Consider the following 72,089-nt stretch of genomic DNA (forward strand, 5'->3'; position numbering starts at 1 on the left):
AAATATGGTCATAGAAATGCATTTATAAGAATGAAAATAATTGCTCATTTTTCAAGACATTTAATTACCTGCAATAAGGTACTAAGTATTGCTTACAATTTCTGTAACTGTAGTATAAGTAGGATAATTATATCCAATACATTGTTTCAGATGTAGGTTTTGTTAATGTAAAAAAAATTATAGAACACTTGTAAAACCTTTGGCATTGCTTTATGGAAATAAATGCAGTGGAAACCTAAAAAAAAAAAAAAAAAAAAAAAAAAGAAAGTGTTTTAAGAAAGCTCTATGAGAGATGTCTCACTCAAGATTATCTGTTTCCTGAAAGAGGTCAGAGCCAATCATGCAGTCTTCACAACTTTCCCTGAAGAAAAAGTGCTGAAATGCACTCGTCATGTCAGGGAATACAAAGGACAGAATGCTCCCGAATGTCAGAGCTGGAAGGGACCCGAAGGGCATCTGATCCACTCCCCTTGTGGGCAGTCTCAGTCAAGTGACAGAGGGAGGGTGGCTGAGGGGGCTTCACTCTTCAGGGTTGCAGATTTGAATGACAGCACACGCTCCTTCCGTATCTGTTGCACTTGTCAACATCAACCATTGTGTGGATAAAATAGATCCGGCAAAGGGCAGGACACCCAGATGCTCATTCTCCTGCAGAGAGATTATCTCGGCCCCACACTTTCCTCATGGCATTCTTCGTGTCTGCGTTTCTCAGGGTGGAGATGAGAGGGTTGAACATGGGGGCAATCATGGTGTAAAACAGGGCAAAGGCCTTGTCGTTCCTGACAGAATCAGCCGTGGGGACATAGGTGAAGATGAGGGTTAGACCACAGTGATGTGTGAACCACAGGTGGGGAGGGCTTTGTGGGGCCTCGGATGAGCCAGTCCTCAGGGTGGCCAGGATGATGATGTAAGAAATCACCAAGGCAACAAAGGTCAAAACGGACAACCCCCTGTGATGGTAATGATTGGAGGCACCCGCAGTCTAGTGTCCGTGCAGGCCAACTTCAGCAAAGGGATGCATCTCAGAAATAGTGGTCTATTTGATTGGGGCCACAGGAAGGAAGTCCAATGATAATACTTGCATGAGAATGGCTAAAGGCTCCCACAGCAGAAGCCATCACAAGAACAGAGCACACCTGTCGGTTCATGATGACCATGCAGTGAAGAGGTCTGCAGATGGAAGCATAGCGGTCATAGGCCATGGCCACCAAGATGAAGAGCTCAGCGGCTCCAAAGAAGTGGGCACAGAACATCTGGGCCATGCAGCTGGTGTAGGGGATGGCCTTCTGCTGGGCCAGCAAGTCATGATCAATTTGGGTGCCACCGTGGACAAATAGATGAGAAAAAGTATATGGGCTGTTCACTGAGGCGCCTGCCCCTGATGGTGAGAAAAAGGAGCAGATTCCCTGCGAGGATCGCAATACAGCAAAGTAAAAACAGCACGAAGCCGGCAACTTCGGCATTCTCATCAGTAAAAAGTCACAGGAGGATAAATTCTGTGACATCTTCACGTCCCGTTGCTTCTGTAGGTTCGATCGTTTAGAGGGGCAAGTTAGTATACCTGAAACATGCAACTTTTCCAAGTTATTTATGTATTTCTAGAGTCATTCATCTAGTCAATAAATATATATTGATGTTTCCAAATCAAACAAACATTATACCTGCTGCTAAGGGTACCGCAGTATACAGAATACACACATCTCACCCGCACATAAAGTTTATTAGAGAAGACATACAGTGATAACAATAGCAAAAGGTAATCGACTTATTGAGGTGGAGCCAAGGAGAATGCAGAGTCTGCATCTCCCCACCATAGGGAACCTAGATAACAGTGGTGGGGATGTTGACATCCAAGCAGATGGGCGGAACCTCTGAGTGACTGGAGAATATTAACTCGAGTGAGGTCTCCTGGAGGTCCACATTTCAACACCAAGACCTGGCTCTACTCAACTCTCGGCAAACCCCAGTGCTGGAAACCTTGGGCCAAATAATCAGTAAGACAGGAACACAGTCCCATTCAAAAAAAGGAAAGAAAAAAAGAGGCAAGAAAAAAATATATTACAGACAAAGAAGCAAGGTAAAAACCTAGAAAACCAAATATATGAAGAGAAAATATATTCTTATATTTTTTAAACTACATGAGAAAAAAAATTAGAGTAATGACAGTAAAGATGGTCCAATATTATAAAGAAAAACAAAACAGAGTGCAAACAAAGATTGAGAAAATACAAGAAATGTTCAAAAAAAACATAGAAGGACTAAGGAAAACATGTGGAGATGAATGGCACAATAACTGAGATGAAAAGTACAATAGCAGAGTAACTGAGGCTTAAAAAAGGAATAATTGAGCTGGAAGATAGAATGGTGGAAATGACTACTGAGGAGCAGAATAAACACAAAATGAAAAAAAAAAATTGAAGTCAATCTCAGAGAACTCTGAGAAAACAGTAAACACACTAACATTCAAATTTTAGGGGTCCCAGGAAGAAGAAGGAAAAAAGAAAGAGCCTGGAAGATATTTGAAAAGATGATACTTGAAAACTTCTTTAATGTGGGAAAGGAAATGGCCACTCAAGTCTAGGAAGCTCTGATAGTTCCTCCCAGACAGGATAGACTATAGGAGAAACACACCAAAACAATACTAGTCAAAGTAATAAAAAGCAAATGCAAAGCAAAAATATTAAAACTGAAAGGGAAAAGCAAAAAAAACCAGTGTACAAGAAACCCCCCATAAGGCTATCAGCTGATTTTCCAGCAGAAACTCTGCAGGCCAGAAGGGAGTGATAGGATCTATTTAAAGTGATGAAAGAGAAAATTCTACAAACAACATTACTTTGCCCAGCAAGGATCTTAGATTTGACAGAGAAATTAAAAGCTTTACTGACAAGCAAAAGCTAAGAGAATTCTGCAACACCAAACTAGCTAGCATCTGTATCATAGCACAGATGACTTATTTACTGTAGCAGATGTGATTAATAAAAACTGAAGGATTAGCCTTGAAATTCTCAGAATCTAAAAAAAAAAAAAAAAGATATGTATAGAAAGGGCCTAGAGTTCATTGCAGAATTCACAAGTTTCCATTTCCAAACTGATATTTTTCTCAAGATAGAGAATATAAACTTCTGGGTACGATGAAAGTAAAACAAATTTTGTGCTCATAATAAAATTATTAACTTGTAAATAGAAATAGAAGCTCCAAATAAACAAAAATACTCGCATTGAATTTTCTGTATGGATGAAAATGCAAATAAGAAATCAGACAAATTATAAAATTTCTTAATGACCATGTAATTAGAGACTTCAGTGATAATGAATGGTGAAAGATGATATCCATCTCCACTGGATACATTTAATTTTCATCCAAATAGCTTAGGCTTTCTTAAATCACTCTACTTCCTATATTGTTAAAAACTCACTTAAACAATTCATATATGTGGTATAACTATGTTTCAAAGCCTAAATACCCACCCCTGGGTAAGAATGCTCTTTATTCAATTAACTCTTATTTATAAATTCCCTACCATTGACTACATGTACACATTTCTCTTTTTTTCCATTTATTTTTATTAGTTGGGGGCTAATTACTTTACAATATTGTAGTGGTTTTTGCCATACATTGACATGAATCAGTCATGGATTCACATGTGTTCCCCATCCTGAACCCCCTCCCACCTCCCTCCCCATCCCATCCCTCTGGGTCTTCCCAGTGCACCAGATTTCACATATACATCTTCCTTAATTTGCAGCTTCTATGCTATAATCATAATAAACTAATATTTTAAACATACTATTATAATTGGTATGATTCAAGGGAAAACTTAATAGATCCCTCAAAATAGAAGGAATCATTTTAATAGCAAAAAGGTTTTATTGTTGTTGTTGTTTTTACAGAAAGAATGTTAATATGAGGAACCCCAACAGTCAGAACCTCCCTTAGTAAAAAATACTACAAAAGGGTGAATTTTCTCATAATGTTCTGTCACTTTTCTAGAACAATTAGGCAAATATACAAAAAAAAAATTTTTAACTGTAACCCAAGAAAAAGAAGAGAGGTTTCCTAGCTTAAATATTTTGTCTTTAAAAAAAATATTTCTCTTTATAATATGTATGTACTATTATTATTTGAACCTGGTGATTTTTGCTGAGTTAGTAAGAACAACCAAGCTTGAAAGTCCATGATCAGACATTTGATCACAGTATCTAAGAAATAAACTCTTTGTGAAAAAAAATATGTCAGGCTGTAGATAAAAGCATAGAGTGTAATGTTAAACAGAGGAATCTGGAAGTCAACACAAGGGAGGAAAACAGTAGATCAAAACCACAGTGATATTAGACAGACAAGAGAGGCAGAGACAGCAGTGAATAGCTAAGACCATGATCTTACATGACTGTGTGTACCTGATGCTGTCGCTTTTACAAATATTTGACTCAATGCTAACTAGCATGTGTGGGCACAATGCCTACTTTATTAAAGGAAGTAATCTTCACGCTCTGAGTTAGAGTTATATTAACTCCACAATAAGAGGATATTATTGTCTATGGGCTTCTTTAAGATCAATCCAAACTCTGAAGAAAACTTTGAAACTTCCATTCATCTTTTGTCATCTGAGACCACCTTCTTGCTCCATAATTTTCACATGGGATTTTTCACTTCTGCATTCCTCAGGGTATAAATCAGAGGGTTGATCAAAGGTGTTGCAAGTGTATAAAACACAGCTATCATCTTATCCATGGAGAAGGTGGTTGCAGGGCGAGTGCATATAAATATGCAAGGACCAAAGAACAAGATGACCACGATGATGTGGGAGATGCAGGTGGAGAGGGCTTTTTTCCTCCCTTCAGCGCTGTGTTTTCTCAGAGACTGCAAGATGACGGCATAGGATAACACCAGCATGACAAAACTCACTGTGCAGATGGCCCCGCTGTTGGACACCAAGAGGAAGTTGGTCACATAGGTGTCTGCACAGGCAAGTTTCAACAAAGGCTGCAAGTCACAGAAGTAGTGATCAATTACATTGGGACCACAGAAAGGCAGACCCAAGACTAGAAAAATCTGAGCTGATGAATGCACGCAGGACCCCAACCAGGCCAGGGACATTAGCACACCACAGACTCGATGACTCATGATGGTCGTGTAGTGTAGAGGCTTACAGATGGCCACATAATGGTCAACAGCCATGAGGACGAGGATGAAGATCTCCAGGCAGACAAAGAAATGGGATGTAAAGAATTGGATCATGCACTCACTGAAAGAGATAGTGGCATTCTTCAGAAGGGCATCAGCAATCATCCTAGGGGTTATGCATGTAGAGAAGCAGGCATCAGATAAGGATAAATGGAAAAGGAAGAAATACATTGGACTCCCAAGTGCCCTGCTGGTCTTGACGGTAACAATAATCAGAAAGTTCCCCAACAAGGTCCCCAAATAGAACATCAAGAAAGTGGCAAACACTATTTTCTTCCTAACAGGATCTTGTGTCAACCCAAGCAGAATAAACTCAGTCACATTATTATTCAGTTGCATGATTTCATCAGTGAGGGGAAGGTGTGAGTGTTAAATGCTTAATCTGCAAAAAATAGAAAAGAAATAATTTGTGATGTGATGTGTGATTTTTAGGAATATTTTAAGTGAGATAAATATTCTTCATCATGGACAGTTTAGTTGTGGTTTCTTAACAAGTCACCTCAACACTTGATTTGTAATGACAAATTCATGGGGTCATTATGAGTCCCACATAAGATTGTGAAAAGTAGACTTTTCTGTAGCACTCTTCAAATGCAACTGTTTGTTAATTTTACATGATTCTCATTAGTTTTGCTCAATGAATATTAAGTTAAGAAGTACAGCTCCATTTTATTAACTTAATTACTTTCCATGTTGATTTAATCGGGGTGGGGGGAGGAAGCATGTTTGGAGAGTGTATCAGTTGGAAATTTGGATATATTTTACTGCTTATGGAAGTTCATAATATAAATGTAAAAATTACAGCCCAGTCCCATCCCTTAAATATGTCTCCATATTTCAATGGTATATATATATACATGTATATATATATAAAATGCTTGTTATACTTACTTATAGAAATGTTTATTTTTATTAGTCTATAATATGATCCACTTCACTGTGCATTCCCTTCCACATGTGGCAGCTTGAAAAGAGGAATATAAAGCACTTTCAATTATAACGTCCTTATTTTGAAACAACTTTATGATATTCACTACTTGACATACACTAATGGAGAGAAGTGAATGTTCTTCAATGGTTGATAATATCACAAATATTTCCAATCCCAGTTTCTTTTTTCTCATTTCTGGAAACACCCTTCAAAACATGCGAAGTTCCAGAATTTACTAGTAAATTACAAGGGGTGTTCACTCAATAGTTTATATGTTTAAACTTTAAGAGCTTTGCTTAAGCATTTTAGAACTGAGGTCCTTTGAAGAGACGTCAGCAGATAGTTCTTTTCGGGTCTAATCATGGTTGTAATCCCCAGTATAGTTTGTTTTATCTGGGTACCCGGAATCTCCACATTATTGTAACAGAACAAATATTCAGAAGAGAGAGAGGAACATATAATTTTAGTCAAGAGGAACAGCAGATAGTCAGTAACTGCCTATATTAAAATTGCTTTCTGTCTTTGCAAAATCAATGATTATTCAACTTTGAAACGTCATTTCCTTCAATGAAAAGTTAGTATTTTTTCATGTGTGGAAAGGAATATTATCACTGACTTCACTTCATAGAACAGAATCTTTCCTCTAGGTTTTTATTGTTAATATGATGCTGAAAAGAACACCATTTGCAGGTAAATATATAAACTGAGTGTGACAGATTTAAATATAATTTGGAAAATGTCCCCCACTGCATCCTTCCTCAGCCCCACCCGTATCTTCAGTGCATCATCGTGAAAGCTGTGAGCCAGCAAAACACAAACTGATGAACCAAACAGACAATGATCCCTGTTTATTGCTTTTCTCCCCCTCAAAAGATTTTCTTCTCTTCAAAGTAGTTGAATCACATATTATCTTCCTGCAAATAAAAACCCCTGCTGTAAAATGTCGAAGTTATTTAATATTTCTGATACTTAAGAAACTAGTCTCTTTAGACCGTGCAATCTTTGGCAAAGATCTTAAATGGTCAAGGAACTGTGTCTTGGGATTTCGGTCAGTGCAATAAACTCATCCTTTCCTTATGCATTTGGATGAGTGATCCATCATGAAGTATTTGTACTTGAAAATATGGCCTGTGATTATGGCCACTCTTTTGAGTATACAGCTTTTATTTTGTATGTTATCAATCTCTTTAAATTGTCTATTTCTAGAACAATTTTATTTATACATTAGGACATACACTTGTAAGATAAATTAAGAATCATAAATACATGTGTGTGTGTGTTAGTCACTCAGTCATGGCTGACTCTTTGCAAGTCCATGGACTGGCGCCTCTGTCCATGGAATTTTCCAGTCAAGAATACTGCAGTGGGTTGTCATACCCTTCTCTGGAGGACCTTCCCAACCTAATGATCAAACCCGGGTCTCCTGCCTTGCAGGCAGATTCTTTACCATCTGAGCCACCAGGGAAGCCCATAAATACACATGATTAATCATTAACTTGCAAATAATTGTGAGTTTTTATCAAATATTCACTCAATAGAGTATTCAGTAGTCTCCTTCCTTCCTTAATTGTAATTTTATTTCTAGTTATGCTGTCTTGAAATTCAGGACCCAACTGCCAAGAGCACCTATGGCTGATTCATGTTGAGGTTTGACAGAAAACAACACAATTTTGTAAAGCAATTGTCCTTCAATTAAAAAAACTAAACTAATTAAAAAAAGAAAAATAATCTCTTCTGAAAGCCATCAGCAATCGCTTTGAGATGAAGGAAATTCTCCAGTTCTCTAAGAGTTTCTTTTACAGCTTATCTTATACTATCACATATTATACTTAAAATCAAAATTGTCTGAGCTTCCTTTAGGTTCTTTCATAGATGTAGAGTTTTTGAAGCCTTCAGGATTTTGCTGTCCCCAGATCCAAACCTGATGCGTTGCACAATGTACATGATTAATAAGTAATTTTTTTTTTATTTTTTGTCATTTATTTTTATTAGTTGGAGGCTAATTACTTTACAATAATGTAGTGGGTTTTGTCATACATTGACATGAATCAGCCATGAATTTACATGTATTCCCCATCCCGATCCCCCCTCCCACTTCCCTCTCTACCCTCTGAGTCTTCCCAGTGCACCAGGCCCGAGCACTTGTCTCATGCATCCAACCTGGGCTGGTGATCTGTTTCACTATAGATAATATACATGTTTCGATGCTACTGTACATGCTTAATAAGTGTTTTTAAGCTGAACCTTCTTAGTTACATCTTGTAATAATCATCTGATTGTTTTAGTACTATTCTGATTAAAAACACATTCACATTATTAATTTGCTGTGGCCATCTGTATCGTATGTATGGTACAGTAAACAGATAAATGTGCCCCCAACTTAAATATTTGAAAAAACAAAATTGCATAAATTTTAAATAATTTAATCAGCTCCACAACCCGGAGTAAAACATATTGTACTCAGAACAGCACCACTTGGCCATGTAAGATTTTAGGACTTTGACATGCCTAAGATGATCATTGTGAGTTTTCTACACTTTTTACATGAATCCTTGGCCCTTCAAGAATGCAAGGACAGCCTTGATATTCTTCCTATCCTTCTAGCATCAACGGGTATTTTTCTATACTTTTCTCCGTATGACCATATGTCGACTTTTCCCAGAAGTGTTGACATCTTAAATCAGATCCTCAAAGGTATCTGACACAAAAATGAATTGTAATAATCGAGAGACAAAACTGCACTGATAAAACAGCATTATCTTCTACTAACTACTGTACTTTAACTCTTCAAACAAGTTTGGCCAATTTTAGAACAGCTAAATTTCTCAAAACAGTAATAAAGGGATATTATGTTGAGTTGGGAGCTAAAAGAGATGAGCTGAAAGAAAAATCACACAGAAAAGGTGATGAACAAAAGAGAGTGAAGCATGAGGTGTCATGTTGATCCTTCTACCTGACAGGGTTGTGTGTGCTTAATACTTTAGTCATGTCCAACTCTTTGCAACCCCGTGGACTGCAGCCCGCCAGCCTCCTCTGTCCACGGGATTCTCCAGACAAGAAATTGGAGTAAGTTGCCATGCCCTCCTCCAAGGGATCTTCCCAAACCAGGAATCGAACCTCCGTCTCCCACATTGCAGGCAGATTCTTTACTGTCTGAGCCCCCAGAGAAGCCCTTCTACCTGACAAATCTGTTTTATTGCAGAAACCACAGTGAAAACTTTGGTTTCCTTAGGACTCTCTAAAACTATACCACCCTCTCTGATTTTTTTCTCTTTCACTTCTATCTTTAGGAAAATCTCTATATTCATTTAATTTCTATGAAAAATGTACCTTTCTCTGTGGGAAGGTGAACAGATCTACCCAAGGTTCTTTATCCCTCAAAAGCCTAAATTAGAGAAAGATGGAAATTTCCCCCCACATATATGGCACATTACCCTTCACCTTCATTATGCAATTATTAACTTTCACTTTGTTATGTTTCCTCTGAATCTTCCATCAGGTGTAATTATTCGTTGTTTCAAAATAAATCCGGATGCATATCAACTACAAGTTACATTCTTAAAATATCATTTTAGAAACATGCAAAGAGTAATACTTTTAATCTGTGATATACAGCATTCTATTTAAAGCTGTCTCTTGGATGCGGAGTGGCTGGCATTCTCCAAGAAGCTTATGTCACAGTCATTATCTGTATTAGTTTCTATTTCCTTCTTCAAGGGAAAAAGTCATATGGAAATATATTTTTTAAATTTGTTAAATTATTCTGCATGATGCCTTTTTCAGTGCAATCATGTAAGTAATCTCTCACTTACCTGTTAGAACCCTCTAAATTAGTGTCAAATCTTTCCATTCTTTTTCAAAACAGCCTTCTCATGGAATGCTGAGAAAAAATAAACCTTTATGCATTCTAAAGGGAATATTTTAAGACAGAATGACGTTAGGTATTAGCATTTAGTAGTATTCCCTAAAGTTTCCCTTCCTTTCTCATGACTAACATCCCCAATGTTGTAATAGGTTTAGCTTTTGGTTTGTACACTTAGCCAATAGAAAAATAAATTACCCTTCCTTATACTCAGGAACCAAGTATGGAAAAGGGTTTGAAGGCATTAGGTGCCTTGGGCTGACCAAAGTTACCAGAGAAAAAGAGGAAAATTCAAATGGATGGCAGGAAGAGTGACAGAGGAGAGGAAGAAAACAAGATAGACTTTAGTTAAAAAAAAAAAAAAAAAAAAAAAACCAACCAGTGGATCACAAAAAAGCTACTCTGCTCCACCCAGTGCTCTAGGGTGCTCCTTTGTTCTTTCTTTCTTTCTTTTTTTTTTTTTTTTTTTACTACAACCAAAGAGATTCAACATTTATTTTTTCATAAAAGTCCAGCAAATAAAACTATATACAAGATCCATGCAAGGAATCCAGTTACACACAAGACACATTTAAAACCTGGTTAAGACACAATCACCACAACAGCAGGGAATAAAACCGGTGAGACCAAGTATCCTTAGTGAGAAACATAACCGTGTTTATATTTTGGATGCTGCTTGAATCCAATTCTCTGCCCAACAATGAGGCACTGGGTCACCCACTCCTGTGCCACCACAGGCAGCTGCAATGCGTCAGCACACTTCCGCACCGAGGCTGGGCATGAGGGGACCGTCACCACCACGGCAAACACCCCTAAAGCAATGTCTTTGTCATGGGCACTTGCATGGTGCTGCTTCACAGAGGCTGCCCGCCCCCAGTCATGAGGATCTCGGACCAGAGCTCCAGGAAATTCTGCTGTTGGTCTGATACCAAGGGCACCTTCAGATTCTGGAAAGGGTTTTCACGGGGGTGCCAATCCAGACTCCTTTGCCCCTCAAGGCTGCACCCAGCTGGCAGCAGGTAACTGCGGTAATTCTGGAGCTGGCTGGCATGGCAGCTGTCATGGATGCAGACAGGAGCCAGGAAGGAATCCCAGGGGCACAGGAAGTACTTTCGGTTCGACAGCGCTGACGCGCAGTTAGGGGACACTGGTGGGCGGTGTTACTGGGCTTCACTGACCTCCTCAAGAGTGTGGCCAGCTCCTGCTCGAAGCTGGCATTCTGCTTACTGCTTGTTGAAAGGAGGAGCTTCTACATCCTCCTCTCCTCGCTGCTTCCTGTAGGACCATCTGGCAATTTGGAGCGGCTAGCCAGCTTGTCGCTTGTTGAGGCCTGGTGAGGAGAAAGGAGCAGCCAGAAACAAGGTCTTGGTGAGGGGCAGAGGCCCTCTCTGCTCTTCCAGGGCAGAGCGCACCCGGGTTGTCGCCACTCTCAGGGGCTCACAAACTCTCCTGCCCCCGCCGCACCAGGCTTCTCAGCGGCAGATTTCCGGCCTCGCTTGGCAGGGGCCGCTCCTCTTCAGGGGTGACGAGCTTCCTTTGGCCCGAGGGGCCCCCGCGGAGGCACGAGGGCTCTCCGGGACCTTTGGGGTAGGGGCGGTACTGCTGCTGCTGGACGTGGTGCGGTGGCTGGGGAGTTGACATTACCTCGCCGTCTCCGTTTCCCGTCCACCACACTGTCCAAGCTGCCGCCTGCTGCCTTGGTGTGGGCGTTACCGCCTCCCATGGGCCCAGGCCACACCGCTCTCGCAGTCTGCTTCCTTGCTCCAAGGACAGCATGGCAGCCATCCGCTTGTACCACTTCCTTTGGCCTTCTTTCTCAAGGCTCTGACGCTCTCCAGACTCCTCCTGTGCCATCTTACCGCTCCTGCCCTGAGATACCCATCCTCCGAGAGGCGGGCACGTCCGTGTCCAGGGGGATGGGGCCACACAGCAGGATCTCTGCCCAACACGCCAGACTCGGGCTCATCATCAGAGAGCAGCTTACACTTCCCGGCTCCGACATCTTGTGTGACTTTTCCGGAGTAAAAATAGCCACTGGATGACCACTTGGCTACAACACGGAGCCCCACAAAGCTGTTCCCTGAGAGGAGGCATCTAAGCCTTCTGAAGGGCCAGCAGCAGTCTGGAATGGAACCTCGGGAGAGTCGCGTGGACGCAAAGCACCAGCACCCGCATCTGCCCGTCTGCTGGAGCCTGGCGCGCGAGGCCTGACACGGGTGAAGGATTTATCGTCCGGCGACATGCTAGGTGAAGTGTCCTCTATGCCCAGGGGGCAGGCACAGCTGTCTCCCTGGTTCCAGTGGTGCGAGAAGGCGGGCGGCCCCTTGGCCTCGCCCACGAGGCGTGACTGGAGCCTTCGCTGCCTGTCTGATGCCAAGGCCCGCATCACCATGCCCCTCACACTCTGGCGTCCCTGTCTGACTGACCCTTTCTAGGACTCGGCTTCCCTGGGCCTCCGCGGGAGCTGGGCAAGGCACACTCGGCAGGCTCTGTCCCGCTGGTTTTCCCTTTGGGTTGAGCGGCCCCTCTCTCGGGGCTGCCGCTGCTGAGCATGGCGGACAGGGTCGGCCCGCTAGACGTGCGTGTGAGCTGGAGGCCTTGGAGGAGAAGGAGCTGGAGCCCCCAGGTCACCTCAGAGCCGCCGTCTGTGAGGGGAGACTTCCGGTTCGCACTCCTGACTCTCTACTATCGGAGGGCGCCCCTCTGTTCTTATTCGCTATCCCTTGTAAACTATCTGTAATTACATCTAGGGAAGGCACCAGGGTGCTTGAAACAAGATTTTATTTTGTGTGCTAGAGCTTTCCTTCACCAAGAAACCACAGATTTGCAACAAGTAGTCTGAGGATTAAAATGTATACGAGCAATGAGTAGAAATCTCATCTGTTTCTAATTCATTTCCATTTGTTTTGATAACTAATAAAGAGACACTTATTCAGGAAAACATCTTATTAAAATAATTTTTCTTCACTATTGAGAAAAGTCACTATCTTTTTTTTTCCTAATAGAATTACCAAAAATGGAGACTGGGAACTCCTGCCTAATTTTACCATAATGGAGACAGCCTGGTTAAAAATGAAGTCAACAAAAAGGAAGCAGATCCAACCAATAGAAGAGACCCATTTTTATAATAAATTTTCAGCTGTAGAATTCACCCATGTCCAAAAAATTTTACCATCTTTCATTTATTCATTTTATATTATTGCCTTTTTGTGCATGCACACTTGCTCAGGTGTGTCTACTCAAACATGCCTGATTCTTTGCAACCTCCGTGGACTGTAGCTTGCCACTCTTCTGTCCATAGAATTTTCCAAGCAAGAATACTGGAGTGGGCTGACATTTCCTACTCCATACTGCTTTTTGACATTCATGTAAAAATAAAATAAATCCTAGTAAACTTAGTACCATCTCAAGAACTAAAATATTACCCATAATTAAACATTTTAAACACTTTCCTATCTGCTGTCCACCTCTTCTTAAAAGTAACATTTTAATTTTGTCCTAAAAATAAAGCATTTTTATCTATATATATTTTCCCTGGCTTTGAATTTTACAGAACATAACATCCTATATGCAGATTTCTTGGAATTGCTTTTATTTTTTTATCCAGCCCTACTATATTTCATTTTGGTTGTTGAATTTGGTTGTAAATTCATTTCCATGGCCTTATCACACTCCATTATGGGATTATTTCAAAATGTGTTTATTCAATATCCAGTCAATAGATATTTGACTACTATGAACAGCAATTATGAACATAAAAATATGTTTCCTATGAGTGTAATTTATAGGTTTCAGGATGTGTCAGTATTAAGATTTACAAAATAATATCATAAATTTCAATAAGGAGTAAGGAGATGCAATCTAGTTATGTGCCGGAAAAGAAGACAAATAGAGTATTTGTGACCAGAGATGAAAACTTTCACAAGATTAGCAAAGAATTAAACAAAAGTATGTTCTCTTTTGTTGTTGTTGCCTCAATTAAGAACATGGATAAAATTATAATCCTCAAAACAACCTGAGTTCATAGCTTTCAATATCAGTTTAAAAATGTCAATTCTTAACCTCTTTTTCCTTGTCATTTGTAAGACAATTTTTTCAACACTAACGTGGACCAGAGTCCTGTGAAAGAAAGAAAATTTCTTTGAGGCAGAAAGACTTATTCTTATTTATTAAATATCATTAAAATATGTGATCTATACAATTAGATTAGAGGTTTATGATGTTTCTATCAATATGGAAAATATTTATAAAAGTATTTCCATACTCCTGCATGCATACTTCGGTTAAAGACCACTTTTAGAATTTAGGAGAAGAGGCATTATAATGAAGGATCTTTATTAGAGTGTTGCATGATATCATAGTTCTTTGTTCAACTGATTATGGCCTGGATTCAAAACCCTAACCAAGTAGAATAATATATCCTGTTGTTTAAATGATGAGATGTATCATATTTACTTTCCCATCGACTTGTTAAACAGCTCTATAAATAGATTAACTTCCAGGACCTTGAGTCCTAAGTAAACCCAGTACCTGGTACCGTACAATGGCCAGCACGGTCTGCAAGGACTTTAACCTATGACAGATTCCTTACACTGAGTGAAGGACTCAAAAAGATATATTACCTTTATTCTATCACATAAATCAGAAATTCAACATGAGTCAGTGGGCGGGAGGTGAATAGGTGAAGTGTACAGGATCTTTAGGGCAGTGAAAACACTCTTTACGACACTATTGATATAATGATGGATGTATATCAAAAGTATATCATTATACTTTTCTCCAAATTCATGAAATATACAAAAAGAGGAGAGAACCCTAAGGTAAACTATGGACTTTGGGTTATTATGTGTCAATGTAAATTCATCATTTGTTTGGAACAATCAAGTCTAGGAGAAGTTGATAATGGGAGTTCCTACATATGAGTACAGGTAGGGGTATATGAGAAACCTGTACATTCCTTTCAACTAAACTGTGAACCTAAAACTGCTCTAAAAAAAAAAAAAAAAAAGCCCTTATTAAATTTAATCCAATGATGATACTCCCTGATGTAGAGACTTCTACATGAAAATGCCAGTTGTTTTTTTGAGTGTAATTCCTTGGAGTCATGAGCTACATTGAGGCAAGGACTGTGACATATTCTTTAGATCTGCCTTACTTAGAGATGCCCTGGGGCTCCAGTTCCTGCCTTTGGCTCATGAAGCAGGTCAGGAAAAGTGCATTCTCTGAGGTATACGGCAAACCGCGGTCACTGCCCCCTTCCAATGCGGTCTCTCGGTGTCCGTGGATGATGCAATGCTTTAATTATTCAGAACACTTGGTGCCAAAACTTTATCCATACTGATAGACACTTTGGTTTATCAACTCTCCAATGACAACTTCGTTTAGCAACAGTGGTTTCTTGGAAAAAAGCTTTAGAGATGAATTTTACTATCAAGCTACTGAAAATGGCTCCCGTAGCAGGCTGCAATTCCCCCAACATAATAAAAGGTTCTCTGAAGACATTACATCAGCCACCTTGAATGGTGCCTCTGTCTCTAGTGCCCTGCGCAGTCAGGGATGGAGACCAAGGCCCCTTTCCTTTCTCCCCATCTGTAAGTTCATGCCAACTCTCTGCTTTCACGCAGCGCATCTTCCTAAGATCACTCTTCTCCCACTTCCTGTCACTCAGGGCATGGGCCCAGAGCCATCTTCACATTCAAGACATGGTGTCCCTTTGTGAAGTGTTCTTTGTCTACATACATGGCACCTAAGGCTAACTTTTCAATGTGTAGTCAATTATTTCTCGTATTTGAGTATCTTTCAAAAGATTGTTAAATAGATACTTTGTGAAGTTCAGTTTCATGCTTGGTCTTCAGCCAAAATTATTTATCACCTTAGAATTCAGCATTTGAAAGGTAGAAGAGCTAAATGCCTACATTAGTGTCATTTCTGACCTCTCTGCCCCTCTGGGACATGACAGCATAATTTACTGCCACGTACAATCTCCATAATGATGCGTCCACAACCCAGTCGCAGGATTCAGATTTATTGTTACACACACATATATGTGCTCAGTCTGTCAGGCATGTCCGACTCTTTGCCCCTATGGACTCCAGTCCACCAGACTCCTCTGTCCATGGAATTCTTCAGGCAAAAATCCTAGAGTGAGCTGCCATGTCCTACCTCAGGGGTTCTCCTGACCCAGGGATCACAACCAGGTCTCCTTTCTCCTTCATAAGCAGGTAGATTCTTAATCACTGTGCTCCCAGGAAGCCCTAAGAGAACATTTACTCTCAAATATTGGTGAATATTTTAGGTGTGATTTGGAGACAATATCTCCTTATTCATTTCATTTTTTTTCACTTCAAGTTCTTGCTGCAAATTAATTAACAAAATTACTCAATAGAACTTTCGCAGTTCTGTGATATTTAATTGGGTGTGTGTGCATAAACACAGACACACACACAGAGAAAATCCTTTAAAATATATGACATTTATCTCTAAAAAATTACTTTTTTTTTGATTTGGAGATTTTTATATAATGATGATCATTGGAAGGGGTGTCTGTGAATTCTTCTAATGAGATATTGGAAAATAGCTACCAGAATTGGGCAGGAAAAGGAGATAGAAAACTTAGGATATAGGATAGATCAGGTTAATAATGCATGGCCTTTAACAGGGAAGGATAATAAGTTCTTCTTGGAACGAACTGAGCATGGCAGATGCTCTAGGTACAACATCTGGTGCCTACAAATATTTCGAGAATGATCTTTCTGCATTGTTTCTCACCAGGGCATTCTGTAACAGAAATTGGCCTGGTGTTCACACTACTGAAATGTGACTGAAGAGCTGACAGCTGTCAAAATTTCCATTCTTGCTGTGTGGTGTTGGAGAGGGATGTTGGCCCATCTGAGAATGTAGGGAGAATACTGTAACATCAGTGGTGTGTGGTAAAGTTAACTCAACATAGGTGATCATCTGAACCAGAACTGAGGAACATTTTGTGGTGACCCAGCCTTCTGGGAACATGTGATGAGAACGCCTTCCCCCACCTGGGTCATAAAAATCCATAGTGAAGTGTGCCCTCAGATTAGAGTGGCTTTTGATTAGATTTGAAGTCTTCCGGAGTTGACTTTTGGTCATTTTGATGTTATCCCCGGCAAACTCTAACCTCAGGGCCTGCAAGTTCAACATATTTTGGCATGTCTAAAAATTAGCCTAAAAACTAATTATTGAATGTCACTATTGTATTCTAGAATCCTTAACTACACTTAGGGAACAGGGAAAACTGAAAGGAATGACTAGGACCGACTCAGGTTTGAGTGGATTATATTGTGACCTGGGTCTTTGCTAGATCGTCATGTTTTGTGATCTTCATTAATGAGCAATATATTATTCAGAAATTATAGTTTTAGATGTAATCCATTAACTTAATATTTATAAGTAAGGCACTGAATTACTGAAGAATCATCATAACATTTGAGAAGAGCACAGAAAGAAGAAGCTACTTCATATTTATTTGAAGATAAAGCAGGGTTGTATGGTATATTGTAATATACTTAGTACCATGATTGGTAAATGATAAAATCACAATGCAATGACCAGAGGAGAAATATTGATGTTTGAGGGCACTGATTCTGGAGTCAGAAGATATGGTCCACATTCTTGCTTCACCGCTCACTTGCTGTACAACCTTGGCTATGTTGCCTCAAGTCTGTGAGAATCAGTTCTCTGATTTGTAAAATAGAGTCAGTTATGGCATTATTCTAGTGCCTGGAGAAGGTAGGTGTGGACAATGAATAATAAGAGTAAAAGGGAGAAATGTATTTCACATGGAAACACTGTTTAAAAAGAGAAGAAAAAAAAAGCCTAAGGAGAACATAACATTAATGAAGTACCTCTCTATTAACCTCTTTATTTAGCAGGTTATTAAGAGCCAAATGCTGGAGAATGAATAAATGGGAAAAAAAAAAAGACACAAAAAACACAACAGAAAAACAAAAAACCCATAAGTTCCCTGAGATCCCGGAAATACTTGAAGTCAAATAATCACTAGTTATAAATCATGTGCTGCTTTTTCAGGTCTTCTAACTCTTAGCTGGAGCTCGTATCAGCAGCTGACACATGGGAAATCAAAACAGTGTGACAGAATTCATTTTTGGGGCATTACGCGGTACCCAGAGCTGCAGAAAATACCCTCTGTCGTGTTTCTAATCATGTCCCTGTCCACCGTTTTGGGAAACCTCCTCATTGTGGTAACCATGGTTACGAGTCAGCATCTGAGGTCACCCACGTATTTTTCCTTACCTCCTTGTCCCTTTTGGATGTCACCTACTATTCCGTCATTGCCCCCAAGTTGACTGTGGACTCCCTCTCTTAGAGCCCTACCATCTCCCTGGAAGGCTGCATGGCCCAGCTCTTCGCTGAGCACTTCTTCGGTGGAGTGGGCATCCTCCTCGTCACCGTGATGGCCTGTGACCGCTCCGTAGCCATCTGTAAGCCTCTTCACCATGTGACCATCATGAGGCCTCGGATGTGCTGCCTGTTGCTGGGAGGGGCCTGGGTAGGGGATTTTTCCATGCCGCAGTGCAGCTTCTCTTCATGTATCAAATACCCTTCTGTGGTTCCAATACAATAGACCACTTTATATGTGATTTCTTCCCACTGCTGAAACTGGCCTGCATAGACACCCGCAATCCGGGCCTCTTAGTCATCCTCAACAGCCGGGCGATGTGTGTGGCCATCTTCCTCATCCTCATCACTTCCTATGTGGTCACCCTCTGCTCCTTGAAGTCCTGCAGCTCTGAAGGGCGGCGTAAAGCCCTCTCCACCTGTGGTTCCCACCTCACTGTGGTCATCACGTTCTTTGTGCCTTGTATGTTTCTGTATGTTAGGCCTGTGGCCACCTACCCCACAGACAAGGTGATGGCCGAGTCTGATTCCATCATCACACCCATGTTAAATCCCTTGATCTACACCCCGAGGATTATGGAGGTAAAAAGTGCCATGAGAAAATTGTGGATGAAACGGGGGAGTTTGGTTGGCAAGTGACTGTCATGCTCAGAATATCATGTGTTTCCATTTAAGAGAACTCTGTTCTTTCAGAAATGTGGGGGAAATTATTAGTTGGAGGCTAAAATTACTTTACAATATTGTAGTGGTTTTTGCCATACATTGACATGAATCAGCCATGGATCCACATGTGTTCCCGATCCCCATCTCACCTCCCACCTCCCTCCCCGTCCCATCCCTCTGGGTCTTCCCAGTGCACCAGCCCTGAGCACTTGTCTTATGCATCCAACAAGACTTCAGCTGAACAAAATATTTTTGCAATCAATCAATGATATGTGTATCAGTAACTCATTGCTTTTTATGGCTGAGAAAGATTTAATTTTATATTTTTATTCCAACTTCTCTTTCTCTTTGGGGCTTCCCAGGTGGTTCAGACAGTAAAGCGTCTGCCTGCAACGGGGGAGACGCAGGTTCCATCTCTTGGTTGGTACGATTCCCTGTCGAAAGAAATGGCAACCCACTCCAGCACTCTTGCCTGGAAAATTCCATGGGCGGAGGAGCCTGGAAGACTACAGTCCATGGGGTCACAAAGAGTCGGACATTACTGGGTGATTTTCTTTCTTTCTATCCTTCTCTTTATTAATATATATTTGGATTATTGCAGTCTCTTATCTATTATCTACCAAGCAGTTGTGAACATAATAGTACAAAGATTTGGAAAACGTACTATTTCTCCAGGATATTTGGCTAAAAATAAAATTGTTGGTATATATGCTAAGTGTATGTTTACTTTATGCTAACCATCTTGAACATTATCCAAAGTGGATGCGCCATTTTACACTCCCATCAAAAATTAAAACTGAATTCATAGCAGACAATTTCTGACCACACACTGCTACTCACCTGGTTCAAACTATCGTAGTCTCTTTTCGAGATTATTATGGCATCCCCCACAACATCCCTGTGTCTATTCTTAATGCTCAAAAGGCATTCAGAGTTATCTTGTCAAGTGATGTCATACCATGCCACTAAACAAGAGGCAGTGTGTTCAATAATGATATCTGTGTAGCTTCCTAGGGTAAACTGAAGAGGACTTGTGGGCATTAATATGTAGTTTAATAAAGTATGCACATATAGAATAAGTTAAATAAAAGTTCAAATAAAATATTTTAAATATGGTAAAGAGAAGCTGCGCTTGCTGCTGGCTACTTAGTCACTAAACTGTGCCCGACTCTTTGTGACCCCGTGGACTGTGGCCCACCAGGCTCCTCTGTCCGTGGGATTTCCCAGGAGAGAACACCAGAGCAGGTTGCCTTCTGCAGGGGACCTTCCCCACCAAGGGATTGAACCTGTGTCTCCTGCTTGGCAGACGGATTTTTTACCACTGAACCACCTGGGTAAATAAACTTTTAAACAGGCTACTTTTAGAAAAACTTTAAGTTCACAGAAAACTGTGCAATAAATACTGACAGTTCACAAATACCCTTTCCGTATCCATCTCAATTTCCCAGTTTTCTGACATCTTGCATTTGTGTGGTATGTTTGCTAAAACTGATGACCAAAATGGATACATGCTTAATAAAGGACATAATTTTCAATTTTGTTACGTAGTTTTATGAGTTTTGACACAGCGCATTGTATCATTTATCCACCATCACAATATTAAACAAAATTATTTCCCTTCCCTAAAACTGGTCTGGGCTCTCCTATTCACGCCATTATTCTCCTTTGGAATTCCTAGAAACCATTATAGATTTCTGCTTGCAAAGTGTTTTCCTTTTCAAGAAAGGAAATTCATAATTCACATATATGGTATAAATAATTCTCTCTCAAGTCTAAATAATTTTTGGTTGTCCCATGCATTGCAAAAATCTACTAATATTTTGAAATTCACTAATATATGCTTTTGAACTGCAGTGGTGTTGAAGACTCTTGAAAGTCCCTTAGACTGCAAGGAGATCCAACCAGTCCACCCTCAAGTAAATCAGTCCTGAATATTCACTGGAAGGACTAATGCTGAATCTGAAACTCCAATACTCTGGCCACCTGATGAAAGAGCTGACTCATCTGAAAAGACCCTGATGCTGGTAAAGATTGAGGGCAGGAGGAAGAGGGGACAACAGAGGATGAGATGGTTAGAAGGCATCACTGACTCAGTGCTCAGCTCAACAGAATCTTGTGTACCTCTTGGTGGAAGCATTTCTCTCTTTGTAACTAAAGCCTCTAAGCAAACAGAACATAAGTTAATAGGAACAGGAAGCACAAATTTTGCTAATAGCTAACTGCAGTGAGTAGTAGAGACTGTTACTTCCATTTTCAACCTTTGTGATTTGGGAAGCAAGGAGTTTCATGTCTTTTGCCCATTCAAGCAAGTGTGTATATATACCTCTTCCTCAAATTTTCTTGTCACCAATCTTGCAACTATACCCCTCACCCCCACAAGCCTCTGACCATTCTGACAAATCGTAGACCAAAATTATAAATGAGTATATGTTGTACATTTGTACATTTCTCCTTCCAAGTAAAGTAATCAACTAGATGCACCGCTTGAATGCACCCATTGTGACGGTTTCCCTTCACTACTGAGCTTCAGGTATTTTCAGGATGAGGTTGCCTTTCTGCAGCTTCCAATCTTGGAGATCATTGCAGAACTATCCCTTTAGAAGTCTGAAGTCGTACATTCCTCAGTCAGTTGACCCCATGAATCCATAGATGCAGGCAGGGGGAGAGAATGGAATGCAGTGGGAGCGGGGACCATGAGCATTTTTGTCACTTCTCTCTGGAACTTTGCCCTCTGGTCCTACTTGGACCAGATCATGTATGTATCACTTCATTTGATGATGGAGTACTGTTGTGCACACCCCACTTTATGACTTTGATGGGTTAGATGATAGATACCAAGTGCATGACAGAAACTTAGGTTGCATAGTGACTTGGTGGCCCTTGATGAAGCATTCAGTTTCCTTTAAGAACCACTAGCGGGTTACAGAGCTTTTTCATAAAAAGGGGAGTGGTTATCTTTCGAGGATGGCAAGAATTTTTTCGCCAAATCCTGTGTCTCACTGAAATTCACATATGGAGGGCAGACATTTCCAACATTCTTATCTGCCACTGACACATCAAGCATCATAGATCTACTGGATCATTTGTCCTAAGTGGAAGAGAAGCTTATGCAACGGCCCATATTTTGCAGAATCTTTTCTATTTCCGGCACCCACTTCAAGCTAACAGTATTATGAATAATTTATAAATCAGCCAGATTAATACTCCAAAATGAAAGATATGTTGACTCCCAAATCCAATGAGATCCCAGGGACACTATGCACCATCTTTGGTTATAGGAGAAGCCAGATGGAACAAATGATCCTTCAGAATCTTAAAGGGATAGCTTGAAACGCCTCATGCTACTGGGTCTCTAGAAATTTCACTGACCTTGAGTCTCCTAATTTTAGCTGAACTTGTATTGCCCTGTAACACAGGAAATATTTTACCAAACCTCTAAAGCAATTTCTACTGAGTTCTGCCCCAAGGCCACAGAAGCAGAGCCCAGAACTGAGGTCACCTCCGAAGCTGGCTGAGCCCCATTGTAACTGTTGCTGAAAACCCCCCTGATCATCACCAGCAGGCTTCCTAACCTCAGATTAGACAAAAATGCCCACCCCAATAGTCACCTTATAGCACCCAAACCAATCACCTAATGCCAACTTTTGAGCAGGAATTTGCTTTTCCTGGAAGCTGTAAAAACTGGCTACTAACCCATGAAAACTCTTGACTTCCCCCGGTCTGTCAGGAGATTAGCCCACTGCATTTGCAGTGCCTTCCTCTCTGCTTCATGCTCTTAACAAACTCACTCCCTTCTGAAATGATCTGTGTCTAGAAATTCTTTTCCAACCTGTGTTCCGATTACCTCAACAGTTACTCCTTCTTGATCAGGAGGTCCAATCAGCATGACCTCATCAGTATAATGAATCAATGTGATACCTTGTAGAATATGACAGCCAAGATCCCTATAAATGATATTATAACACAATTCTGGTGAGAACTGATGCATTCCTGAAGTAGGACCATGGAGAGTTACTGCTGGCCTTTCAAGCTGAAATCTAAATGCTTCTGGTAGTTTTTATTGACAGAGACATAAAACCAGAAGCTTAGCTACATACTAGGTACCAGCAGTTCTGATAATTTACTCTTGGGGTGAAACTGCATCTGATACAGAAGCTGGTTAACCTCAGAATTATCCACTCACTCTCCAAGATCCATCTGTCTTCCGCAACAGGCAAAATGAGAGAGTTGAAATTGTATGCTGTGGGAATCACCACCCTTGCATCTTCCAAGGTTTGACATTGGCAATAATCTCTACAATTCCTCCAGAGATGTGAATTAGATTTGATTTACTCTTTTCCTAGGCAGGACAGTAGCAGTGTCTTACACTTGGCTTTTCCTGACATAATGTCTCTTACTTGACAGGTTAGCCAAACAATTCTGTCAGTTGCTAAGAATATCTATTCCAATTATGCATTCTGGAGTTGAGGAAATAACCACGGCATGGGTTCCATGATCACTGGGCTCACTGGAAACAGACCTGAGCTAAAATTCCATTGATCGCCAGACCTCCATATGCTCTTACTCTGATTGAGGGACTACAGTATTGCTTTGGATCTCTTGGAATAAGTTTCAGGTCAAAGCCAGTGTTCTGAAAGATCTGATTATTTGCTTTTCCACAGTGAATAGTTAACCTGATAAAAGGTTGAAGGTACAAATCTGAGGGAAAGATACGTTATAAAATTTTAGCAAGGTACCAAAGTCGTCCTTCAAGGGTACTTAATCCCCCATTCAGAATGATAGCATTCTGAATCTGTAAACTGGCTCAAGTCTTGGAATTGATTTTGATGACATGAATTTCTCTTTTAATGATTTGAGCTAGATATTTCTTTATGTAATCTAGAACTTTTCTGCTGACACTGTTCAATGAGAACTAAGAAAGTATCCTCTCTTTTTCACTCTAGGAACACCACAATCAGCTGGACAACACTGTAAGTCCTCTTCTGCTGATTATTCTGATTGTCATTTTGACTCTATCATTTGCTTTGCTTCAGAGGTTCCTTTAAAGAATTCAGGATGTTCTCCACAGGTTGGTAGCAAACACCAGTTTATCAAGTATTTAGGCTGGTGCCATTCAAGGATCAAAGTGAAAGGAAAGAAGTGAATTTGAAATAGCACATAGTAAATGAATCTCAACAGTCAGGGGTAAAGCATCTACTTCTGGCTCTTAGCAGCTGTTAAGTCCAGTAATCAGCACTCCTGAGTCCCAGAGAGACTGCAATCCATGCATCCATGCATGGAGGCGAACTCTCCATGAGTCTGGGAGCCCACCATTTTATATTTTACAAAGTATTTTGTTCACAAAGGTGTTCAAAGAGTTTGTGCAGGAGAGAAGTGGAAAATGACCTGGTCCCCCCCAATTGGCCAGATCAAAGGAGGAAAACAGGGTATTCCCCACAACCTTACTGTTCCTTATCTTTATCTACTCTTCAAGTTTTCCCCCTTTCTTGGTTAATGTTTTCATGATCCCATTCTTCACTGTGTTTTAAGGACATAAGTTGTTTAAGTACAAGTAAAGTTTAAGTACACATGTTGTCTGGGGAGAAGCGATGAACACAGTACATCAGGTCACCGTCTGGTGCAGGCATCATCACAATGGCAACTGAATGGGGAGTAACACTGAGTTATTAACAATAGCACTACCCTCTACTGCCTGTTATAGTAACTCAGCCTGCCTTGCCATTGGCGCTGAGTGCCACTACTTGGCTCCTGTTCCCCAGGATCAAATCACTCGTAACATATTCAAATTTGTAAACCAGAAACCAGAGGACTGGCATATAGAAAGAGCCATGTCAGAGCTTCTCAAGGATGCCAAACTCCCCCCTTCAAATTTATCTTTCACAGCTGTGATGACAGTTTTGTGCTCTGTACCTTCCCAGGGAGGTTGAGTGGATTCTCAATAACAAATTTGCTTATGTTACAGTCGATTTCTGTTGATTAACCAGGAATTAACTAATCCTCTGTATTAAACCAAAGGAGTTTGGGTATTTCTAAGCTGCTCACTGTGGGTTACCATTTGGTTCACATCTTAGACACCAAAAGAAAGCCTGTGAAAGCCTGTCTTACCTCCTCCAGTTGCTACACTAAATGCAGGATCTCTGCTTAGTGCAGGCTTCCCTGGTGGCTGAGTCAGCAAAGAATCTGCCTGCAATTCAAGAGATGGTCTGCAGTGCAGAAGACCTGGGTTCCATCCCTGAGAGGGGAAGGTCCCCTGAAGAAGGAAATGGCAACCCACTCCAGTATTCTTGCCTGGGAAATCCCACTGACAGAGGAGCCTACTGGTCTACAGTTCATGGGGTAGCAAATAGTCGGACACAACTCAGCAACTAAACCATCACCACTGCTTAGTGAGTCCATAGCAGTGAATCAGGCTGATCAAAGTTAGTGACTTTCTACTTTTATCCATTCCCAATACATTTCTTGGATTTATGATACAAATTATTAGAGCCTTTCCTACTTGCCCCAGCTGTAATATTGAATATAAATCCTGATGTGCAATGCTACATTTTGCTGTATATTTTATGTGAGTTTTTCATCTTCCCTTATATTTACACTGATTTATTCAGTATCTGTTGGGAGAGATTGAAGGTGAGAGGTGAAGGGGATGACAGAGGATGAGACGGTTGATGGCATCACCAACTCAAAGGACATGAGTTTGAGTAACTCGGGAGTTGGTGATGGACAGGGAGGCCTGGCGGGCTGCATTCCTTAGGATCACAGAGAATCAGACACGACTGAGAGTCTGAACTGAACTGATTCAGTGTTTATCATAAAGCAGGTGTTGTGCTTCTTGCAGAAACTATTGTTAGCAAGTAGGTAAATATTACCAAGAGTATGACATTTAATTTATTTAATAAAGCACCATTTCTGTCTGACATTAAACTATGCTTTTACTTGAATCCTCACTCTTTCTGATGGATTATCAGGGTAAGGTCATGACATAAGCAAAGCAAAATGATTCTGAAAGCAACAAGAGAATTTGGAAATGTGGTGCAACATAGCGTACGTACCCCTTAGAGGGCAAATGGCCTGTTAGTTTGAGCCCCTAAACCAGTTATATACCATATATAAAGTTATATATATGTATATATGTGTGTGTGTTTCAGCACAGTGCCTGTCTCAAAAACGGAAGCAATAAAGTAGTCATATGTCCTTTCTGTTATCATTGCCTGGCAACACAGTTCAGCAGCTGAGAACATAGTCTGAGAGGTCAGCTAAACACAGGTAAATAATCTTCAGTATTTCTGTTTGGGAACTTTCCTCTTTCTGCTTGCTTTCCCACCTGTAATACGAGGATACTAGCAATGTCGACGTCATTGGATTGTTACAGAGATTATTGCTAAATATGAAGTTTTGCTTTTTTTTTTTACTTTATTTTCTTTTATTAGAATGAGTTTATTGATCCACACACATGATGAAACTAGAAAACCTAAGCGCCAACCTGGTAGAATGTCCCAAACATGCAAAAGTAGTCTCCTGCTAAGTTTTCCTGACTTTCCTTGTACCCATTTTTTGTCCCCCCTGCAGAATCTATGATGTATACTGGCTATTTCTTTTCCTTTTCTCTCATAGGTATTCTCTGCTGAAAGCATCAGCAATGTCCATTTGACTTTTGCATTAGTAGAATCAATGCTGTGCTTCCAGTAAATTTTATCTATCCATCACCTGAAATCACTTTTCTATTACATAAATTCCTAATGGCATTTTTAATCTGGGCATTTCTTAAGGTATAGATTAAAGGATTTAACATGGGAGTTATCATGGTATAAAACACAGTAACTGCTTTATCAATCGGAAAGGTAGTTGCTGGTCTCAGGTACACAAAAATGCAGGGCACAAGGGATATGATGACGGCTGTGATGTGGGAGACACACGTGGAGAGGGCCTTGCGCTTCGCCTCCACACTGTGTGTCCTTAGGGTGTATGCGATGACCACATAGGAGACCAACAAGAGGAGGAAGTTTAACAGACAGAGGAAACCACTGTTGGCAGCAACAAAGAGCCCTAGAGTGTGGGTATCTGTGCAGGCAAGTTTGAGTAAAGGGGTCAGGTCACACATAAAGTGATCTATGACGTTAGGGCCGCAGAAGGGTAACCTGAAGATGAAGAGGATCTGAATGGTTGCATGAAGAAAGCTTCCCACCCACACCACTCCAATCAGCAGCCAACACAACTGCCAGTTCATGATGGTTGTGTAGTGCAACGGCTTGCAGATGGCCACGTAGCGGTCATAGGCCATCACGGTGAGCAGGATGACATCAGCGCCTCCAAACAAATGTTCCGCAAAGATCTGAGTCATGCATTCATTGAAAGGGCTAGTTTTTGTTTCATGGAGGGAATCTACAATCAACTTTGGGTTATTGACAGAGGCATAACAAGCATCAATAAAAGAGAGATGAGCCAGGAAGAAGTACATTGGGGACCGCGATAATGGGCTGCCTGTGATGGTGACCAAGGTGAGCCCGTTCCCCACCATAGAGACGATGTAGATGCCCAGAAAGACGGCAAATGTGACTTTCTGCAGCTTTGGGTTCTGTGTCAGTCCCAGTAGGACAAAGTCTGTCACATTGTTCCTATTCTCCATGTATATTATATTATGGTTAATTACATAACCTGAAAAAAATACATCGTATTACCTCAATCTTGATTCATTATACTTTCCATGTAATAACTGCCAAATTCTATTGAGTTCTGAATTCTGAAGAGTATTTTTTTTTTCTTTTGATAAAGGAAGAAAATATTTCTGATCTCTTGAAGTTAACTCAAATCCTCTCCTAGGATATGTTTATAGTTGGAGACATGAGGAGCCCTATGCACACACAGCAGTAGACCATCTGCCCACATTTGATCATTTGAGCTGACCCAGAGCCTAATGTGAATCATCAGGTCTTACACATAGCAGTAGCAAAGCTGCCCAGGTGGTTCAGTGAGAAAGAATTTGCCAGACAATGCAAGAAAAATAGGAGAGGCAGCTTCGATCCCTGGGTTAGGAAGATTCCCCAGAAAAGTGAATGACAACCCACTCCATTTCTTGCTTGGAAAATCCCATGGACAGAGCAGTCCAATGGTCTACAGCCCATGGGGTCATAAAGAATCAGACATGACTGAGTAAGCACATAGTCGTAGCTAAGCCCAAGAGGTTGAAAAGGAATGTAAAAGTTACGAATGGCTGATGGATTTTCTCACTACTCTTAGGAAATGGGAAACCATGTAAGGGAGTTGAGAATGTGAGTATAAGGATGAATAGAGATCTGAGAAAGAGGGAATGTTGCATACAATTCCAGGAAAGGCATTTGTGTGATATTTATGATAGGAGGATGCAAGGCTGAAAGGAATACAAGAATCAGACTATATATGAGTTGACACAAATTGCAGAAGAACATTGGTATGGGAAAGTAACGAAAAGATACAGGAGTGACAGTAACAAAATTAACATCTTTCCTATAAATTTCCCTAACCCAATATTTTATAGATATACCTTTAACAATAGATTACTATATGCATGGCATGGTTGAGTGCATGCTAAGTCGCCTCAGTCGTGTCTGACCCTTTGCGACCCCATAGACTGTAACCCAACAGGCTCCTCTCTTCATGGGACTTTCCAGGCAGGAATATTGGAGTGGCTTGCCATTTCCTTCTCCAGGCCAGCACCCTGACCCAGCGATCAAACCCACGTCTCATGTCTCCTATTTGGCAGGTGGGTTCTGTACCACTAGCGCTACTTCATACTATGCAGTGATAGAAAAAAAGTGGACATGCCAAGTAACCAGAGATCAATGCAAATTTAAGCTTAGAGCCTCAGCCTAAGATGTGTGGCTGTCAATACTGGTGGGTGGGCCCATCTGGGCAGTGACCCCTGGGGACAGCTGGGAGGAAATGGTTTCTCAACCTTGCCAATGAGACTTTCAGGCTGGCAAACCTTCCTGGGCCCTCCACATAACGGCCTACCTTTGCTCTAACAACCCCATTTCTAGGAGTTTATCCTGAGGAAGCAGATAAAGCGGCAAACAGCTGTGTGCAAAGATGCTGGCTGTAGAGCTATTTATAAGATTAGCAAATGTCCCATCATGAGGACTGGATTTAATGACTCACAGAATAGGAGGCAGCTATCAAAGTGATGAACACAGACAGATAGACCAGACAACAGGAAAAGGACGGGGCAGAAATACACACACACACTGTTCAGTAACACTTAACAAATCAGCCGTACCTTATGACCCACTGCCATTTCACAAAACACATTCATGCATACAAACCATCTACAAAAATGCACATCCATCCATTAACTGCAATTCATTATTTCTGGAGAGAATGGTGGGGGAGTTGGGGAGGGGTCAGAAAATAAAGGACAGTTCCTTCGCAACAAGTACACTTCTGGACTGTTAGTATATGAAGTCGCAAATATTCAGAGGCTAAATGTGTGATATTAGTAAACTGCTAAAAAAAATGTGTTTGCAAATGGTGCACAAATAAATATGCACATTAGGAATGGACGATCCAGCTTTCAAACACAGAGCTGCCTGCGAGGAGTCATCCATGTAGAGAAGTGATCTGGGATAAATCTATGTGAATGGTATCATTCCATCCATATAGCGAAAATAATCATAGCACACAATAGCATTAATCATGTCATTACCTTAATTTGACAGATGAAAAAATTGAATCTCATCAAGATTAAGAAGTTTGTAAGACCCGATTCTCTAACCTACATTTATTTTGCTATCATATACCTTTTTAATAATTAGGACTAATCATGACATTGGAAACAAAATTTAAATACACCTCACACACAAAAATACATCAACATGATTATTGATACAAACCAAGACTTGTTTAGTCCAAACATGGATATGTAGAACTCTTCTTTGGAGCAACTGCTATGCATAATATGGGTCTCTTTGGCTTCTTTAAAATTGGAGATGACTGTTCCTCAGTTTAATGTAGGGTTAATTTTTTTCTGTATTATTGCCATAAAAGTCAATTCTTTCTAATCCTCTATGAAAAATAGTCATAAAAATAGGTAAAGTTCCTCTGTGTGTCTTCATCAGTGTGCTGGATACATTTATATTCACATAACAGCCTGGGAGGGGTATTAGTCTTCTCACTGATATTAGAAGAAATAAGAATATAAGGCTGCAAGAAATGCACCCCAGATCAAGAAGCTGCAGGTGGGAAAAGGCAAGATTCTAATCTGGGTTTCTAATTCCCAAACTAAGATGCTCAGTCACTGGGATTGTCATTTTCAACATTTAGCAGAAGAATGAGGTGAATTCTTTCTTTTATAGTTAAAAATACATTTTCAAATTTAATTCTTTAAAATTGCTATTGTTTTTGAAAAGTGTTAAAACGTAATTACTATATACATAAACTCATATCAATGGACATGAGTCTGAGCAAGCTCCAGGAGATGGTGAAAGACAGGGAAACCTGGCATGCTGCAGTCCATGGGGTCGCAAAGAGTCGGACACAAGTGAGAAGCTGAACAACAACAATATATATAAAGCAACAATCTTTACTAAGCATCACCACTATTGAAGAACTTACCTTCTGGTCATAGATGATATTAATGATATTTGAGGGTATTCAGAACTAATCCCAACTTCAAACTGACTTCCTCTTAGGATAAGGAACTTTCAATAAGAAAGATGTGACACATTCAGAAAGAAGCTATTCAGAGAACTCAATATCAAATCAATAGGAGATAACCTGTTCTGTATGTTTACATATTTCCCTCTAGCCTAAAGAGTCAGTGAAATTTCACAGGAAACCTGGAACTTGAACTTAGAATAAATTGATATAGAAAACCATGGAGAAATGATCATCCATGGGTGGTCTACACCAAAAGTCAGCAGGCAGAAAATGTGGTGGAAACACCTTCAAATGGATATTTCAACTCTCGACAAGTCTTTCTCTGGAAATGTAAATAACAAGTAAAGTCATTTTCAGTTGCATGTGTGGATGTTTAACAAGGTTCCAATACAGGTTCAAGGACTTTGTCTTATAGCTGCTCTTTTCTCTCCCAGGAACTAATTATCTGCTTTGATGGAAAGGCTTTTTCTTAGAAGCAGGTATTCTGAAGAGACATGCTTGAGAGGCACTCATTCTTGAGTGGGGAGTTGTATTCCCTGCACTTGCACCTAAAATAGGTGAATCCCCCTTATAGGAGCCTGGTTTTCTAAGAAGGACAAATACCATGTGAATGACAAGGAGAGCAGTGTTCCAGCCTTGGGACCTGCGCTGTGGTTAATTTGTGCACTCATGTCAGAGAGAGAACTTCTTTCTATTATCAGCATCAACGTTCCTGGAAACCCAATACTGATTTGCTGAGAGCTGGAGCAGTGAGGCCATAAAACTAATGGCAGCCACTTAAAACTATTTGAATACAAAACTTGTTTTTCACAATCATTAGAAGGCTATGACTATAGAGAGAAACTCTAAAAAGTTTTTCAATAAGTTATGCCTGGGACAGTTGTGACAGACATCATGGAATACTAAGTGACATTACACATCTGGATAGATATGTAAAACACAGGAAATTAGTTCTGATTTCAAAGTTAATTATTGGACATCTCTGTCACTTGGTATCATTTTGGTCCTTGTACGAAGTATGTAGTGAGAAACTATTGAAGTATTACTTTGATTTCTTGATAACTACTGAAGCTGATTATTTTTAATGTTATATTATAGGCTATTTCTATAACTTTCTCGGAAGTCATTTTTTTTAAGACCTCTGTGCAATTTAAAATAAGAGTTCTGGGTTTCTCATCACTAAATTGTAGGTGATTTATATATATATATATATATATATATATATATATATATATATATATATTTATGTATTCTAGATATAGTTCTTCTTTCATATATATGCATCATATATAAGATGAATTTGCATATACAATTTTACACATAAATTTATATATAATGTAAAAGTTTGTACATGTGAATGTAGATACAACTTTTTCCTATTCTGTGAAGTGCATTTTTATTTTTAAAATGTATGATCCCCTGGGTCCCAGGACCCAGAAGAGTCAGGGGGAGAGGGAGGTGGGAGGGGGGATTGGGATGGGGAATACGTGTAACTCTATGGCTGATTCATGTCAATGTATGACAAAACCCACTGAAATGTTGTGAAGGAATTAGCCACCAACTAATAAAAAAAAATTTAAAAAATAAATAATAAAAATAAACAAATAAAAAAATAAAAATAAAATAAAATAAAATGTATGATCTCTAATGATCAGAAGATTTCAAATATTAATAATGTTCAACTTTTTAGTTTCTTTATAGTTCTTGATTGTAGTTTTTTAGAGAATTTTTATAGGTCTAGCTTTGACTTCGTGATCTATGACTCATTTTGAGCTAATTTTCATCTGTAGTATGAGATAGTGGTTGAGGCTCCTTTTTTTCATATAATGATATCCAATTGATTTGGTAAAATTTGTTGAAAAAAATATTTTTTCTGCTTTAACTACTTTGTAAAACTTTTCATCTATTTAAGTCTATTTATGGACTTTCTATTATGCTTCAATGATTTTTATGTTTCTTCTTATATCAATACTTCACAACCTTGCTTTTGTTCATTTAGTTGTTTCTATATTTTTAGTTTATATTAAAATACAATTGATTAGCAATAATGTGTTAATTGCATTAACAGCAGCAAAGTGATTCAGTTATACCCATAAAAGCATCCTTTGTTTTTTAAATTATTTTCCCACTTAGATTATTACAGAATATTAACCAGAAATGCCTGTGCTATACAGTAGGTCTTCATTATCTATTTTAAATATAGCAGCATGCACGTGTCAATCCCAAACTCACAGTCTATCCCTCCCCTCACCCCTTTTCTCCCGGGTTATCATAATTGTGTTCTCTAAGCCTCTGAGTGTTCCTGTTTTATAAATAAGTATATTTGTGTCTTTTAAGATTCTGGCATATAAGCCATATCGTATGATATTTGTTTTTCTCTGTCTGACTTACTTCACTTAGTATGGTAATCTCAGGTCCAGTCTTGCTCTAACTGGCATATTTCATTCTTTTTAACTGCTGGGTAATATCCCACTGTATATATACACTGTGTCCTGTTTCTCCATTCTCTGTTGTGATATTTACGTTGCTTCCAAGCCTTGGCTGTTGTAAACAGCACTGTGATGAACCTCAGCCAGCATGTAACCTTTTGAACCATGGTTTTCTCCTAATGTGTATCCAGGATCCGTATGCTGGGTCACACAATATTGAGTTTTCTAAGGAACCTCTATATGGTTCTCCTTAGCTATCGTATCATTTTACATTCACAGCAGCAATGTAGGAGAATTCCCATTTGCCCATACCCTCTCCAGCATTTATCATTTGTAGACGTTTTTAATGATGGCCCTTCTGAAAGCTGTGAGGTGATATCTTATTGCAGCTTCAATTTGCATCTCTTTAACACTTACTAACATTGAGCACTTTAACATGCCTGCTGTCCATTTGCATGTCGTCAATGAAGTGTCTGAAACAGGATTCTTTTCCTTCGCTAAAACTGGCTTGTGTGCTATCTATTCATCCCACTAATTCTCCTTTGGAATTTCCAGAAACCACTATACTTTTTTCTGATTCTAGCTTTTCATTTTCAATTAAGGAAATTCAAAATTCATATATGTGTACATAAATAATTCTGTCTCAAGCATAAATAACTTCTGACTTATCTCATTCAGCATATTTAATATATTGATATTTTGAAATTCACTAACATCAACTGTTTACACTCTATCTCCAACCCCACATAAATCTATTTATTTTATAATACATATGCTATATTTATAATAGTCCACCATTATTGTTTCAATACCATGATTGGTATGATTCAAGAGAAACCTTAATATTGTCCCCAAATTAGAAGAAATCATACTAGGAGCACCATGTGCATGTGAACTAAGTCACTTCAGTCATGTGAGGAGCACAGTGCAGATTTTACTTAAAATGTTAAACTGAGAAGAAACTTAACAATGTAAACCTACTTAAGACTGAAAAAACTAGTGTCAGAATGTTAACTTTCCATCTGAGAAGGAAGGGTCTGGTTAAACATATGGTAAGAATTTGGAGTGAACAATAAATAATTGAAAGAAAAACAATGCTAGATTATATACTGTCTCTTACTACATGAAGCTTCTGCAGTTATTTGAATCTAGTATTAATCGGGGGAAAAGGCTAATTGAAGGCATTGAATAGATATGATGAAAGAGAAGCCTTAAATAAATGTTGAGAAAACAAATGACATACTAAGTTGTGTATATAAGAATATAGGGCAAGGTTACATAGGAGCAAAACAGTAGACAGCAAGGGGAAGAAGGGTGGGGAACACATTAGATGAAAACCACATAGACATTGATACCAGCAAGCGAGAGACATAGAGACGCAGCATCTAAGCTCCTGGGCCTTAGAGGCTGCTTATACCTACTGTCCTCTCGTCCTCTACGTAAGACTGACCCAACGCTAACGAGTATGTGTGTGCACGCTGCTTCTCAGCCTTAAGGGCAGGAGCTGTCACGCCCGAAGATAGAATTATACTGACTTCACAATGAGACGAGAATGGTCTCTATGGACTTTTTCTGGTCAGTTCAAACACTGAGCAAATCTTGAAATTTCTATCCATCTTTTGTCATGTGACATCAACTTCTTGCTCCATAACTTTCACATGGCATTTTTCACTTCTGCATTCCTGAGAGTATAAATCAGAGGGTTGAACAAAGGTGTCCCAATTGTATAAAACACAGCTATCATCTTATCCATGGAGAAGGTGGTAACCGGACGAGTGTATATAAATATGCAAGGACCAAAGAACAAGACGACCATGATGATGTGGGAGATGCAGGTGGAGAGGGCTTTTTTCCTCCCTTCAGCGCTGTGTTTTCTCAGAGAGTGCAAGATGATGGCATAGGATAACACCAGCATGAGAAAACTCACTGTGCAGATGGCCCCGCTGTTGGACACCAAGAGGAAATTGGTCACATAGGTGTCTGCACAGGCAAGTTTCAACAAAGGCTGCAAGTCACAGAAGTAGTGATCAATTACATTGGGACCACAGAAAGGCAGACTCAAGACTAGAAAAAGGTGAGCTGATGAATGCACGCAGGACCCCAACCAGGCCAGGGACGTTAGCACACCACAGACTCGATGACTCATGATGGTCGTGTAGTGTAGAGGCTTACAGATGGCCACATAGGGGTCAACAGCCATGAGGACAAGGATGAGGATCTCCAGGCAGCCAAAGAAATGGGATGTAAAGACTTGGATCATGCACTCACTGAAAGAGATAGTGGCATTCTTCAGAAGGGCATCAGCAATCATCCTAGGGGCTATGCATGTAGAGAAGCAGGCATCAGATAAGGATAAATGGAAAAGAAAGAAATACATTGGACTCCCTAGTACCCTGCTGGTCTTGATGGTAGTAAAAATCAGAAAGCTCCCTATGGGGAGAAGGAAATGGCAACCCACTCCAGTGTTCTTGCCTGGAGAATTCCAGGGACAGGGGAGCCTGGTGGGCTGCCGTCTATGGGGTCACACAGTCGGACGTGACTGAAGTGACTTGGCAGCAACTTAGCATAGCCACTATGGAGAATAGTATGGAGGTTCCTAAAAATCTAAAAGTGGAACTACTATAGGATCCAGCAATCTCACTCCTGGGCATACGTTTGGAGAAACCATAATCAAAAAGATACCCTAGTGTTCATTATACACACACACACACACACACACACACACATATATAATGGAATATTACTATATATATTATATGCAAAGTTATATATTCCATTATATGTACATAATGGAATATTACTCAGCCATAAAAAGAATGACATAATGCCTTTTACAGCAACATGGATGGACCTAGAGATTATCATACTGAAGTCAGATAGAGAAAGACAAATATCATATGATACTGTTTACCTGTGAAATCTAAAAAAATGAAATAAATACACTTTTTTACACAACAGGAATAGACTCACAGACATAGAAAGCAAACTCATGTTTACCAAAGGGGAAATGTGGGGAGTAGGAATAAATCAGGAGCGGGGATTGGCATAAGTGCTACTATAGAGAGAACAGGTAACTGACAAGGACCTGCTGTTCCGCACAGGGCACTCTACTCAATATTCGGATAACCTATATGAGAAGAATCTGAAAAAGAATGAATATGCGTATATGTATAATTGAACCTCTTCACTGAAATTAACACACATTATAAATCAACTGTATTCCAATAAAACTTAAAAATATTAAAAAAAAAAAAAAGAAAGAAAGCTCCCCAACAAGGTCCCCAAATAGAACATCAAGAAAGTGGCAAACACTATTTTCTTCCTAACAGGATCTTGTGTCAACCCAAGCAGAATAAACTCAGTCACATTATTATTCAGTTGCATGATTCCATCAGTGAGGGGAAGGTGTGAGTGCTAAATGCTTAATCTGCAAGAAATAGAAAAGAAGTAATTTGTGATGTGATGTGTGATTTTTAGGAATATTTTAAGTGAGATAAATATTCTTCATCAAGAACAGTTTAGTTGTAGTTTCTTAACAAGTCACCTCAACACTTAATTTGTAATGACAAATTCATGGGGTCATTATGAGTCCCACATAAGATTGTGAAAAGTAGACTTTTCTGTATCACTCTTCAAATGCAACTGTTTGTTAATGTTACATGATTCTCATTAATTTTGCTCAATGAATATTAAGTTAAGAGACACAGTTCCATTTTATTAACTTAATTACTTTCCATGTTCATTTAATCGGGGTGGGTGGAGGAAGCATGTTTGCAGAGTGTATCAGCTGGCATTTTGGATATATTTTACTGCTTATGGAAGTTCATAATATAAATGTAAAAATTACAGCCCAGTCCCATCCCCTAAATATGTCTCCATATATCAATTATATATATATATATGTATATATATATATATGTATATATATATGTATATATATATATATATGTATTATGCTTGTTATACTTACTTATAGAAATGTTTATTTTTATTAGTCTATAATATGATCCACTTCGCTGTGCATTCCCTTCCATATGTGGCAACTTGAAAAGTGGAAGATAAAGCACTCATAATCGTTCAATTATAACGTCCTTACTTTTAAACAACTTTATGATATTCACTACTTGACTTACGCTAATGGAGAGAAGTGAATGTTCTTCAATGGTTGATAATATCACAAATATTTCCATTCCCAGTTTTCATTTTCCTCATTTCTGAAAACACCCTTCAAAGCATGCAAATTTCCAGAATTTACTTGTAAATTACAAGGGGTATTCACTCAATAGTTCATATGTTTAAACTTTAAGTGCTTTGCTTAAGCATTTTAGAACTGAGGTCCTTTGAAGAGATGTCAGCAGGTAGTTCTCTTCGGGTCTAATCATGGTTGTAATCCCCAGTATAGTTTGTTTTATCTGGGTACCCGGAATCTCCACATTATTGCAACAGAACAAATATTCAGAAGAGAGAGGGGAACGTATAATTTTAGTCAAGAGGAACAGCAGAGAGTCAGTAACTGCCTATATTCAAATTGTTTTCTGTCTTTGCAAAATCAATGATTATTCAACTTTGAAACGTCTTTTCCTTCAATGAAAAGTTAGTGTTTTTTCATGTGTGGAAAGAAATATTATCACTGATTCACCTCCAGGTCACCTCAGAGCCGCCGTCTGTGAGGGGAGACTTCTGGTTCGCACTCCTGACTCTCTACGGTCAGAGGGGGCCCCTCTGTTCTTATTCGCTATCCCTTGTAAACTATCTGTAATTACATCTAGGGAAGGCACCAGGGACTTGAAACAAGATTTTATTTTGTGTGCTAGAGCTTTCCTTCACCAAGAAACCACAGATTTGCAACAAGTAGTCTGAGGATTAAAATGTATACGAACAATGAGCAGAAATCTCATCTTTCTCTAATTCATTTCCATTTGTTTTGATAACTAATAAAGAGACACTTATTCAGGAAAGCATCTTATTAAAATAATTTTTCTTCACTACTGAGAAAAGTCACTATCTTTTTTTTTTCCTAATAGAATTACCAAAAATGGAGACTGGGAACTCCTGCCTAATTTTACCATAATGGAGACAGCCTGATTAAAAATGAAGTCAACAAAAAGGAAGCAGATCCAACCAATAGAAGAGACCCATTTTTATAATAAATTTTCAACAGTAGAATTCACCCATGTCCAAAAAAATTATACCATCTTTCATTTGTTCATTTTATATTATTGCCTTTTTGTGCATGCACACTTGCTCAGGTGTGTCTACTCACACATGTCTGATTCTTTGCAACCCCCGTGGACTGTAGCCTGCCACTCTTCTGTCCATAGAATTTTCCAAGCAAGAATACTGGAGTGGGCTGACATTTCCTACTCCATACTGCTTCTTGGCATTCATGTAAAAATTAAGATAAATCCTAGTAAACTTACTACCGTCTCAAGAACTAAAATATTACCCATAATTAAACATTTTAAACACTCCTATCTGCTGTCCACCTCTTCTTAAAAGTAGCAAATATTTTAATTTTGTCCTAAGAATAAAACATTTTTATCTATATATGTTTTCCCTGGCTTTGAATTTTACAGAACTTAACATCCTATATGCAGACTTTTTGGAATTGCTTTTATTTTTTTCATCCAACCTTTCTATATTTCATTTTGGTTGTTGAATTTAGTTGTAAATTCATTTCCATGGCTATATCACACTCCATTATGGGATTATTTAAAAATGTGCTTATTCAATATCCAGTCAATAGATATTTGACTACTATGAACAGCAATTATGAACATAAAAATATGTTTCCTAAGAGTGTAATTGATAGGTTTCAGGATGTGCCAGTATTAAGATTTGCAAAATAATATCATAAATTTCAATAAGGAGTAAGGGGATGCAGTCTAGTTATGTGCCAAAAAAGAAGACAAATAGAGTATTTGTGAACATAACTGAAAACTTTCACAAGATTAGCAAAGAATTAAATAAAAGTTTGTTCTCTTTTGTTGTTGTTGCTTCAGTTAAGAACATGGATAAAATTATAATCCTCAAAACAACCTGAGTTCATAGCTTTCAATATCAATTTAAAAATGTCAATTCTTAACCTCTTTTTCCTTGTCATTTGTAAGACAATTTTTTCAACACTAATGTGGACCAGAGTCCTGTGAAGGAAAGAAAATTTCTTTGAGGCAGAAAGACTTATTCTTATTTATTAAATATTATTAAACTATGTGATCTATACAGTTAGATTAGAGGTTTATGATGTTTCTATTAATATGGAAAATACTTATAAAAGTATTTCCATACACCAGCACGCATACCTCGGTTTAAGACCACTTTTAGAATTCAGGAGAAGAGGCATTATAATGAAGGATCTTTATTAGAGTACTGCAAGATATCATAGTTCTTTGTTCAACTGAATACGGCCCGGATTCAAAACCCTAACAAAGTAGAATAATATATTCTATTGTTTAAATGATGAGATGTATCATATTCACTTTCCCATCGATTTGTTAAAGAGCTCTATAAATAGATTAACTTCCGGGACCTTGAGTCCTAAGTAAACCCAGTACCTGGTACCATATAATGGCGAGCACCATCTGCAAGGACTTTAACCTATGACAGATACCTTACACTGAGTGAAGGACTCAGAAAGATAGATTACCTTTATTCTATTACATAAATCAGAAATTCAACATGAGTTGGTGGGAGGGAGGTGAATAGGTGAAGTGTAGAGGATCTTTAGGGCAGTGAAAACACTCTTTATGACACTATTGATATAATGATGGAGGTATATCAAAAGTATATCATTATACTTTTCTCCAAATTCAAGAAATATACAACCACAGGAGAGAACCCTAAGGTAAACTATGGACTTTGGGCTATTACGTGTAAATGTAAGTTCATCATTTGTAATAAATTTGGAACAAATCAACTCTAGGAGAAGTTGATAATGGGAGATACTACATATGAGTAGGGGTAGGGTTATATGAGAAACCTGTACATTCCTTTCAAGTAAACTGTGAACCTAAAACTGCTCTAAAAATAAAAGCCATTATTAAATTTAATCCAATGTATTTACTCCCTGATGTAGAGACTTCTACATGAAAATGCCAGGTGTTTCTCTAGAGTGTAATTTCTTGGAGTCATGAGCTACATTGAGGCAAGGACTATGACGTATTCTTTAGATCCACCTTACTTAGAGATGCCCTGGGGCTCCAGTTCCTGCCTTTGGCTCATGAAGCAGGTCAGGAAAAGTGCATTCTCTGAGGTTACGGCAAACCGGGTCACTGCCCCCTTCCAATGCAGTCCCTCGGTGTCCGTGGATGAGGCAGTGCTTTAATTATTCAGAACACTTGGTGCCAAAACTTTATCCACATTAATGGACACTTTGGTTTATCAGCTCTCCAATGACAACTTCTCTTAGCAACAGTGGTTTCTTGGAAAAAAGCTTTGGAGCTGAATCCTACTATCAAGCTACTGAAAATGGCTCCCGTAGCAGGCTGCAATTCCCCCAACATAATAAAAGGTTCTCTGAAGACGTTACATCAGCCACCTTGAATGGTGCCTCTGTCTCTAGCGCCCTGCGCAGTCAGGGATGGAGACCAAGGCCCCTTTCCTTTCTCCCCATCTGTAAGTTCATGCCCACTCTCTGCTTTCACGCAGCGCATCTTCCTAAGATCACTCTTCTCCCACTTCCTGTCCCTCAGGGCATGGGCACAGAGCCATCTTCACATTCAAGACATGGTGTCCCTTTGTGAAGTGTTCTTTGTCTATATACATGGCACCTAAGGGTGCCCTTTCAATGTGTAGCCAATTATTTCTCATATTTGAGTATCTTTCAGAAGATTGTTAAATAGGGACTTTGTGAAGTTCAGTTTCATGCTTGGTCTTCAGCCAAAATTATTTATCACAGTAAAATTCAGTATTTGAAAGGTAGAAGAGCTAAATGCCTACATTAGTGTCATTTGTGACCTCTCTGCCTCTCTGGGACATGACAGCATAATTTACTGCCACGTTCAATCTCCATAATGATGCGTCCACAACCCCGTCACAGGATTCAGATTTATTGTTAATACACACGTATGTGCGCTCAGTCTGTCAGGCATGTCTGACTCTGCCCCCATGGACTCCAGTCCTCCAGACTCCTCTGTCCATGGAATTCTTCAGGCAAAAATCCTAGAGTGAGCTGCCATGTCCTACCTCAGGGGTTCTCCTGACCCAGGGATCACAGCCATGCCTCTTGTCTCCTTCATAAGCAGGCAGATTCTTTATCACTGTGCTCCCAGGAAGCCCTAAGAGAACATTTACTCTCAATATTGGTGAATATTTTAGGTGTGACTCGGAGACAATATCTCCTTATTCATTTCATTTTTTTTTTCACTTCAGGTTCTTGCAGCAAATTAATTAACAAAATTACTCAATAGAACTTTCACAGTTCTGTGATATTTAATTGGGTGTGTGTGCATAAACACGCACACACACACACAGAAAATCCTTTAAAATACATGACATTTATCTCTAAAAATATACTTTTTGTTTGGTTTGGAGATTTTTATATAATGATGATCATTGGAAGGGGTGTCTGTGAATTCTTCTAATGAGATATTGGAAAATAGCTACCAGAAATGGGTAGGAAGAGGAGAAAGAAAACTTAGGATATAGGATAGATCAGGTTTAAAATGCATGGCCTTTAACAGGGAAGGATAATAAGTTCTTCTTGGAATGAACTGAGAATGGCAGATACCCTAGGTACAACATCTGGTGCCTACAAATATTTTGAGAATCATCTTTCTGCATTGTTTCTCACCAGGGCATTCTGTAACAGAAATTGGCCTGGTGTTCCCAGCTACTGAAATGTGACTGAAGAACTGACAGCTGTCAAGATTTCCATTCTTGCTGTGGGGTGTTGGAGAGGGATGCTGGCCCATCTGAGTATGTAGGGAGACCACTGTAACATCAGTGGTGTGTGGTAAAGCTAACTCATCATGGGTGGTCATCTGAACCAGAACTGAGGAACATTTTGTGGTGACCTGGCCTTCTGGGAACATGTGATGAGAACTCCTTCCCTCAACTGCGTCATAAAAATCATAGTAAAGGGTGCCCTCAGATTAGAGTGGCTTTTGATTAGATTTGAAGACTTCCGGAGTTGACTTTTGGTCATTTTGATGTTATCCCCGGCAAACTCTAACCTCAAGGCCTGCAAGTTCAACATTTTGGCATTTCTAAAAATTAGTCTAAAAACTAATTATTGAATGCCACTATTGTATTCCAGAATCCTTAACTCCACTTAGGGAACAGAGAAAACTAAAAGGATTGACTAGGACTGACTAGGCTTGAGTAGATTATATTGTGACCTGGGTCTTTGCTAGATCGCCATGCTTTGTGATCTTCATTAATGAGCAATATATTATTCAGAAATTATAGTTTTAAATGTATTCCATTAGCTTAATATATATAAGTAAGGCATTGAATTACTGAAGAATCATCATAACATTTGAGAAGAGCACAGAAAGAAGAAGCTACTTCATATTTATTTGAAGATAAAGCAGGGTTGTATGGTATATTGTAATATACTTAGTACCATGATTGGTAAATGATAAAATCACAATGCAATGACCAGAGGAGAAATATTGATGTTTGAGGGCACTGATTCTGGAGTCAGAAAATATGGTCCACATTCTGGCTTCACCGCTCACTTGCTGTACAACCTTGGCTATGTTGCGTCAAGTCTGTGAGAATCAGTTCTCTGATTTGTAAAATAGAGTCAGTTATGGCATTATTCTAGTGCCTGGAGAAGGTAGGTGTGGACAATAAATAATAAGAGTAAAAGGGAGAAATGTATTTCACATGGAAACACCGTTTTAAAAGAGAACAAGAAAAAAAAAACCTAAGAAGAACATAGCATTAGTGAAGTAGCTCTCTTTTAAGCTCTTTATTTAGCAGGTTATTAAGAGCCAAATGCTGGAGAATGAATAAATGGAAAAAAAAAAAATGACACAAAAAACACAACAGACAAACGAAAAACCCATAAGTTCCCTGAGATCCCAGAAATACTTGAAGTCAAATAATCACTAGTTATAAATCATGTGCTGCTTTTTCAGGTCTTCTAACTCTTAGCTGGAGCTCGTATCAGCAGCTGACACATGGGAAATCAAAACAGTGTGACAGAATTCATTTTTTGGGCATTACGCGGTATCCAGAGCTGCAGAAAATACCCTCTGTCGTGTTTCTAATCATGTCCCTGTCCACCGTTTTGGGAAACCTCCTCATTGTGGTAACCATGGTTACGAGTCAGAGTCTGAGATCACCCTTGTATTTTTCCTTACCTCCTTGTCCCTTTTGGATGTCACCTACTCTTCCATCATTGCCCCAAGTTGACTGTGGACTCCCTCTCTGAGAGCCCTACCATCTCCCTGGAAGTCTGCATGGCCCAGCTCTTCGCTGAGCACTTCTTCGGTGGAGTGGGCATCCTCCTCCTCACCGAGATGGCCTGTGACCGCTCCGTAGCCATCTGTAAGCCTCTTCACCATGTGACCATCATGAGGCCTCGGATGTGCTGCCTGTTGCTGGGAGGGGCCTGGGTAGGGGATTTTTCCATGCCACAGTGCAGCTTCTCTTCATGTGTCAAATACCCTTCTGTGATCCCAATACAACAGACCACTTTATATGTGATTTCTTCCCACTGTTGAAACTGGCCTGCATAGACACCCCCATCCCAGGCCTCTTAGTCATCCTCAACAGCCGGGTGATGTGTGTGGCCATCTTCCTCATCCTCATCACTTCCTATGTGGTCACACTCTGCTCCCTGAAGTCCTGCAGCTCTGAAGGGCGGCGTAAAGCCCTCTCCACCTGTGGCTCCCACCTCACTGTGGTCATCACGTTCTTTGTGCCTGTATGTTTTTGTATGTAAGGTCTGTGACCACCTACCCCATAGACAAGGTGATGGCCGAGTCTGATTCCATCATCACACTCATGTTAAATCCCTTGATCTACACCCCGAGGAATAAGGAGGAGAAAAGTGACATGAGAAAACTGTGGATGAAACTGGGGAGTTTGGTTATCAAGTGAACTGTCATGCTCAGAATATCATGTGTTTCCATTAAAGAGAACTCTGTTCTTTCAGAAATGTGGGGCAAATTATTAGTTGGAGGCTAATTACTTTACAATATTGTAGTGGTTTTTGCCATACATTGACATGAATCAGTCATGGATTTACATGTGTTCCCCATCCCGATCCCACCTCCCTCCCCATCCCATCCCTCTGGGTCTTCCCAGTGCACCAGCCCTGAGCACTTGTCTTATGCATCCAACAAGGATTCAACTGAACAAAATATTTTTGTAATCAGTCAATGATGTGTGTATCAGTAACTCATTGCTTTTTATGGCTGAGAAAGATTTAATTTTATATTTTTATTCCAACTTATCTTTCTCTTTGGGGCTTCCCAGGTGACTCAGACAGTAAAGCGTCTGCTTGCAATGGGGGAGACGCAGGTTCGATCTCTGGGTTGGGACGATTCCCTGGAGAAGGAAAGGGCAACCCACTCCAGCACTCTTGCCTGGAAAATTCCATGGGCGGAGGAGCCTGGAAGGCTACAGTCCATAGGGTCACAAAGAGTCGGACATGACTGAGTGACTTCACTTTCTTTCTATCCTTCTCTTTAATAATATATATTTGGATTATTGCAGTCTCTTGTCTATTATCTACCAAGCAGTTGTGAACATAATAGTACAAAGCTTTGGAAAACATACTATTTCTCCAGGATATTTGGTTAAAAATAAAATTGTTGGAATATATGCTAAGTGTATGTTTACTTATGCTAACCATCTCGAACATTATCCAAAGTGGATGTGCCATTTTACACTCCCATCAAAAATTAAAACTGAATTCATAGCAGACATTTTCTGACCACACACTGCTACTCACCTGGTTCAAACTATCATAGTCTCTTTTCGAGATTATTGCGGCATCCACCACAACATCCCTGTGTCTATTCTTAATGCTCAAAAGGCATTCAGAGTTATCTTGTCAAGTGATGTCATACCATGCCGCTAAACAAGAGGCAGTGTGTTCATTAATGATATCTGTGTAGCTTCCTAGGGTAAACTGAAGAGGACTTGTGGGCATTAATATGTAGCTTAATAAAACATGCACATATAGAATAAATTAAATAAAAGTTCAAATAAAATATTTTAAATATGGTAAAGAGAAGCTGAGCTTGCTGCTGGCTACTTAGTCACTAAACTGTGCCCGACTCTTTGTGACCCCGTGGACTGTGGCCCACCAGGCTCCTCTGTCCGTGGGATTTCCCAGGTGAGAACACCAGAGCTTGTTGCCTTCTTCAGAGGACCTTCCCCACCAACGGTTTGAACCTGTGTCTCCTGCTTGGCAGACGGATATTTTTTATCACTGAACTACCTGGGTAAATAAACTTTTAAACAGGCTGCTTTAGAAAAGCTTTAAGTTTACAGAAAACTGTGCAATAAATACTGACAGTTCACAAATACCCACTCTGTATCCCTCTCAATTTCACAGTTTTCTGACATCTTGCATTTGTGTGGTATATTTGCTAAAACTGATGACCAAAAGTGATACATGCTAAATAAAGGACATAATTTTCAATTTTCTTATGTAGTTTTATGAGTTTTGACACAGTGCATTGTATCATTTATCCACCATCACAAAATTAAACATAATAATTTCCCTTCCCTAAAACTGGTCTGGGCTCTACTATATACACCATTATTCTCCTTTGGAATTCCTAGAAACCACTATAGATTTCTGCTTGCAAAGTGTTTTCCTTTTCAAGAAAGGAAATTCATAATTCAAATATATGGTATAAATAATGCTGTCTCAAGTATAAATAATTTTTGGTTCTCCATTGTATTGCTAAAATCTACTAATATTTTGAAATTCACTAATATATGCTTTTGAACTGCAGTGGTAGAGAAGACTCTTGAAAGTCCCTTGGACTGCAAGGAGATCCAACCAGTCCATCCTCAAGTAAATGAGTCCTGAACATTCATTGGAAGGACTAATGCTGAAGCTGAAACTCCAATACTCTGGCCAGATGATGGGAAGAGCTGAATCATTTGGAAAGATCCTGATGCTGGGAACGATTAAGGGCAGGAGGAGAAGGGGACAACAGAGGATGAGATGGTTAGATGGCATCACTGACTCAGTGCTCAGTTCAACAGAATCTTGTGGAACTCTTGGTGGAAGCATTTCTCTCTTTGTAACTAAAGCCTCTAAGCAAACAGAACATAAGTTAATAGGAACAGGAAACACAAATTTTGCTAATAGTTAACTGCAGTGAAGAGTAGAGACTGTTACTTCCATTTTCAACCTTTGTGATTTGGGAAGCAAGGAGTTTCATGTTTTTTGCCCATTCAAGCAAGTGTGTATATATACCTCTTCCTCAAATTTTCTTGTCACCAATCTTGCAACTATACCCCTCACCCCCACAAGCCTCTGACCATTCAGAAAATTCATAGACCAAAACTATGAATGAGTATATGTTGTACATTTGTACATTCCTCCTTCCAAGTAAAGTAATCAACTAGATGCACCCCTTGAATGCACCCACTGTGACGGTTTCCCTTCACTACTGAGCTTTAAGCATTTTCAGGATGAGGTTGCCTTTCTGCAGCTTCCAATCTTGGAGATCATTGCAGAACTATCCCTTTAGAAGTCTGAAGTCTTACATTCCTCAGTCAGTTGACCCCATGAATCCATAGATGCAGGCAGGGGGAGAGAATGGAATGCAGTGGGAGCGGGGACCATGATCATTTTTGCCACTTCTCTCTGGAACTTTGCCTTCCGGTCCTACTTGGGCCAGATCATGTATGTATCACTTCATTTTATGATGGAGTACTGCTGTGCACACCCCACTTTATGACTTTGATGGGTTAGATGATAGATACCAAGTGCATGACAGAAACTTAGGTTGCATAGTGACTTGGTGGCCCTTGATGAAGCATTCAGTTTCCTTTAAGCACTACTAGCAGGCTACAAGCTTTTTCATAAAAATGGGAGTGGTTATCTTTCGAGGATGGCAAGAATTTTTCCCCAAATCCTAAGTGTCTCACTGAAATTCACATATGGAGGGCAGACATTTCCAACATTCTTATCTGCCACTGACACATCAAGCACCATAGATCTACTGGATCATTTGTTCTAAGTGGAAGACAAGCTTATGCGATGGCCCAAACTTTTGCAGAATCTTTTCTATTTCAGGCACCCACTTCAAGCTAACAGTATTATGAATAATTTATAAATCAGCCAGATTAATACTCCAAAATGAAAAATATGTTGACTCCCAAATCCAATGATGCCCCAGGGACACTATGCACCATCTTTGGTTATAGGAGAAGCCAGATGGAACAAATGATCCTTCAGAATCTGAAAAGGGGTAGCTTGATATGCCCCATGCTACTGGGCCCCTAGAAATTTCACTGAGTTTGAGTCTCCTAATTTTAGCTGAACTTGTATTGCCCTGTAGCACAGGAAATATTTTACCAAACCTCTAAAGCAATTTCTATTGAGTTCTGTCCCAAGGTCACAGGTGCGAGGCCTTGCACCAAGGCACAGAAGCGGAGCCCAGAACTGAAGTCACCTCCAAAGCTGGCTGAGCCCCATTGTAACTGTTGCTGAAAATACCCCTGATCATCACCAGTAGGCTTCCTGACCTCAGATTATGCAAAAACCCACCCCAATAGTCACCCTGTAGCACCCAAACCAATCACCTAATGCCAACTTTTCAGCAGGAATTTGCTTTGCCTGGAGGCTGTAAAAATTGGCTACTAACCCATGAAAACTCTCGACTTTTTTTGGTCTGTCAGGAGACTGGCCCACTGCATTTGCAGTGCCTTCCTTATCTCTGCTTCATGCTCTTAACAAACTCACTCCCTTCTGAAATGATCTGTGTCTAGAAATTCTTTTCCAACCTGTGTTCCGATTACCTCAGCAGTTACTACCTCTTGATCAGTAGGTCCAATCAGCATGATGTCATCAGTACAATGAATCAATGTGATACCTTGCAGAATATGACAGCCAAGATCCCTATAAACTGTATTATAACACAATTCTGGTGAGAGCTGATGCATTCCTGATGTAGGACCATGGAGGGTTACTGCTGGCCTTTCAAGCTGAAATCTAAATGCTTCTAGAAGTTTTTATTGACAGAGACATAAAACCAGAAGCTTAGCTACATACTAGGTACCAGCAGTTCTGGTAATTTACTCTCGGGATGAAACTGCATCTGATACAGAAGCTGGTTAACCTTAGAATTATCCACTCACTCTCCAAGATCCATCTGTCTTTGGCAACAGGCAAAATGAGAGAATTGAAATTGTATGCTGTGGGAATCATCACCCTTGCATCTCCCAAGGCTTGACATTGGCAATAATCTCTACAATCCTTCCAGATGTGTGAATTAGATTTGATTTACTGTTTTCCTAGGTAGGACAGTGTCTTACACTTGGCTTTTCCTGACATAATGTCTCACTTCACAGGTCAGCCAAACAATTCGGTCAGTTGCTAAGTATATCTATTCCAATTATGTATTCTGGAGTTGAGGAAATAACCACAGCATGGGTTCCATGATCACTGGGCCCACTGGAAACAGACCTGAGCTAAAATTCCATTGATCGCCAGACCTCCATATACTCTTACTCTGATTGAGGGACTACAGTATTGCTTTGGATCTCTTGGAATAAGTTTCAGGTCAAAGCCAGTGTTCTGAAAGATCTTATTATTTGCTTTTCCACAGTGCATAGTTAACCTGATAAAAGGTTGGAGGTCCAGATCTGAGGGAATAATACGTTACAAAATCTTAGCAAGGTACCAAAGTCTTTCTTCAAGGGTTTTGTATCCCCTATTTTGTTCATAGCATTCTGAATGTAAACTGGCTCATGTCTGGGAATTGATTTTGATGACATGAATTTCTATTTTAATGATTTGAGCTAGATATGTGTTTATGTAATCTAGAACTTTTCTGCTGACAGTTCAACTGAGAACTGAGAAAGTATCCTCTCTATTTCACTCTAGGAACACCACGATCAGCTGGACAACACTATAAGTCCTCTTCTGCTGATTATTCTGATTGTCATTGTGGCTCTATCTTTTGCTTTGTTTCAGAGGTTCTTTTACAAAATTCAAGATGTTGTCCATAGGTTGGGAGCAAACACCAGTTTATCAAGTATTTAAGCTGGTACCATTCAAGGATCAAAGTGAAAGGAAAGAAGTGAATTTGAAATAGCACATAGTAAATGAATCGCAACAGTCAGGGGTAAAGCACCTTCATCTGGCTCTTAGCAGCTGTTGAGTCCAGTAATCAGCACGCCTGAGTCCCAGAGAGACCGCCATCCATGCATCCATGCATGGAGGCGACCTCACCATGAGTCTGGGAGCCCACCACTTTATATTTTACAAAGTTCTTTGTTCACAAAGGAGTTCGAAGTGTTTGTGCACGAGAGACGAGGAAATCGACCAGGTTCCCCCCAATTGGCCAGTCAAAGGAGGAAACAGAGTATTCCCAAAACCCTTACTGTTCCTTATCTTTATATACTCCTCAAGTTTTCCCCCTTTCTTGGTTAATGTTTTCATGATGTTTCATGGTGCTTCACTGTGTTTTAAGGACATAAGTTGTTTAAGTACAAGTAAAGTTTAAGTACACAAGTTGTCTGGGGAGAAGCGATGAACACAGTACATCAGGTCACCGTCTGGTGCAGGCATCATCACAACGGCCACCGAATAGGGGGTAACACTGAATTACTAACAATAGCACCACCCTCTACTGCCCGTTACAGTAACTCAGCCCGCCTTGCCTTTGGGGTTGAGTGCCACTACTTGGCTCCTCTTCCCCAGGATCAAATCACTCGTAACACATTCAAATTTGTAAACCAGAAACCAGAGGGCTGGCATATAGAAAGAGCCATCTCAGAGCTTCTCAAGGATGCCAAACTCCCCCCTTCAAATTTATCTTTCACGGCTGTGATGACAGCTTTGTGCTCTGTACCTTCCCAGGGAGGTTGAGTGGATTCTCAATAACAAATTTGTTTATGCTGCAGTCGATTTCTGTTGATTAACCAGGAATGAATTAATCCTCTGTATTAAACCAAAGCAGTTTGAGTATTTCTAAGCTGCTCACTGTGGGTTACCATTTGGTTCATATCTTAGACACCACATGAAAGCCTGTGAAAACCTGTCTTACCTTCTCCAGTTGCTACATTAAATGCAGGATCTCTGCTTAGTGGAGGCTTCCCTGGTGGCTAAGAAATCAAAGAATCTGCCTGCAATTCAGGAGATGGTCTGCAGTGCAGAAGACCTGGGTTCCATCCCGGAGAGGGGAAGGTCCCCTGGAGAAGGAAATGGCAACCCACTCCAGTATTCTTGCCTGGGAAATCCCACTGACAGAGGAGCTGACTAGTCTACAGTTCATGGGGTTCGCAAATAGTCGGACACAACTCAGCAACTAAACCATCACCACTGCTTAGTGAGTCCATATCAGTGAATCAGGCTGATCAAAGTTAGTGACTTTCTACTTCTATTCATTCCCTCATACATTTCCTGGATTTATGATACAAATTATTAGAGCCTTTCCTACTTGCCCCAGCTGTAATATTAAATATAAATCCTGGTGTGCAATGCTACATGCTGCTGTATATTTTATGTGAGTTTTTCATCTTCCCTTATATTTACACTGATTTATTCAGTATCTGCTGGGAGAGATTGAAGGTGAGAGGAGAAGGGGATGACAGAGGATGGGATGGTTGGATGGCATCACCGACTCAATGGACATGAGATTGAGTAAACTCCGGGAGTTGGTGATGGACAGGAAGGCCTGGTGGGCTGCATTCCTTGGGGTCCCAAAGAGTCGGACACACTGAGCGACTGAACTGAACTGATTCAGTGTTTATCATAAACCAGGTGTTGTGCTACTTGCAGAAACTATTGTTAGCAAGTAGGTAACTGTTACAGAGAGTATGACATTTAATTTATTTCATAAAGCAACATTTCTGTCTGACATTAAACTATGCTTTTATCTGAATCATCACTCTTTTTGATGGATTATCAGGGTAAGGTCATGACCTAAGCAAAGAAAAATGATTCTGAAACCAACAAGAGAATTTGGAAATGTGGTGCAACATAACGTACGTACCCCTTCGAGGGTAAATGGCCTGTTAGTTTGAGCCCCTAAACTAGTTATATACTATATATACAGTTAAATATATGTATATATGTGCGTGTGTTTCAGAACAGTGCCTGTCTCAAAAATGGAAGCAATAAAGTAGTCATGTGTCCTTTCTGTTATCATTGCCTGGCAACACAGCTCAGCAGCTGAGAACATAGTCTGAGAGGTCAGCTCAACACAGATAAATAATCTTCAGTATTTCTGTTTGAGAACTTTCCTCTTTCTGCTTGCTTTCCCACCTATAAAATGAGGGTAGTAGCAATACCGACGGCATTGGATTGTTACAGAGATTGCTGCTAAATATGAGTGGTTTCTTTTTAATTTATTTTGTTTTATTAGAATGAGTTTATTGATCCACATATACTGATGAAACTAGAAAACCTAAGCGCCAACCTGGTAAAATGTCCCAAACATGCAAAACTAGTCTCCTGCTAAGTTTTTCCTGACTTTTCTTGTCCCCCCCTGCAGATTCTATGATGTATACTGGCTATTTATTTTCCTTTTATCTCATAGGTATTCTCTGCTAAAACCATCAGCAATCTCCATTTGACCTTTGCATTAGTAGAATCAATGCTGGGCTTCCAGTAAATTTTATCTATCCATCATCTGAAAACACCTTTCTATTACACAAATTCCTAATGGCATTTTTCATCTGGGCATTTCTTAAGGTATAGATTAAAGGATTTAACATGGGAGTTATCATGGTATAAAACACAGTAACTGCTTTATCAATCGGGAAAGAATTTGCTGGTCTCAGGTACACAAAAATGCAGGGCACAAGGGATATGATGACGGCTGTGATGTGGGAGACACACGTGGAGAGGGCCTTGCGCTTCGCCTCCACACTGTGTGTCCTTAGGGTGTATGCAATGACCACATAGGAGCCCAACAAGAGGAGGAAGTTTAACAGACAGAGGAAACCACTGTTGGCAGCAACAAAGAGCCCTAGAGTGTCGGTATCCATGCAGGCAAGTTTGAGCAAAGGGGTCAGATCACACATAAAGTGATCTATGACGTTAGGGCCGCAGAAGGGTAACCTGAAGATGAAGAGGATCTGAATGGTTGCATGAAGAAAGCTTCCCACCCACACCACTCCAATCAGCAGCCAACACAACTGCCAGTTCATGATGGTTGTGTAGTGCAACGGCTTGCAGATGGCCACGTAGCGGTCATAGGCCATCACGGTGAGCAGGATGACGTCAGCGCCTCCAAACAAATGTTCCGCAAAGATCTGAGTCATGCATTCATTGAAAGGGCTAGTTTTTGTTTCATGGAGGGAATCTACAATCAACTTTGGGTTATTGACAGAGGAGTAACAAGCATCAATAAAAGAGAGATGAGCCAGGAAGAAGTACATTGGGGACCTCGATAATGGGCTGCCTGTGATGGTGACCAAGGTGAGCACGTTCCCCACCATAGAGACGATGTAGATGAGCAGAAACACGGCAAATGTGACTTTCTGCAGCTTTGGGTTCTGTGTCAGTCCCAGTAGGACAAACTCTGTCACATTGTTCCTATTCTCCATGTATATTATATTATGGTTAATTACATACCCTGAAAAAAATACATCATATTAGCTCAACCTCGATTCATTATACTTTCCATGTAATAACTGCCAAATTCTATTGAGTTTTGAATTCTGAAGAGTATTTTTTTTTCTTTTGATAAAGGAAGAAAATATTTCTGATCTCTTGAAGTTAACTCAAATCCTCTCCTAGGATGTGTTTATAGTTGGAGACATGAGTAGCCCTATGCCCACACAGCAGTAGACCATCTGCGCACATTTGATCATTTGAGCTGACCCAGAGCCTAATGTGAGTCATCAGGTCTTACACATAGCAGTAGCAAAGCTGCCCAGGTGGTTCAGTGAGAAAGAATTTGCCAGACGGTGCAAGAAAAATAGGAGAGGCAGCTTCGATCCCTGGGTTAGGAAGATTCCCTGGAAAAGTGAATGACAATCCACTCCGTTTCTTGCTTGGAAAATCCCATGGACAGAGCAGTCCGATGGTCTACAGCCCATGGGGTCATAAAGAATCAGACATGACTGAGTAAGCACATAGTCGTAGCTAAGCCCAAGAGGTTGAAAAGGAATGTAAAAGTTACGAATGGCTGATGGATTTTCTCGCTACTCTTAGGAAATGGGAAACCATGTAAGGGAGTTGAGAATGTGAGTATAAGGATGAATAGAGATCTGAGAAACAAGGAATGCTGCATATAATTCCAGTAAAGATATTTATGTGATATTTATGATAGGAGGATGCAAGGCTGAAAGGAATACAAGAATCAGACTATGTATGAGTTGACACAAACTGTAGCAGAGCGTTGGTATGGGAAAGTAATGAAATGATACAGGAGTGACTGTAACAAAATTAACATCTTTCCTATAAATTTCCCTAACCCAATATTTTAAGATATACCTTTAACAATAGATTACTCTATGCATGGCATGGTTGAGTGCATGCATGTCTGACTCTTTGCGACCCCATAGACTGTAACCCAACAGGCTCCTCTCTTCATGGGACTTTCCAGGCAGGAATACTGGAGTGGCTTGCCATTTCCTCTCCAGGCAATCACCCTGACCCAGCGATCAAGCCCACGTCTCATGTCTCCTGCTTTAGCAGGTGGATTCTTTGCCACTAGCGCTACTTCATACCGTGCAGCGATAGAAAAAAGTGGACATGCCAAGTAAACAGAGATCAATGCAAATTTAAGCTTAGAGCCTCAGCCTAAGATGTGTGGCTGTTAATGCTGGTGGGCAGGCCCATCTGGGCAGTGACCCCTGGGAACAGCTGGGAGGAAATGGATTCTCAACCTTGTCAATGAGACTTTCAGGCTGGCAATGCTTCCTGGGCCCTCCACGGAACGGCCTACCTTTGCTCTAACAACCCCACTTCTAGGAGTTTATCCTGAGGAGTTTATCCTGAGGAAGCAGATAAAGCGGCAAACAGCTGTGTGCAAAGATGCTGGCTGTAAAGCTGTTTATAAGATCAGCAAACGTCCCATCATGAGGACTGGATTTAATGACTCACAGAATAGGAGGCAGCTATCAAAGTGATGAACACAGACAGATAGACCAGACAACAGGAAAAGGACGGGGCAGAAATACACACACACACTGTTCAGTAACACTTAACAAATCAGCTGTACCTTATGACCCACTGTCATTCCAAAAAACACATTCATGCATACAAACCATCTACAAAAATGCACATCCAGCCATTAACTGCAGTTCATTATTTCTGGAGAGAATGATGGGGGAGTTGGGGAGGGGTCAGAAAAAAAAAGACGGTTCTTTTCCAACAAGTACACTTCTGGACTTGAGTATATGAAGTTGCAAATAATCAGAGGCTAAATGTGTGATATTAGTAAACTGCTAAAAAAAATATATTTGCAAATGGTGCACAAAAAAATATGTACATTATGAACGGACCATTCAGCTTTCAAACACAGAGCTGCCTGGGAGGAATCAACCATGTAGAGAAGTGATCTGGGATAAATCTATGTGAATGGTATCATTCCATCCATATAGCGAAAATAATCATAGCACACAACAACAATAATTATGTCATTAACTTAATTTGACAGATGAAATAAGTGAATCTCATCAAGATTAAGAAATTTATAAGACCCAATTCTCTAACCTACATTTATTTTGCTATCATATACCTTTTTTAATAATTAGGACTAATCATGATATTGGAAACAAAATTTAAATACACCTCACACACAAAAATACATCAACATGATTGTTAATTGATACAAACCATGACTTGTTTAGTCCAAACATGGATATGTAGAACTCTTCCTTGGAGCAACAGCTATGCATAATATGGGTCTCTTTGGCTTCTTTAAAATTGCAGATGACTGTTCCTCAGTTTAATGTAGGGTTAATTTTTTTTTATGTATTATTGCCATAAAAGTCAATTCTTCCCAATCCTCTGTGAAAAAGAGTCATAAAAATAAGTAAAGTTCCTCTGTGTGTCTTCAGCAGCGTGCTGGATACATTTTTATTCACATAACTGCCTGTGAGGGGGATTATTCTTCTCACTTTATATTAGAAGAAATAAAAATATAAGGTTGCAAGAAATGCACCCCAGATCAAGAAGCTGCACGTGGGAAAAGGCAAGATTCTAATCTGGGTTTCTAATTCCCAAACTAAGATGCTCAGTCCCTGGGATTGTCATTTTCAACATTTTGCAGAAGAATGAGGTGAATTCTTTCTTTTACAATTAAAAATACATTTTAAAATTTAATCTTTCAAAATTGCTATTGTTTTTGAAAAATGTTAAAACATAATTACTATATACATAAACTCATATCAATGGTCATGAGTCTGACCAAGCTCCAGGAGATGGTGAAAGACAGGGAATCCTGGCATGCTGCAGTCCATGGGGTCACAAAGAGTCGGACACAAGTGAGAAGCTGAACAGCAATATACATAAAGTTACATTCTTTACTAGGCATCACCACTATTGAAGAACTTACCTTCTGGTCTTAGATGATATTAATGATATTTGAGGGTATTCAGAACTGATCCCAACTTCAAACTGACCTCCTCTTAGGATAAGGAACTTTCAATAAGAAAGATGTGACACATTCAGAAAGAAGCTATTCAGAGAACTCAATATCAAATCAATAGGAGATAAATCGTTCTGTATGTTTATGTATTTCCTTCTAGCCTAAAGAGTCAGTGAAATTTCACAGGAAACCTGGAACTTGAACTTAGAATAAATTGATATAGAAAACCATAGAGAAATGATCATCCATGGATGGTTTACTCCAAAAGTCAGCAGGCAGAAAATGTGGTGGAAACACCTTCAAATGGATCTTTCAACTCTTGACAAGTCTTTCTCTGGAAATGTAAATAGCAAATAAAGTCATTTTCAGTTCATGTGTGACTATTTAACAAGGTTCCAATACAAGTTTAAGGACTTTGTCTTATAGCTGCTCATTTCTCTCCCAGGAACTAATTATCTGCTTTGATGGAAAGTCTTTTTCTTAGAAGCAGGTATTCTGAAGAGACATGCTTGAGAGACACTCATTCTTGAGTGGGGAGTTGTATTCCCTGCACTTGCAGCTAAAATATGTGGATCCCCCTTATAGGAGCCTGGTTTTCTAAGCAGGACACATGCCATGTGAATGACAAGGAGAGCAGTATTCCAGCCTTGCGACCTGCGCTGTGGTTAATTTGTGCACTCATGTCAGAGAGAGAACTTCTTTCTATTATCAGCATCAACGTTCCTGGAAACCCAATACTGATTTGCTGAGAGCTGGTGCAGTGAGGCCATAAAACCAATGGCAGCCACTTAAAAGTATTTGAATACAAAACTTGTTTTTCACAATCATCAGAAGGCTATGACTATAGAGAGAAACTCTGAAAAGTTTTTCAATAAGTTATGCCTGGGACAGTTGTGACAGACATCATGGACTACTGAGTGACATTACACATCTGCATAGATACATAAAACACAAGAAATTAGTTCTGATTTCAAAGTTAATTATTTGACATCTCTGTCACTTGGTATCATTTTGGTCCTTGTAGGAAGTATGTAGTGATAAACTATTGAGGTATTACTTTGATTTCTTGATAACTACTGAAGCTGATAATTTTTAATGTTATAGGCAATTTCTATACCTTTTTTGGAAGTTATTATTATTATTTTTTAAGACCTTTGTGCAATTTAAAATAGGAGTTCTGGGTTTCTCATCACTAAATTGTAGGTGATTTATATATATATATATATATATATATGTATGTATGTATACATATTCTAGATATAGTTCTTCTTTCATATAGATGCATCATATATAAAATGAATTTGCATATACAATTTTACACATAAATTTATATATAATGTAAAATTATTTAAGTGTGAATGTAGATACAACTTTTTCCTACTCTGTGAATTGCCTTTTTATTTTTAAAATGTATGATCTCTAATGATCAGAAGATTATAAATATTAGCAATGTTCAACTTTTTAGTTTCTTTATAGTTTCTGATTGTAGTTTTTTGCAGAATTTTTATGGGTTTAGCTTTGACTTCTTGATCTATGACCCATTTTGAGCTAATTTTTGTCTACAGTATGAGATAGTGGTTGGAGTTCCTTTTTTTCATATAATGATATCCAATTGATGTGGTATAATTTGTTAAAAAATATATTATTTCTGATTTAATTACTTTGATATCTTTAAAACTTTTCATCTATTTAAGTATATTTATGGACTTTCTATTATTTTTCAATGATTTTTATGTTTATTCTTATATCAATACTTCACAACCTTGCTTTTGTTCATTTGGTTGCTTTTATATTTTTATTTTATGTTAAGATACAGTTGATTAGCAACAATGTTGTAATTGCATTAACAGCAGCAAAGAGATTCAGCTATACCCATACAAGCGACCTTTGCTTTTTAAATTATTTTCCCACTTAGATTATTACAGAATATTAACCAGAGATGCCTGTGCCATACAGTAGGTCTTGATAATCTATTTTTAATATAGCAGAATGCACATGTCAATCCCAAGCTCACAGTCTGTCTCTCCCCTCCCCCCTTTTCCCCGGGTTATCATCATTGTGTTCTCTAAGTCTCTGAGTGTTCCTGTTTTATAAATAAGTCTATTTGTATCTTTTAAGATTCTGGCATATAAGCCATATCATATGATATTTGTTTTTCTCTGTCTGACTTACTTCACTTAGTATGATAATCTCAGGTCCAATCTTGTTGCTGTAACTGGCACATTTCATTCTTTTTAATTGCTGGGAAATATCCCACTGCATATATATACTGTGTCCTGTTTCTCCATTCTCTGTTATGACATTTGCGTTGCTTCCAAGCCTTGGCTGTTGTAAACAGCACTGTGATGAACCTCAGGCAGCATGTAACCTTTTTAACCATGGTTTTCTCCTAATGTATATGCAGGATCCGTATGCTGGGTCACACAATATTGAGTTTTCTAAGGAACCTCTATATTGTTCTCCTTAGCTATCTTATCATTTTACATTCACAGCAGCAATGTAGGAGAATTCCCATTTGCCCATACCCTCTCCAGCATTTATCATTTGTAGACGTTTTTAATGATGGCCCTTCTGAAAGCTGTGAGGTGATATCTTATTGCAGCTTCAACTTGCATCTCTTTAATACTTAGTAACATTGAGCACTTTAACATGCCTGCATGTCGTCCTTGAAGTGTCTGAAACAGGATTCTTTTCCTTCACTAAAACTGGTGTGTGTGCTACCTATTCATCCCACTAATTCTCCTTTGGAATTTCCAGAAACTGCTATACTTTTTCCTGATTCTAGTTTTTAATTTTCAAGAAAGGAAATTCATAATTCATATATGTGTACATAAATAATTCTTTCTCAAGCATAAATAACTTCTGACTTATCTCATTCAGCATATTCAATATATCAATATTTTGAAATTCACTAACATCAACTGTCTACACACTATCTCCAACCCCACATAAATCTACTTATTTTATAATATATATGCTATAATTATAATAGTCCCCCATTATTTTTTCAATACCATGATTGGTATGATTCAAGAGAAACCTTAATATTGTCCCCAAATTAGAAGAAATCATACTAGGAACACCATGTGCATGTGAACTAAGTCACTTCAGTCATGTGAGGAGCACAGTGCAGATTTATTTAAAATGTTAAACTGAGAAGAAATTTAACAATTAAAACCTTCTTAAGACTGAAAAAGCTGACCTAAGTATGTTAACTTTCCATCCAAGAAGGAAGCTTCTGGTTAAACATATGGTAAGAATTTGGAGTGAACAATAAATAATTGAAAGAAAAAAAAATGCTAGATTATATACTGTCTCTTACTACATGAAGCTTCTGCAGTTATTTGAATCTAGTATTAATCAGGGGAGGGGGGCGGAAAGGATAATTGAAGGGTATTGAATAGATATGATGAAAGAGAAGCTTTTAATAAATGTTGAGAAAACAAAAAACATACAAAGTTATGTATATAAGAATATAGGGCAAGGTTACATAGGGGCAGAACAGTAGACGGCAAGGGGAAGAAGGGTGGGGAACACATTAGATGAAAACCACATAGACATTGATACCAGGCAAGCGAGAGACATAGAGACGCAGCATCAAAGCTCCTGGGCCTCAGAGCCTGCTTATACCTGCTGTCCTCTCGTCCTCTACGTAAGACTGACCCAACGCTAACGAGTATGTGTGTGCACACTGCTTTTCAGCCTTAGGGCAGGGGCTGTCACGCCCGAAGATAGAATTATACTGACTTCACAGTGAGATGAGAATGGTCTCTATGGACTTTTTCTAGGTCAGTTCAAACACTGAGCAAATCTTGAAATTTCTATCCATCTTTTGTCATCTGATATCAACTTCTTAATCCATAATTTCCTCATGACATTTTTCACTTCTGCATTCCTGAGAGTATAAATCAGAGGGTTGAATAAAGGTGTCCCAATTGTATAAAACACAGCTATCATCTTATCCATGGAGAAGGTGGTTGCAGGGCGAGTGTATATAAATATGCAAGGACCAAAGAACAAGACGACCACGATGATGTGGGAGATGCAGTTGGAGAGGGCTTTTTTCCTCCCTTCAGCGCTGTGGTTTCTCAGGGAGTACAAGATGACGGCATAGGATAACACCAACCGAATGGGCAGTAACACAGAATTACTAACAATAGCACTACCCTCTACTGCCCAGTAGAGTAACTAAGCCCTCCTTGCCTTTGGGGTTGAGTGCCACTACTTGGCTCCTGTTCCCCAGGATCAAATCACTCATAACACATTCGAATTTGTAAACCAGAAACCGGAGCGATGGCATATAGAAAGAGCCATGTCAGAGCTTCTCAAGGATGCCAAACTCCCCCCTTCAAATTTATCTTTCACAGCTGTGATGACAGCTTTGTGCTCTGTACCTTCCCAAGGAGGTTGAGTGGATCTTCAGTAATGAACTTGCTTATGTTACAGTCTATTCCTGTTGATTAACCAGGAATTAACTAATCCTCTGTATTAAACCAGAGCAGTTTGAGTATTTCTAAGCTGCACACTGTGGGTTACCATTTGATTCATATCTTAGACACCAAAAGAAAGCCTGTGAAAGCCTGTCTTACCTCCTCCAGTTGCTACACTAAATGCAGGATCTCTGCTTAGTGCAGGCTTCCCTGGTGGCTGAGTCAGAAAGAATCTGCCTGCAATTCAAGGGATGGTCTGCAGTGCAGAAGACTTGGTTTCCATCTCTGAGAGGGGAAGGTCCCCTGAAGAAGGAAATGGCAACCCACTCCAGTATTCTTGCCTGGGAAATCCCACTGACAGAGGGGCCTACTGGTCTACAGTTCATGGGGTAGCAAATAGTCGGACAAAACTCAGCAACTAAACCATCACCACTGCTTAGTGAGTCCATATCAGTGAATCAGGCTGATCAAAGTTAGTGACTTTCTACTTCTATCCATTTCCTCTTACATTTCCTGGATTTATGATACAGATTATTAGAGCCTTTCTTACTTGCCCCAGCTGTAATATTGAATATAAATCCTGGTGTGCAATGCTACATGCTGCTGTATATTTTATGTGAGTTTTTCATCTTCCCTTATATTTACACTGATTTACTCAGTATCTGCTGGGAGAGACTGAAGGCGAGAGGAGAAGGGGATGACAGAGGATGAGATGGCTGGATGGCATCACCGACTCAATGGACATGAGTTTGAGTAAACTCCGGGAGGTGGTGATGGACAGGGAGGCCTGGCGGGCTGCATTCCTTGGGGTCACAAAAGTCAGACATGACTGAGAGTCTGAACTGAACTGATTCAGTGTTTGTCATAAACCAGATGTTGTGCTACTTGCAGAAACTATTGTTAGCAAGTAGGTAAGTATTACAGAGAGTATGACATTTAATTTATTTCATAAAGAAAATTTCTGTCTGACATTAAACTATGCTTTTACTTGAATCCTCACTCTTTTTGATGGATTATCAGGGTAAGATCATGACCTAAGCAAAGCAAAATGATTCTGAAAGCAACAAGAGAATTTGGAAATGTGGTGCAACATAACGTACGTACCCCTTAGAGGGTAAATGGCCTGTTAGTTTGAACCCCTAAACTACTTATATACTACATATAGAGATATATATATGTATATATGTGCGTGTGTTTCAGCACAGTGCCTGTCTCAAAAATGGAAGCAATATAGTAGTCATGTGTCCTTTCTGTTATCATTGCCTGGCAACACAGCTCAGCAGCTGAGAACATAGTCTGAGAGGTCAGCTAAACACAGCTAAATAATCTTCAGTATTTCTGTTTGGGAACTTTCCTCTTTCTGCTTGCTTTCCCACCTATAAAATGAGGGTAGTAGCAATACCGACTGCATTGGATTGCTACAGAGATTGCTGCTAAATATGAGTGGTTTCTTTTTAATTTATTTTGTTTTATTAGAATGAGCTTATTGATCCACATATACTGATGAAACTAGAAAACCTAAGCGTCAACCTGGTAGAATGACCCAAACATGCAAAACTAGTCTCCTGCTAAGTTTTTCCTGACTTTCCTTGTACCCATTTTTTGTCCCCCCTGCAGGATCTATGATGTATACTGGCTATTTATTTTCCTTTTCTCTCATAGATATTCTCTGCTGAAAGCATCAGCAATGTCCATTTGACCTTTGCATTACTAGAATCAACAATGGGCTTCCTGTACATTTTATCTATCCATCACCTGAAATCACTTTTCTATTGCACAAATTCCTAATGGCATTTTTCATCTGGGCATTTCTTAAGGTATAGATTAAAGGGTTTAACATGGGTGTTATCATGGTGTAAAACACAGTAACTGCTTTATCAATCGGAAAGGTAGTTGCTGGTCTCAGGTACACAAAAATGCAGGGCACAAGGAATATGATGACGGCTGTGATGTGGGAGACACACGTGGAGAGGGCCTTGCGCTTCGCCTCCAAACTGTGTGTCCTTAGGGTGTATGCAATGACCACATAGGAGCCCAACAAGAGGAGGAAGTTTAACAGACAGAGGAAACCACTGTTGGCAGCAACAAAGAGCCCTAGAGTGTGGGTATCCGTGCAGGCAAGTTTGAGCAAAGGGGTCAGGTCACACATAAAGTGATCTATGACGTTACGGCCGCAGAAGGGTAACCTGAAGATGAAGAGGATCTGAATGGTTGCATGAAGAAAGCTTCCCACCCACACCACTCCAATCAGCAGCCAACACAACTGCCAGTTCATGATGGTTGTGTAGTGCAACGGCTTGCAGATGGCCACGTAGCGGTCATAGGCCATCACGGTGAGCAGGATGACATCAGCGCCTCCAAACAAATGTTCCGCAAAGATCTGAGTCATGCATTCATTGAAAGGGCTAGTTTTTGTTTCATGGAGGGAATCTACAATCAACTTTGGGTTATTGACAGAGGAGTAACAAGCATTAATAAAAGAGAGATGAGCCAGGAAGAAGTACATTGGGGACCTCGATAATGGGCTGCCTGTGATGGTGACCAAGGTGAGCACGTTTCCCACCATAGAGACGATGTAGATGACCAGAAAGACAGCAAATGTGACTTTCTGCAGCTTTGGGTTCTGTGTGAGTCCCAGTAGGACAAACTCTGTCACATTGCTCCTATTCTCCATGTATATTATGTAATGGTTAATTACATAACCTGAAAAAAATACATCGTATTAGCTCAACCTTGAATTCATTATTCTTTCCATGTAATAACTGCCAAATTCTATTCAGTTCTGAATTCTGAAGAGTATTTTTTTCTTTTGATAAAGGAAGAAAATATTTCTGATCTCTTGAAGTTAACTCAAATCCTCTCCTAGGAGTTTATAGTTGGAGACATGAGGAGCCCTATGCACACTCAGCAGTAGACCATCTGCGCACATTTGATCATTTGAGCTGACCCAGAGCCCAATGTGAGTCATCAGGTCTTACACATAGCAGTAGCAAAGCTGCCCAGGTGGTTCAGTGAGAAAGAATTTGCCAGACGATGCAAGAAAAATAGGAGAGGCAGCTTCGATCCCTGGGTTAGGAAGATTCCCTGGAAAAGTGAATGACAACCCACTCCATTTCTTGCTTGGAAAATCCCATGGACAGAGCAGTCTGCTCGTCTACAGTCCATGGGGTCATGAAGAGTCGGACATGACTGAGTAAGCACATAGTCATAGCTAAGCCCAAGAGGTTGAAAAGGGATGTAAAGGTCATGAATGGCTGATGGATTTACTCGCTACTCTTAGGAAATGTGAAGCCATGTAAGGGAATTGAGAATGTGAGTATAAGGATGACAGGTTTGAGAGGTTTGAGAAACAGGGAATGTTGCATATAATTCCAGTAAAGATATTTGTGTGATATTTATGATAGGGTGATGCAATGCTGAAAGGAATACACGAATCAGACTATATATGAATTGACACAAACTGTTGCAGAGCGTTGGTATGGGAAAGTAATGAAAAGATACAGGAGTGACAGTAACAAAATTAACATCTTTCCTATAAATTTCCCTAATCCAATTTTCTATAGATATACCTTTAACAATAGATTACTATATTCATAGCATTGTTGAGTGCATGCATATCTGACTCTTTGCAACCCCATAGACTATAACCCAACAGGCTCCCCTCCTCATGGGACTTTCCAGGCAAGAATACTGGAGTGGCTTGCCATTTCCTTCTCCAGGCCAGCACCCTGACCCAGCGATCAAATCCACGTATCATGTCTCCTGCTTTGGCAGGTGGGTTCTTTGCCACTAGCGCTACTTCATACTGTGCAGCGATAGAAAAAAGTGGACATGCCAAGTAAACAGAGATCAATGCAAATTTAAGCTTAGAACCTCAGCCTGAGATGTGTGGCTGTCAATACTGGTGGGCAAGCCCATCTGGGCAGTGACCCCTGGGGACAGCTGGGAGGAAATGGATTCTCAACCTTGCCAATGAGACTTTCAGGCTGACAAAGCTCCCTGGGCCCTCCACATAACGGCCTACCTTTGCTCTAACAACCCCATTTCTAGGAGTTTATCCTGAGGAAGCAGATTAAGGGACAAACAGCTGTGTGCACAGATGCTTGCTGTAGAGCTATTTATAAGATCAGCAAATGTCCCATCATAAGGACTGGCTTTGACGACTCACAGAATAGGAGGCAGCTATCAAAGTGATGAACACAGACAGATAGACCAGACAACAGGAAAAGGACGGGGCAGAAATACACACACACACTGTTCAGTAACACTTAACAAATCAGCTGTACCTTATGACCCACTGTCATTCCAAAAAAGACACTTATGCATACACAACATCTAGAAAAATGCACATCCAGCCATTAACTGCAGTTGATCATTTCTGGAGAGAATGATGAGGGAACTGCGGAGAAGTCAGAAAAAAAAGTATGGTTCCTTTCCAACATGTACACTTCTGGACTGTTAGTATATGAACTCACATATAATCAGAGGCTAAATGTATGATATTAGTAAACTGCCAAAAAAATGTGTTTTCAAATGGTGCACAAATAAATATGTACATTTCGAATGGACCATCCAACTTTCAAACACAGAGCTGCCTGCAAGGAGTCATCCATGTAGAGAAGTGATCTGGGATAAATCTATGTGAATGGCATCATTCCATCCATATAGCAGAAATAATCATAGCACACAACAGCAATAATTATGTCTTTAACTTAATTTGACAGATGAAAAAATTGAATCTCATCAAGATAAGAAGATTGTAAGACCGGATTCTCTAACCTACATTTATTTTGCCATCATATACCTTTTTTAATAATTAGGACTAATCATGACATTGGAAACAAAATTTAAATACACCTCACACACAAAAATACATCAACATGATTATTTATAGATACAAACCATGACTTGTTTAGTCCAAACATGGATATGTAGAACTCTTCTTTGGAGCAACTGCTATGCATAATATGGGTCTCTTTGACTTCTTTAAAATTAGAGATGACTGTTCCTCAGTTTAATGTAGGGTTAATTTTTTTTTATTTGTTATTGCCATAAAAGTCAATTCTTCCCAATCCTCTGTGAAAAAGAGTCATAAAAATAAGTAAAGTTCCTCTGTGTGTCTTCAGCAGCGTGCTGGATACATTTATATTCACATAACAGTGTGTGGGGGATTAATCTTCTCACTTGATACTAGAAGAAATAAGAATATAAGGTTTCAAGAAATGCACCCTAGACCAAGAAGCTGCACGTGGGAAAAGGCAAAATTCTAATCTGGGTTTCTAATTCCCAAACTAAGATGCTCAGTCCCTGGGATTGTCATTTTCAACATTTTGCAGAAGAATGAGGTGAATTCTTTCTTTTACAATTAAAAATACATTTTAAAATTTAATTCTTTAAAATTGCTATTGTTTTTGAAAAGTGCTAAAACATAATTACTATATACATAAACTCATATCAATAGACATGAGTCTAAGCAAGCTCCAGGAGATGGTGAAAGACAGGGAAACCTGGCATGCTGCAGTCCATGGGGTCGCAAAGAGTCGGACACAAGTGAGAAGCTGAACGACAATAATATACATAAAGCAACAATCTTTACTAGGCATCACCACTATTGAAGAACTTACCTTCTGGTCTTAGATGATATTAATGATATTTGAGGGTATTCAGAACTGATCCCAACTTCAAACTGACCTCCTCTTAGGATAAGGAACTTTCAATAAGAAAGATGTGACACATTCAGAAAGAAGCTATTCAGAGAACTCAATATCAAATCAATAGGAGATAAATCGTTCTGTATGTTTACATATTTCCTTCTAGCCTAAAGAGTCAGAGAAATTTCACAGAAAACCTGGAACTTGAACTTAGAATAAATTGATATAGAAAACCATAGAGAAATAATCATCCATGGATGGTTTACTCCAAAAGTCAGCAGGCAGAAAATGTGGTGGAAACACCTTCAAATGGATCTTTCAACTCTTGACAAGTCTTTCTCTGGAAATGTAAATAGCAAGTAAAATCATTTTCAATTGCACGTGTGGATATTTAACAAGTTTCCAATACAGGTTCAAGGACTTTGTCTTATAGCTGCTCATTTCTCTCCCAGGAACTAATTATCTGCTTTGATGGAAAGTCTTTTTCTTAGAAGCAGGTATTCTGAAGAGACATGCTTGAGAGACACTCATTCTTGAGTGAGGAGTTGTATTCCCTGCACTTGCAGCTAAAATAGGTGAATCCCCTTTATAGGAGCCTGGTTTTCTAAGCAGGACACATGCCATGTGAATGACAAGGAGAGCAGTGTTCCAGCCTTGCGACCTGCGCTGTGGTTAATTTGTGCACTCATGTCAGAGAGAGAACTTCTTTCCTTTTATCAGTATCAACGTTCCTGGAAACCCAGTACTGATTTTTTTTTTTTTTTAATTTTAATTTTTTTTTTATTTTTCAGTGGGTTTGTCATACATTGATATGAATCAGCCATAGAGTTACACGTATTCCCCATCCCGGTCCCCCATCCCACCTCCCTCTCCACCCGATTCCTCTGGGTCTTCCCAGCCAACCAGGCCGGAGCACTTGACTCATGCCTCCCACCTGGGCTGGTGGTCTGTTTCACCACAGATAATATACATGCTGTTCTTTCAAAACATCCCACCCTCACCTTCTCCCACAGAGTTCAAAAGTCTGTTCTGTACTTCTGCGTCTCTTCTTCTGTACTGATTTCTTGAGAGCTGGAGCAGCAAGGCCATAAAACCAATGGCAGTCATTTAAAAGTATTTGCATACAAAACTTGTTTTTCACAATCCTCAGAAATCTATGACTACAGAGAGAATCTCTGAGAAGTTTTTCAGTAAGTTATGTCTGGGACAGTTGTGACAGGCATCGTGGAATACTAAGTGACCTTACACATCTGGATAAATACATAAAACACAGGAAATTACTTCTGATTTCAAAGTTAATTATTTGACATCTCTGTCATTTGGTATCATTTTGGTCCTTGTAGGAAGTATGTAGTGATAAACTATTGAGGTATTACTTTGATTTCTTGATAACTACTGAAGCTGATAATTTTTAATGTTATATTATAGGCAATTTCTATACCTTTTTCAGAAGTCATTTTTTTTAAGAACTCTGTGCAATTTAAAATAGGAGTTCTGGGTTTCTCATCACTAAATTGTAGGTGATTTATATATATATATATTCTAGATATAGTTCTTCTTTCATATATATGCACCATATATAAAATGAATTTACATATACAATTTTACACATAAATTTATATATAATGTAAAATTTTGTACATGTGAATGTAGATACAACTTTTTCCCACTCTGTAAATTGCCTTTTTATTTTTTTTTTCATTTATTTTTATTAGTTGGAAGCTAATTACTTCACAACATTATAGCGGGTTTTGCCATACATTGACATGAATCAGCCATGGAGTTACATGTATTGCCTTTTTATTTTTAAAAATGTATGATCTCTAATGATCAGAAGATTTCAAATATTAACAATGTTCAACTTTTTAGTTTCTTTATAGTTCTTGATTGTAGTTTTTTTACAGAACTTTTATAGGTTTAGCTTTGACTTCTTGATCTATGACTCATTTTGAGCTAATTTTCATCTATAGCATGAGATAGTGGTTGAGGTTCCTTTTTTTCATATAAGGATATCCAATTGATGTGGCATAATTTGTTGAAAAATATATTATTTCTGCTTTAATTACTTTGATATCTTTGTAAAACTTTTCATCTATTTAAGTCTATTTATGGACTTTCTATTTTGCTTCAATGATGTTTATGTTTATTCTTGTATCAATACTTCACAATCATGCTTTTGTTCATTTAGTTGTTTTATATTTTTATTTTATGTTAAAATACAATTGATTAGGAATAATGTGTTAATTGCATTAACAGCAGCAAAGAGATTCAGTTATACCCATACAAGCATCTTTGCTTTTTAAATTATTTTCACACTTAGATTATTACAGAATGTTAACCAGAGACCCCTGTGCTATACAGTAGGTCTTGATTATCTATTTTTTTTCATTTATTTTTATTAGTTGGAGGCTAATTACTTCACAATATTACAGTGGGTTTTGTCATACATTGACATGAATCAGCCATGGATTTACATGTATTCCCCATCCCGATTCCCCCTCCCCCTTCCTCCACACCTGATTCCTCTGGGTCTTCCCAGTGCACCAGGCCAGAGCACTTGTCTCATGCATCCCACTTGGGTTGGTGATCTGTTTCACCATAGATAATATACATGCTGTTCTCTCGAAACATCCTGCCCTCGCCTTCGCCCACAGAGTTCAAAAGTCTGTTCTGTACTTCTGTGTCTCTTTTTCTGTTTTGCATATAGGGTTATCGTTACCATCTTTCTAAATCCCATATATATGTGTTAGTATACTGTAAAGTTCTTTATCTTTCTGGCTTACTTCACTCTGTATAATGGGCTCCAGTTTCATCCATCTCATTAGAACTGATTCAAATGAATTCTTTTTAACGGCTGAGTAATATTCCATGGTGTATATGTACCACAGCTTCCTTATCCATTCATCTGCGGATGGGCATCTAGGCTGCTTCCATGTCCTGGCTATTATAAACAGTGCTGCGATGAACATTGGGGTGCACGTGTCTCTTTCAGATCTGGTTTCCTCAGTGTGTATGCCCAGGAGTGGGATTGCTGGGTCATATGGCAGTTCTATTTCCAGTTTTTTAAGAAATCTCCACACTGTTTTCCATAGCGGCTGTACTAGTTTGCATTCCCACCAACAGTGTAAGAGGGTTCCCTTTTCTCCACACCGTCTCCAGCATTTATTGCTTGTAGACATTTGGATAGCAGCCATCCTGACTGGTGTGTAATGGTACCTCACTGTGGTTTTGATTTGCATTTCTCTGATAATGAGTGATGTTGAGCATCTTTTCATGTGTCTGTTAGTCATCTGTATGTCTTCTTTGGAGAAATGCCTGTTTAGTTCTTTGGCCCATTTGTTGATTGGGTCATTTATTTTTCTAGAACTGAGCTTCAGGAGTTGCTTGTATATTTTTGAGATTAATCCTTTGTCTGTTGCTTCATTTGCTATTATTTTCTCCCAATCTGAGGGCTGTCTTTTTACCTTACTTATAGTTTCTTTTGTTGTGCAAAAGCTTTTAAGTTTCATTAGGTCCTGTTTGTTTATTTTTGCTTTTATTTCCAATATTCTGGGAGGTGGGTCATAGAGGATCCTGCTGTGATTCATGTCGGAGTGTGTTTTGTCTATGTTCTCCTCTAGGAGTTTTATAGTTTCTGGTCTTACATTTATATCTTTAATCCATTTTGAGTTTATTTTTGTGTATGGTGTTAGAAAGTGTTCTAGTTTCATTCTTTTACAAGTGGTTGACCAGTTTTCCCAGCACCACTTGTTAAAGAGGTTGTCTTTTTTCCATTGTATATCCTGCCTCCTTTGTCAAAGATAAGGTGTACATAGGTTCACGGATTTATCTCTGGGCTTTCTATTCTGTTCCATTGATCTATATTTCTGTCTTTGTGCCAGTACCATACTGTCTTGATGACTGTAGCTTTGTAGTAGAGCCTGAAGTCAGGCAGGTTGATTCCTCCAGTTCCATTTTTCTTTCTCAAGATTACTTTGGCTATTTGAGGTTTTTTGTATTTCCATACAAATTGTGAAATTATTTGTTCTAGTTCTGTGAAAACTACCATTGGTAGCTTGATAGGGATTGCATTGAATCTATAGATTGCTTTGGGTAGAATAGCCATTTTGACAATATTGATTCTTCCAATCCATGAACACGGTATGTTTCTCCATCTGTTTATGTCCTCTTTGATTTCTTTCATCAGTGTTTTATAGTTTTCTATGCATATGTCTTTTGTTTCTTTAGGTAGATGTACTCCTAAGTATTTTATTCTTTTTGTTGCAATGGTGAATGGTATTTTTTCCTTAATTTCTCTTTCTGTTTTTCATTGTTAGTATATAGGAATGCAAGGGATTTCTGTGTGTTAATTTTATATCCTGCAACTTTACTATATTCATTGATTAGCTCTAGTAATTTTCTGATAGTCTTTAGGATTTTCTATGTAGAGGATCATGTCATCTGCAAACAGCAAGAGTTTCACTTCTTCTTTTCCTATCTGGATTCCTTTTACGTCTTTTTCTGCTCTGATTGCTGTGGCCAAAACTTCCAACACTATGTTGAATAGTAGTGGTGAGAGTGGGCACCCTTGTCTTGTTCCTGATTTCAGGGGAAATGCTTTCACTTTTTCACCATTGAGCGTGATGCTTGCTGTGGGTTTGTCATATATAGTTTTTATTATGTTGAGGTATGTTCCTTCTATCTATTTTAAATATAGCAGCATGTACATGTCAATCCCAAACCCACAGTCTATCCCTCCCCTCCAGCCCTTTTTCCCTGGATTATTATAATTGTGTTCTCTAAGTCTCTGAGTGTTCCTGTTTTATAAATAAGTCTATTTGTATCTTTAAAGATTCTGGCATATAAGCCATATCATATGATATTTGTTTTTCTCTGTCTGACTTACTTTAATTATTATGGTAATCTCAGGTCCAACCTTGTTGCTGTAACTGGCATATTTCATTCTTTTTAACTGCTGGGTAATATCCCACTGTATATATATATATATATATATATATATATACTGTGTCCTGTTTCTCCATTCTCTATTATGACATTTAAGTTGCTTCCAAGTCTTGGCTATTATAAACAGCACTGTGATGAACCTCAGGCTACATGTAACCTTTTGAACCATGGTTTTCTCCTAATGTATATCCAGGATCCGTATGCTGGGTCACACAATATTGAGTTTTCTAAGGAACCTCTATATTGTTCTCCTTAGCTATCGTATCATTTTACATTCACAGCAGCAATGTAGGAGAATTCCCATTTGCCCATACCCTCTCCAGCATTTATCATTTGTAGATGTTTTTATTGATGGCCATTCTGAAAGCTGTGAGGTGATATCTTATTGCAGCTTCAACTTGCATCTCTTTAATACTTAGTAACATTGAGCACTTTAACATGCCTGCTGTCCATTCACATGTCGTCTTTGAAGTGTCTGAAACAGGATTCTTTTCCTTCACTAAAACTGGTGTGTGTGCTACCTATTCATCCCACTAATTCTCCTTTGGAATTTCCAGAAACCAATATACTTTTTCCTGATTCTAGCTTTTCGTTTTCAATTAAGGAAATTCAAAATTCATATATGTGTACATAAACAATTCTTTCTCAAGCATAAATAACTTCTGACTTATCTCATTCAGCATATTCAACATATTAATATTTTGAAATTCACTAACATCAACTGTCTTCACTCTATTTCCAACCTCACATAAATCTACTTATTTTATAATATATGCTATATTTATAATAGTCCCCCATTATTTTTTCAATATCATGATTGGTATGATTGAAGAGAAAACTTAATATTGTCCCCAAATTAGAAGAAATCATATTAGAAGTACAATGTGCATGTGAACTAAGTCACTTCAGTCATGTGAGGAGCACAGTGTAGATTTTATTTAAAATGCTAAACTGAGAAGAAACTTAACAATGTAAACATTCTTAAGACTGAAAAAAACTGACCTCAGAATGTTAACTTTCCATCTGAGAAGGAAGGGTCTGGTAAAACATATGGTAAGAATTTGGAGTGAACAATAAATAATTGAAAGAAAAAAATGCTATATTATATACTGTCTCTTACTACATGAAGCTTCTGCAGTTATTTGAATCTAGTATTAATCGGGGGAAAAAAAGCTAATTGAAGGGCATTGAATAGATATGATGAAAGAGAAGCTTTTAATAAATGTTGAGAAAACAAAAGACATACTAAGTTGTGTATATAAGAATATAGGGCAAGGTTAC

The 72,089-nt window shown here is 39.2% G+C and overlaps 5 protein-coding genes and 3 pseudogenes across 5 annotated transcripts; 2 read left to right on the forward strand and 6 right to left on the reverse strand.

Moving 5' to 3' along the window:
* Positions 1-4,633: 4,633 nt before the first annotated feature.
* LOC136174248 (olfactory receptor 4C16-like) lies at positions 4,634-5,524 on the reverse strand. The gene has a single exon (XM_065944262.1). It carries the CDS (start codon positions 5,522-5,524, stop codon positions 4,634-4,636), a length of 891 nt encoding a protein of 296 aa, XP_065800334.1.
* Positions 5,525-10,494: 4,970 nt separating this feature from the next.
* On the reverse strand, positions 10,495-17,161 carry LOC136175492 (TP53-binding protein 1 pseudogene; annotated as a pseudogene).
* A 920-nt stretch (positions 17,162-18,081) lies between these two features.
* On the forward strand, positions 18,082-19,008 carry LOC136175493 (olfactory receptor 4C6-like; annotated as a pseudogene).
* A 7,717-nt stretch (positions 19,009-26,725) lies between these two features.
* On the reverse strand, positions 26,726-27,655 carry LOC136175494 (olfactory receptor 4C13-like). The gene has a single exon (XM_065945774.1). The coding sequence runs from the start codon at positions 27,653-27,655 to the stop codon at positions 26,726-26,728; it is 930 nt and encodes a 309-aa protein (XP_065801846.1).
* Positions 27,656-34,743: 7,088 nt separating this feature from the next.
* LOC136174060 (olfactory receptor 4C16-like) lies at positions 34,744-36,473 on the reverse strand. Its single transcript, XM_065943874.1, has 2 exons — positions 36,356-36,473; positions 34,744-35,519 (listed from the first exon to the last, which is right to left on the reverse strand). The coding sequence occupies exons 1-2, from the start codon at positions 36,471-36,473 to the stop codon at positions 34,744-34,746; spliced, it is 894 nt and encodes a 297-aa protein (XP_065799946.1).
* A 6,743-nt stretch (positions 36,474-43,216) lies between these two features.
* On the forward strand, positions 43,217-44,141 carry LOC136175497 (olfactory receptor 4C6-like; annotated as a pseudogene).
* A 7,719-nt stretch (positions 44,142-51,860) lies between these two features.
* On the reverse strand, positions 51,861-52,790 carry LOC136175498 (olfactory receptor 4C13-like). The gene has a single exon (XM_065945775.1). The coding sequence runs from the start codon at positions 52,788-52,790 to the stop codon at positions 51,861-51,863; it is 930 nt and encodes a 309-aa protein (XP_065801847.1).
* Positions 52,791-61,957: 9,167 nt separating this feature from the next.
* On the reverse strand, positions 61,958-62,887 carry LOC136175499 (olfactory receptor 4C46-like). Its single transcript, XM_065945776.1, has one exon. The coding sequence runs from the start codon at positions 62,885-62,887 to the stop codon at positions 61,958-61,960; it is 930 nt and encodes a 309-aa protein (XP_065801848.1).
* Positions 62,888-72,089: the final 9,202 nt, after the last annotated feature.

Source organism: Muntiacus reevesi, chromosome 9, assembly GCF_963930625.1.
Source record: "Muntiacus reevesi chromosome 9, mMunRee1.1, whole genome shotgun sequence".
NCBI lineage: Eukaryota > Metazoa > Chordata > Mammalia > Artiodactyla > Cervidae > Muntiacus > Muntiacus reevesi.

Excerpts from the sequence above, each read along its gene's own strand:
- LOC136174248 (XM_065944262.1), bottom strand. The coding sequence starts at position 5,524 with ATGCAACTGAATAATAATGTGACTGAGTTTATTCTGCTTGGGTTGACA.
- LOC136175494 (XM_065945774.1), bottom strand. The coding sequence starts at position 27,655 with ATGGAGAATAGGAACAATGTGACAGACTTTGTCCTACTGGGACTGACA.
- LOC136174060 (XM_065943874.1), bottom strand. The coding sequence starts at position 36,473 with ATGCAACTGAATAATAATGTGACTGAGTTTATTCTGCTTGGGTTGACA. Across the intron at positions 35,520-36,355 it reads TTTGGGGACCTTGTTGGGGA|GGAGCTTTCTGATTTTTACT; the intron begins GCTTTCTTTCTT and ends TTCTCCCCATAG.
- LOC136175498 (XM_065945775.1), bottom strand. The coding sequence starts at position 52,790 with ATGGAGAATAGGAACAATGTGACAGAGTTTGTCCTACTGGGACTGACA.
- LOC136175499 (XM_065945776.1), bottom strand. The coding sequence starts at position 62,887 with ATGGAGAATAGGAGCAATGTGACAGAGTTTGTCCTACTGGGACTCACA.